At 37.2% G+C, this 72089-nt stretch overlaps 1 protein-coding gene across 1 annotated transcript; it reads left to right on the top strand.

The window, feature by feature from the left end:
* The first annotated feature begins 19199 nt into the window (after window positions 1-19199).
* flrt1b (fibronectin leucine rich transmembrane protein 1b) lies at window positions 19200-43952 on the top strand. Its single transcript, XM_062044213.1, has 2 exons — window positions 19200-19772; window positions 35735-43952. The coding sequence occupies exon 2, from the start codon at window positions 35751-35753 to the stop codon at window positions 37947-37949; it is 2199 nt and encodes a 732-aa protein (XP_061900197.1). The 5' UTR covers window positions 19200-19772; window positions 35735-35750; the 3' UTR covers window positions 37950-43952.
* Window positions 43953-72089: the final 28137 nt, after the last annotated feature.

The raw sequence follows: 72089 nt of genomic DNA, 5'->3' as shown, positions 1-72089 counted from the left end.
AATATTTACATTATGTCCTGCAATCAGTGAGCAATGTTACTTGTCTATGTATTCTATATTATTATAATTAAATAAATACTTGTCTATGTATTCTATATTATTATAATTAAATATATACTTGCCTAAGTATTATATATTATTATAATTAGAGGAAATAATCCATTTTTAGATGCATCACAATTTGGACATGGTTGATTAAAAAATTCGATTAGTAAACGAGTAATAATTGATCATCGATGTATTGATTGTAAATAAAGTAAAGCAGACAGTTTTAAAATGACTTATGTTCCACATTTGCACACATTTCCATTAATTGAATAAATATGTTGGGAATGAATTGAAAAGTTTCTTCTTACAAATTCATAGAAATGTGAATATTTGACCACCACCATTTGATTACCATTCAGGAGCTACCATTCCATTACAAATGTCCTGTACAACGTCTCACACTCTCAACTAACTTTATTTACTTCTTCTGTTTAAATGATGCTTTTTTCAGACAAATACAGCACTAAACAAACTAGATTATCCAGTGATGAAAGAAAGGGGGTAAAGGGAGATAAAAAGTGTTGAAATATATGCATTTAGTAAATACATTTGTGATCATTTGTTTATTTATTTTGTTTAAATGTTGTTTTTTTAACTGACATTTATCTTTTTGGTGATAAAAGAAAGGGGATAAAGGGAGATAAAAAGTGTTGAAATAAATGCATACAGTAGATAAATTACTGATCATTTGTTTACTTTTGTTTAAATGTTGCTTTTTTTTTAACTAGATTTAGCTAAAAAGGGGGGGAAAAACTAGATTATCCAGTGATAAAAGAAAAGTGCTAAAGGGAGATTAAAAAAAAAAAAGTGTTGAAATAAATGAATACAGTAAATAAATTACAAAAATGTGTTTACTTCTTTTGTTTAAAAGTTGCTTTTTTTAGCTGGTATTTAGCTTTTTGGTGATAAAGGGTGAAAAACGTGTTGAAATTAATGCATTACAGTAAATAAATGACTGATCATTTGTTTACTTTTGTTTAAATGTTGCTTTTTTTAGCGAGATTTAGCTAAAAAAACAACAACAACAAAAAAACTATATTATCCAGTGATAAAAGAAAGGGGATAAAGGGAGGACAAAGTGTTGAAATAAATGAATACAGTAAATAAATTATTAAAATGTGTTTACTTCTTTTGTTTAAACGTTGCTTTTTTATCTAATATTTAGCTAAAAAAAAATTTTTTTAAAAAAGATGGATTATCCAGTGACAAAAGAAAGAAGCTGAAGGGAGGAAAAAAAGTGTTGAAATAAATGAATACAGTAAATAAATTATAAAAATATGTTTACTTCTTTTGTTTAAATGTTGCTTTTTTATCTGATATTTAGCTAAAAAAAAAAAAAACTAAAAAAAAAGCTAGATTATCCAGTGATAAAAGAAAGGGGCTAAAGGGAGGAAAAAAGTGTTGAAATAAATGAATATAGTAAATAAATTATAAAAATATGTTTACTTCTTTTGTTTAAATGTTGCTTTTTTATCTGATATTTAGCTAAAAAAAAAAAAACTAAAAAAAAAGCTAGATTATCCAGTGATAAAAGAAAGGGGCTAAAGGGAGGAAAAAAGTGTTGAAATAAATGAATACAGTAAATAAATTATAAAAATATGTTTACTTCTTTAGTTTAAATGTTACTTTTTAGCTGCTATTTAGCTTTTTGGGATGAAATACATTAGGGCTAAAGGGATTAAAAAAAGTGTTAAAATACATGCATACAGTAAATCAATTACTGATCATTTGTTTACTACTTTTGTTTAAATGTTGCTATTTTTAACTAGATTTACATAAAAAGGGGGAAAAAAAACTAGATTATCCAGTGATGAAAGAAAGGGGCTAAAGGGAGATTTAAAAAAAAAAAAAAAAGTGTTGAAGTAAATGAATACAGTAAATAAATTACAAAAATGTGTTTACTTCTTTTGTATAAAAGTTGCTTTTTTTTAGCTGATATTTAGCTTTTTGGTGATAAAGGGAGAAAAAAGTGTTGAAATAAATGCATACAGTAAATAAATGACTGATCATTTGTTTAAATGTTGCTTTTTTTAGTGAGATTTAGCTATAAAAAAAACAACAACAAAAAAACTATATTATCCAGTGATAAAAGAAAGGGGATAAAGGGAGGACAAAGTGTTGAAATAAATGAATACAGTAAATCAATTATTAAAATGTGTTTACTTCTTTTGTTTAAACGTTGCTTTTTTATCTAATATTTAGCTAAAAAAAAAAAAACTAAAAAAAAAGCTGGATTATCCTGTGATAAAAGAAAGAAGCTGAAGGGAGGAAAAAAGTGTTGAAATAAATGAATACAGTAATTAAATTATAAAAATATGTTTACTTCTTTTGTTTAAATGTTGCTTTTTTATCTGATATTTAGCTAAAAAAAAAAACTAAAAAAAAAATCTAGATTATCCAGTGATAAAAGAAAGGGGGTAAAGGGAGATGAAAAGTGTTGAAATATATGCATTTAGTAAATACATTTGTGATCATTTGTTTATTTATTTTGTTTAAATGTTGTTTTTTTAACTGACATTTATCTTTTTGGTGATAAAAGAAAGGGGATAAAGGGAGATAAAAAGTGTTGAAATAAATGCATACAGTAGATGAATTACTGATCATTTGTTTACTTTTGTTTGAATGTTGCTTTTTTTTTTAACTAGATTTAGCTAAAAAGGGGGGGGGGGAAAATAGATTATCCAGTGATAAAAGAAAAGGGCTAAAGGGAGATAAAAAAAAAAAAAAAGTGTTGAAGTAAATGAATACAGTAAATAAATTACAAAAATGTGTTTACTTCTTTTGTTTAAAAGTTGCTTTTTTTAGCTGATATTTAGATTTTTGGTGATAAAGGGAGAAAAAAAGTGTTGAAATAAATTCATTACAGTAAATAAATGACTGATCATTCGTTTACTTTTGTTTAAATGTTGCTTTTTTTAGCGAGATTTAGCTAAAAAAACAACAACAACAAAAAAACTATATTATCCAGTGATAAAAGAAAGGGGATGAAGGGAGGACAACGTGTTGAAATAAATGAATACAGTAAATCAATTATAAAAATATGTTTACTTCTTTTGTTTAAATGTTGCTTTTTTATCTGATATTTAGCTAAAAAAAAAAAAACTAAAAAAAAATCTAGATTATCCAGTGATAAAAGAAAGGGGCTAAAGGGAGGAAAAAAGTGTTGAAATAAATTAATACAGTAAGTGTTGAAATAAATGAATACAGTAAATAAATTATAAAAATATGTTTACTTCTTTTGTTTAAATGTTGCTTTTTTATCTGATATTTAGCTAAAAAAAAAAAACTTAAAAAAAAATCTAGATTATCCAGTGATAAAAGAAAGGGGCTAAAGGGAGGAAAAAAGTGTTGAAATAAATGAATAGAGTAAATAAATTATAAAAATATGTTTACTTCTTTTGTTTAAATGTTGCTTTTTTAATCTGATATTTAGCTAAAAAAAAAAAAACTAAAAAGAAATCTAGATTATCCAGTGATAAAAGAAAGAGGGTAAAGGGAGATAAAAAGTGTTGAAATATATGCATTTAGTAAATACATTTGTGATCATTTGTTTATTTATTTTGTTTAAATGTTGTTTTTTTAACTGACATTTATCTTTTTGGTGATAAAAGAAAGGGGATAAAGGGAGATAAAAAGTGTTGAAATAAATGCATACAGTAGATAAATTACTGATCATTTGTTTACTTTTGTTTAAATGTTGCTTTTTTTTAACTAGATTTAGCTAAAAAAGGGGGGGGGAACTAGATTATCCAGTGATAAAAGAAAAGGGCTAAAGGGAGATAAAAAAAAAAAAAAAAAAGTGTTGGAATAAATGAATACAGTAAATAAATTACAAAAATGTGTTTACTTATTTTGTTTAAAAGTTGCTTTTTTTAGCTGATATTAAGCTTTTTGGTGATAAAGGGAGAAAAACGTGTTGACATTAATGCATTACAGTAAATAAATGACTGATCATTTGTTTACTTTTGTTTAAATGTTGCTTTTTTTTAGCGAGATTTAGCTAAAAAAAACAAAACTAAAAAAAAAGCTGGATTATCCAGTGATAAAAGAAAAGGGCTAAAGGGAGATTAAAAAAAAAAAGTGTTGAAATAAATGAATACAGTAAAGAAATTACAAAAATGTGTTTACTTCTTTTGTTTAAAAGTTGCTTTTTTAGCTGATATTTAGCTTTTTGGTGATAAAGGGAGAAAAAAGTGTTGAAATTAATGCATTACAGTAAATAAATGACTGATCATTTGTTTACTTTTGTTTAAATGTTGCTTTTTTTTAGCGAGATTTAGCTAAAAAAAAAAAAAAACTAAAAAAAAAGCTGGATTATCCAGTGATAAAAGAAAGAAGCTGAAGGGTGGAAAAAAGTGTTGAAATAAATGAATACAGTAAATAAATTATAAAAATATGTTTACTTCTTTTGTTTAAATGTTGCTTTTTTATCTGATATTTAGCTAAAAAAAAAAAAAAACTAAAAAAAAAGCTAGATTATCCAGTGATAAAAGAAAGGGGCTAAAGGGAGGAAAAAAGTGTTGAAATAAATGAATATAGTAAATAAATTATAAAAATATGTTTACTTCTTTAGTTTAAATGTTACTTTTTAGCTGCTATTTAGCTTTTTGGGATGAAATAAATTAGGGCTAAAGGGATTTTAAAAAGTGTTAAAATACATGCATACAGTAAATCAATTACTGATCATTTGTTTACTACTTTTGTTTAAATGTTGCAGTCACACATACGAGATACGTGTAGACTGCAATATGATGGCAGTCACACATAAGAGATACGTGTAGACTGCAATATGATGGCAGTCACACATAAGAGATACGTGTAGACTGCAATATGATGGCAGTCACACATAAGAGATACGTGAAGCCTGGTGTAGACTGCAATATGATGGCAGCCACACACAAGAGATACGTGTAGACTGCAATATGATGGCAGTCACACATAAGAAATACATGTAGACTGCAATATGATGGCAGCCACACATAAGAGATATGTGTAGACTGCAATATGATGGCAGCCACACATAAGAGATATGTGTAGACTGCAATATGATGGCAGTCACACATAAGAGATATGTGTAGACTGCAATATGATGGCAGTCACACATTAGACATACATGTAGACTGCAATATGATGGCAGCCACACATAAGAGATGCATATAGATTGCAATACGATGGCAGTCACACATAAGAGATACGTGCAGACTGCAATACGATGACAGTCACACATAAGAGATACGTGTAGACTGCAATATGATGGCGGTCACACATAAGAGATACGTGTAGACTGAAATATGATGGCGGTCACACATAAGAGATACGTGTAAACTGCAATATGACGGCAGTCACACATAAGAGATGCATGTAGACTGCAATACGATGGCAGTCACACATAAGAGATACGTGCAGACTGCAATACGATGGCAGTCACACATAAGAGATATGTGTAGACTGCAATACGATGGCAGTCACACATAAGAGATACATGCAGACTGCAATGTGATGGCGGTCACACATAAGAGATACGTGTAGACTGCAATATGATGGCGGTCACACATAAGAGATACGTGTAGACTGAAATATGATGGCGGTCACACATAAGAGATACGTGTAGACTGCAATATGACGGCAGTCACACATAAGAGATGCATGTAGACTGCAATACGATGGCAGTCACACATAAGAGATACGTGCAGACTGCAATACGATGGCAGCCACACATAAGAGATACGTGTAGACTGCAATACGATGGCAGTCACACATAAGAGATACGTGTAGACTGCAATATGATGGCAGTCACACATAAGAGACACGTGTAGACTGCAATATGATGGCAGTCACACACAAGAGACACGTGTAGACTGCAATATGATGGCAGTCACACACAAGAGACACGTGTAGACTGCAATATGACTCAAGTAAACACCAACATTTTATATGTTCCATTGGAAAATATAGAACATTACACACGGCGCTCAAAAATCTATGAAAATGTTTTAGTAGGATTTTGGTAAGCTATGAAGCCACACCACTTGATGGATTGTACTGTGCTTCAACATAGGAGTATTATTATGGTGTGTGTATAAGGTAAGACATATCTGGCGTTTTGTTTCGCAATATTATGCAAAAGCAACTTTTCGTATCTTCTGGTACCTGCTGATCTGTATTTGGGATCTGCATAAGTCCTGAAAATGTAGTGGATAATCTTCTTTTCCTCTATCTTCTTGTTATGTGGCATTCATCCTCCACTGTTGCCATTTCTAATATAAAGTAGTGTAAAGTTCCTACGTATATGTGTCAGTAAACTCGCCATGAAAGCACTAAAACATACCGGTGTAGTGACTTTACATTATTCACCCAAGGAACTTTAGTTATTAGAGAGTTCCGGTGGGATGTTTTTTTTTTTCACGGGACACAGTTCGGGCGTTGTTGTTGTTTCTGGATTCTGGATACTTCCAGTTGTCAGTGGAGTGTGCTTTAGATGATGTTCATGTAATCTCCTGCCTGCTCCCCAGTTGGCACGTGCAGAGTGACGTGACACCAAAGTGTCAGAGAGTTCCTTCCAACTTTCACTTGCACACAAACTCTGGGCTCTCACTCCCTTCCCTGATTCACCGCGCCTCCAGCTCACTAAAGCCTCATTTTGGCTGACATTAGCTGTTGGTACATGGCGGAGGATGGCGCTTGGTTGCAAACTCTCTCACGCGGACGCGCCGCATTAATTGGTGCATCAGAGTTATACAAGGAGGACAGTTTTTTTTTTGTTTTTTTTTGCAGACTTCAGTGAAGCACTTTTCACCATCTACGCTCCGTAATATCATCAAAAAGTTCGGAGAATCTGGAGAAATCGCTGCACGTAAGCCATGATATTACGCACCTTGGATCCCTCAGGCTGTACTGCATCAAAAAGCCACATCGGTGTGTAAAGGATATCTGACTGGATGGATAGACAGAAGATCAACAATACTATTAAACCATGAACATGTAAATACACGATTAATAATATTCAGCTTTGCGAAGCTAAAAAAAATAGAAGCTAGCCTAGCTACGTAGCCAACGTGATAGCATCAGTCTCAAATGCAGATAGAAACTAAATTTAAAAAAAACCCTGACTGGATGGATAGACAGAAGATCAACAATACTATTAAACCATGAACATGAAAATACACGATTAATAATATTCCGTTTGGGGAAGCTAAAAAAATAGAAGCTAACCTAGCTACGTAGCCAACGTGATAGCATCAGTCTCAAATGCAGATAGAAACTAAATTAAAAAAAACCCTGACTGGATGGATAGACAGAAGATCAACAATACTATTAAACCATGAACATGTAAATACACGATTAATAATATTCAGCTTTGCGAAGCTAAAAACAATAGAAGCTAACCTAGCTATGTAGCCAACGTGATAGCATCAGTCTCAAATGCAGATAGAAACTAAATTAAAAAAAAACCCTGACTGGATGGATAGACAGAAGATCAACAATACTATTAAACCATGAACATGTAAATACACGATTAATAATATTCAGCTTTGCGAAGCTAAAAAAAATAGAAGCTAACCTAGCTACGTAGCCAACGTGATAGCATCAGTCTCAAATGCAGATAGAAACTAAATTTAAAAAAAAACCCTGACTGGATGGATAGACAGAAGATCAACAATACTATTAAACCATGAACATGTAAATACACGATTAATACTATTCAGCTTTGCGAAGCTAAAAAAAATAGAAGCTAACCTAGCTACGTAGCCAACGTGATAGCATCAGTCTCAAATGCAGATAGAAACTAAATAAATAAAAAACCTGACTGGATGGATAGACAGAAGATCAACAATACTATTAAACCATGAACATGTAAATACACGATTAATAATATTCAGCTATGCGAAGCTAAAAAAAAATAGAAGCTAGCCTAGCTACGTAGCCAACGTGATAGCATCAGTCTCAAATGCAGATAGAAACTAAATTAAAAAAAAACCCTGACTGGATGGATAGACAGAAGATCAACAATACTATTAAACCATGAACATGTAAATACACGATTAATAATATTCCGCTTGGGGAAGCTAAAAAAATAGAAGTTAACCTAGCTACGTAGCCAACGTGATAGCATCAGTCTCAAATGCAGATAGAAACTAAATAAATAAAAAACCTGACTGGATGGATAGACAGAAGATCAACAATACTATTAAACCATGAACATGTAAATACACGATTAATAATATTCAGCTTTGCGAAGCTAAAAAAAATAGAAGCTAGCCTAGCTACGTAGCCAACGTGATAGCATCAGTCTCAAATGCAGATAGAAACTAAATTAAAAAAAACCCTGACTGGATGGATAGACAGAAGATCAACAATACTATTGAACCATGAACATGTAAATACACGATTAATAATATTCAGCTTTGCGAAGCTAAAAAAAAAATAGAAGCTAACCTAGCTACGTAGCCAACATGATAGCATCAGTCTCAAATGCAGATAGAAACTAAATTTAAAAAAAACCCTGACTGGATGGATAGACAGAAGATCAACAATACTATTAAACCATGAACATGTAAATACACGATTAATAATATTCAGCTTGGGGAAGCTAAAAAAATAGAAGCTAACCTAGCTACTTAGCCAACGTGATAGCATCAGTCTCAAATGCAGATAGAAACTAAATTAAAAAAAACCTGACTGGATGGATAGACAGAAGATCAACAATACTATTAAACCATGAACATGTAAATACACGATTAATAATATTCAGCTTTGCGAAGCTAAAAAAAATAGAAGCTAACCTAACTACGTAGCCAACGTGATAGCATCAGTCTCAAATGCAGATAGAAACTAAATTTAAAAAAAACCCTGACTGGATGGATAGACAGAAGATCAACAATACTATTAAACCATGAACATGTAAATACACGATTAATAATATTCCGCTTGGGGAAGCTAAAAAAATAGAAGCTAACCTAGCTACGTAGCCAACGTGATAGCATCAGTCTCAAATGCAGATAGAAACTAAATAAATAAAAAAACCCTGACTGGATGGATAGACAGAAGATCAACAATACTATTAAACCATGAACATGTAAATACACGATTAATAATATTCAGCTTTGCGAAGCTAAAAAAAATAGAAGCTAACCTAGCTACGTAGCCAACGTGATAGCATCAGTCTCAAATGCAGATAGAAACTAAATTAAAAAAAAACCCTGACTGGATGGATAGACAGAAGATCAACAATACTATTAAACCATGAACATGTAAATACACGATTAATAATATTCAGCTTTGCGAAGCTAAAAAAAAATAGAAGCTAACCTAGCTACGTAGCCAACGTGATAGCATCAGTCTCAAATGCAGATAGAAACTAAATTTTAAAAAAACCCTGACTGGAAGGATAGACAGAAGATCAACAATACTATTAAACCATGAACATGTAAATACACGATTAATAATATTCAGCTTTGCGAAGCTAAAAAAAAAAAAGAAGCTAACCTAGCTACGTAGCCAACGTGATAGCATCAGTCTCAAATGCAGATAGAAACTAAATTAAAAAAAAACCCTGACTGGATGGATAGACAGAAGATCAACAATACTATTAAACCATGAACATGTAAATACACGATTAATAATATTCCGCTTGGCGAAGCTAAAAAAAATAGAAGCTAACCTAGCTACGTAGCCAACATGATAGCATCAGTCTCAAATGCAGATAGAAACTAAATAAAAAAAAACCCTGACTGGATGGATAGACAGAAGATCAACAATACTATTAAACCATGAACATGTAAATACACGATTAATAATATTCAGCTTTGCGAAGCTAAAAAAAATAGAAGCTAACCTAGCTACGTAGCCAACGTGATAGCATCAGTCTCAAATGCAGATAGAAACTAAATTAAAAAAAACCCTGACTGGATGGATAGACAGAAGATCAACAATACTATTAAACCATGAACATGTAAATACACGATTAATAATATTCAGCTTGGCCAAGCTAAAAAAACAGAAGCTAACTTAGATGCGGCGGCTGTACTCACCGTAGTGCGTCTGCTATCCTGCTCAAAACACAACACAACCTCCTGGTGTTGGTGTTGCTGTAGTCCGCCGCTCCACCGATCGCACCTACAACTTTCTTATTTGCAGTCTCCATTGTTCATTAAACAAATTGCAAAAGATTCACCAACACAGATGTCCAGAAAACTGTGGAATTTTGTCGAAGAAAACAGAGGTATTTGTATGGGTCCAAACACTTCCCTTGACCTCGTGACGTCACGTGCATACGTTTTTTCAAGCGGAAGTTTCCTGGGAAGTTTAAAATTGCACTTTATAAGTTAACCCGGCCGTATTGGCATGTGTTGCAATGTTAAGATTTCATCATTAATATATAAACTATCAGACTGCGTGGTCGGTAGTAGTGGCTTTCAGTAGGCCTTTAAGCTGTACATCAAGCAAGAATGGGAAATAATTCCATTTCAAAATGTGTCTCCTCAGTTCCCAAACCTTTACTGAGTGTTGTTAAAAGGAAAGGCCATGTAACACGGTGGTAAAAATGCCTTTTTTGCAATGTGTTGCTGCCATTATATTCTAAGTTCATGATTATTTGCAGAAAAAAATGAAATAAATACCTTGTCTTTGCAGTCTATTCAATTGAATATAAGTTGAAAAGGATTTGCAAATCATTGTATTCTCTTTTTATTTACCATTTACACAACATGACAACTTCACTGCTTTTGGGGTTTTTATATTTGTCAACAATATTCCCCATTCCACATTTGATCCTTCGCTAAACTAAGCATTCATTGTGAGCCCGGTTTACCCTATTTTTCAGACTATAAACACACTTATTTTAAGGGCAAAAAAATATATTCTTCCATATATTAGCTGCACCAGACTATAAGTCACAGATATATATATATATATATATATATATATATATATATATATATATATATATATATATATATATATATATATATATATATATATATATATATATATATATATATATATATATATATGTGTGTTGTGAAGTGAATATTTTCACAGAAATATTATGTTTATTTACATGCCTTCATTGTTTCCAAACGGTGTCTGTAACAGGGCAGTAAAACGGCTGACCAAACAAAAACAAGTCGTGGTCATGGACCCACTGGCTGCGCAAGCTAGCTCTCCAATCAGCTAGGCGAACTCAAAAACTCCACGGTGACGTTTTGGGGAATTTACTGAGGAATTTGCGAAACTGAAACAATGCAAAAATAATCATGTTGTAAGTTAATAATACTAACACAGACCGCTCGTAAAAGTGTTAGCTAATGCTAACAACGCTAGCTTCATTATATTACGATAGCACGTACAAATTTGTATTAGTACACTGCAAGTATATATATATACTATATTGTACATATTACATATTGTTATGAAGGTGTCTGTTACTACATTATATATATACTTGCAGTGTGTATATTGTACAGATTACATATTGTTATGAAGGTGTCTGTTACTACATTATATATATACTTGCAGTGAGTTTATTGTACATATTACATATTTTATGAAGGTGTCTGTTACTACATTATATATATATATATATATATATATATATATATATATATATATATATATATATATATATATATATATATATATATATATATATATATATATACTGTACTTGCAGTGTGTATATTGTACATATTACATATTGTTATGAAGGTGTCTGTTACTACATTATATATATACTTGCAGTGCGTATATTGTACATATAACATAATTTTATGAAGTTGTCTGTTACTACATTATATATATACTTGCAGTGTGTATATTGTACAGATTACATATTGTTATGAAGGTGTCTGTTACTACATTATATATATACTTGCAGTGAGTTTATTGTACATATTACATATTTTATGAAGGTGTCTGTTACTACATTATATATATATATATATATATATATATATATATATATATATATATATATATATATATATATATATATATATATATACTGTACTTGCAGTGTGTATATTGTACATATTACATATTGTTATGAAGGTGTCTGTTACTACATTATATATATACTTGCAGTGCGTATATTGTACATATAACATAATTTTATGAAGTTGTCTGTTACTACATTATATATATACTTGCAGTGTGTATATTGTACATATTACATATTGTTATGAAGGTGTCTGTTACTACATTATATATATACTTGCAGTGTGTATATTGTACATATTGCATATTGTTATGAAGATGTCTTTTGTTACATTATATATATACTTGCAGTGTGTATATTGTACATATTACATATTGTTATGAAGGTGTCTGTTACTACATTTTATATATATGTACTTGCAGTGTGTATATTGTACATATTACATATTGTTATGAAGGTGTCTGTTACTACATTATATATATATATATATATATATATATATATATATATATATATATATATATATATATATATATATATATATATATATATATATATATATATATATATATATATATATATATATATATACTTGCAATGTGTTATTGTACATATTACATATTTTATGAAGGTGTCTGTTACTACATTATATATATATATATATATATATATATATATATATATATATATATATATATATATATATATATATATATATATATATGTATATATATATATATATATATATATATATATATATATATATATATATATATATATATATATATGTATATATACATATATATATATATATATATATATATATATATATATATATATATATATATATACTGTACTTGCAGTGTGTATATTGTACATATTACATATTGTTATGAAGGTGTCTGTTACTACATTTTAGATATACTTGCAGTGTGTATAGTGTACATATTACATATTGTCATGAAGGTGTCTGTTACTACATTATATATATACTTGCAGTGCGTATATTGTACATATTACATAATTTTATGAAGTTGTCTGTTACTACATTATATATATACTTGCAGTGTGTATATTGTACATATTACATATTGTTATGAAGGTGTCTGTTACTACATTATATATATACTTGCAGTGTGTATATTGTACATATTACATATTGTTATGAAGGTGTCTGTTACTACATTATATATATACTTGCAGTGTGTATATTGTACATATTACATATTGTTATGAAGGTGTCTGTTACTACATTATATATATACTTGCAGTGTGTATATTGTACATATTACATATTGTTATGAAGGTGTCTGTTACTACATTATATATATATTGTACATATTACAAATTGTTTGTTAGCCAAGTTTTGAACTGAACTCGAGGCCGGAATGATGTAATTCCTGGGCCAAACAGCTGAATATCCCTGTTGTACAGTAATGTGTATTTATGGATGAATATTTAATATGTAAGAGCTTAGTCATTGCATAATATAAAACATACAGTAGAGTGCTTTGTTTGCCTCCACTTCTAGACATTGTATGTTCAAGTCTCCTCGAGCGTCGCGCCTCATTTTGAGTCATTTCCATTAAACGCTGCGTGCACATGAATCACTTTACTACGCCACAAAGCAGGCTTGTTTTATAAAAGGGACAATTTACCCCAACACACACACACACACTTTTGACGGCCTCTCTTAACGGCACTGCAATTTTAACCGGATTCCTTTCCTGGGGTGACAGCAGCAAGAGTGCACTTTAGGGATGAAAATATCGACAATTTGACCAAGTTCTTCAATGCATGAAAACCAAAAGGAGGTCAGCTTAATTTGTCTCTATTTATTTTGTGTTGAGGCAAAGTGCAGGATAATGTCCCAGATGGTTACGTCTTCTGCTTATGGAGTGAACACAGCGAGGGGAGCAGTTAACGGCCTTCAATGGGTGCCTCGCCGCACTCTGTATTCCTGATGAGGACTCGGTCTTGCTAAAGCCGGCGTTCACCTGGGACTTGGATGCCGCACTCAAGGTGCAATCACTTAGTGTGTGCTGCTTAATGAAAGCTCTGATGCTTTCTTGGGGGGGGGGGGGAAGGGAAAGACATGAAAAATAAAATAAATACACGGCTATAAAACACAGCTACTGGGGATTGTATGCTACACAAACACAGCACTGACCTTCAGCAAGGACTTTCACTATATACTTTTATATATATATATATATATATATATATATATATATATATATATATATATATATATATATATATATATATATATATATATATATATATATATGTATATATATATATATATATATATATATATATATATATATATATATATATATATATATATATATATATATATATATATATATATATATATATATATATATATCTTTACTCAGCCTTTGAATTTTTCAATTGGCTTACTGTTCCAAATTAAATAGTAGCTGAACAAGGCCGCTATGAAAATAAGGCGTTTTAGAATAGAATACAATAGAATAGAAAGTACTTTATTGATCCCTGGGGGAAATTCAGCACCACAGTTCGCTCACAATAGACAATAAACACTCAGGTATTTTTTACATGTGAATAATATAAATGCGGTCTATTATACAGCATTATTCACATGTGAATAATATAAATACAGTCTATTATACAGCATTATTCACATGTGAATAACATAAATACAGTCTATTGTACAGCATTATTCACATGTGAATAATATAAATACAGTCTATTATACAGCATTATTCACATGTGAATAATATAAATGCAGTCTATTATACAGCATTATACACATGTTAATAATATAGTCTATTATATAGCATTATTCACATGTGAATGATATAAATACAGTCTTTTATACAGCATTATTCACATTTGAATAGTATAAATACAGTCTATTATACAGCATTATTCACATGCAAATAATGTTAAAACAGTCTGTTATACAGCATTATTCACATATAAATAAAATAAACACAGTCTATTATACAGCATTATTCACATGTGAATAACATAAATACAGTCTATTATACAGCATTATTCACATGTAAATAACATAAACACAGTCTATTATACAGCATTATTCACATGTGAATAATATAAATACAGTCTATTATACGGAATTATACACATGTTAATAATATAGTCTATAAAACAGCATTATTCACATGTGAATAACATCAATACTGTCTATTATGCAGAATTATTCACATGTGAATAATATAGATGCAGTCTATTATACAGCATTATTCACATGTGAATAATATAAATGCAGTCTATTATACAGCATTATTCACATGTGAATAATATAAATACAGTCTATTGTACAGCATTATTCACATGTGAATAATGTAAATACAGTCTATTATGCATCATTATTCACATGTAAATTAATATAAATACAGTCTATTATACAGCATTATTCAAATGTGAATAATATAAATACAGTATATTATACAGCATTATTCATATGTAAATAATATAAATACAGTCTATTTTACAGCATTATTCACATGTGAATAATATAAATACAGTCTATTATACAGCATTATTCACATGTGATTAATATAAATACAGTCAATTATACGGCATTATTCACATGTGAATAATATAAATACAGTCTATTATACGGCATTATTCACATGTGAATAATATAAATACAGTCCATTATACAGCATTATTCACATGTGAATAATATAATAATGAATAATTTTTATATATAAATATTATATTATAAATAATAATATTTTAATAGTGAATAATATTTGTTTTGTTGTGTAGTTCTTTGTGAGCACTTTGGCATCAGAACTGCAACGTATCATCAGGTCAAGGTGGCGAGTAACCTCCTGAGGCAAGAAATAAATAATAATGGATTAGATTTAATGGATTAGATTTATATAACGCTTTTCTAGACACTCAAAGCGCTTCGCAGAGAAGTGAGAACCCATCATTCATTCACACCTGGTGGTGGTAAGCTACTTTCGTAGCCACAGCTGCCCTGGGGTAGACTGACGGAAGCGTGGCTGCCAATTTGCGCCTGCGGCCCCTCCGACCAATAACTAACTGGGCTGCAGCTGTTGATTGCTTCAGTTGTTTGATTGATCCGATACGACACTTAATAGCCTTCATGCGTATTTCAGGGGAAATGGCTGAAATAAAAGATTATTTTTTTTCTGCTTGCCATAACACTTTCATTGTTTTTTTTGTTTCCTATACATTTCCATGATCAGAAATCCTCCACAATGAAATTAAACTTTAAAATTGAAATTAGAATTTAAAAAAAAAATACAAATAAAAAAACACTCACTCACCCCCGCTCTCATGAACGCTCTTTGCCAGCTGCCGTGCATGAACTATGTAGTTTACACTCCATGCGGTTCTGATTCTTTTTCAGTTTTTCTTCAAACGATTAATCGGAACATTAGAATATAAACTTTTTTCCTAATCCAATTGATCAGATATGGTGATTAATCGTTGCAGCCCTAAACAAACAAAAAATAAAAGCAAAAAGTGAGTCCACCCCTCACATTTCAGCAATCAATGTAATATATCTCCTTAAGGGACGATACTATACAGTAGATATTAAACTTCAACATACTTTAGCAGTCGGTGTATATGTTGTATAGCAGTATAAATGTAATGTAGCCCTCTAAAACCAAATCAATACACATACATTATGTCCACTGTACATGTATATACCTTCCAGCATTAATGGTGCCTTCACAGATGTGTAAGTTACCCATGCCTTTGGGCACTAATACACCCCCATACCATCACACATGAATACTTTTACACTTTGCGCCTAAAATGGTTCTTTTCCTCAATGGTCCGGAGGACAGGACGTCCACAGTTTCCAAAAAACTATTTGAAATGTGGACTCGTCAGACCACAGAACACTTTTCCACTTTGTATCAGTCCATCTTAGATGAGCTCGGGCCGAGTGAAGCCGGCGGCGTTTCTGGGTGTTGTTGATAAATGGCTTTGGCTTTGCATCGTAGAGTTTTAACTTGCACTTACAGATGTAGCGACCAACTGTAGTTACTGACGGTGGTTTTCTGAAGTGTTCTAGAGCCCATGTGGTGATATCCTTTACACACTGATGTCGCTTGTTGATGCAGTACAGCCTGCTTACGTGCAGTGATTTCTCCAGATTCTCTGAACCCTTTGATGATATCACGGAGCGTAGATGGTGAAATCCCTAAATTCCTTGCAATAGCTGGTTGAGAAAAGTTTTTTCTTAAACTGTTCAACAATTTGCTCAGGCATTTGTTGACAAAGTGGTGACCCTCGCCCCATCCTTTTTTGCTATAACTGAACATTTCATGGAATCTACTTTTATACCCAATCATGGCACCCACCTGTTCCCAATTTGCCTGTTCACCTGTGGGACGTTCCAAATAAGTGTTTGATGAGCATTCCTCAACTTTATCAGTATTTATTGCCACCTTTCCCAACTTCTTTGTCACGTGTTGCTGGCATTAAAAATTCTAAAGTTAGTTTGAACATCAAATATGTTGTCTTTGTAGCATATTCAACTGAATATGGATTGAAAATGATTTGCAAATCATTGTATTCCGTTTATATTTACATCTAACACAATTTCCCAACTCATATGGAAACGGGGTTTGTATATATAGTGTACAGCATGTAGTTCTGGAGGTGGACTATTTCATTACGGTGGTTTCCCAGTGGGACACGAGGACAAGCGCTTTGTAATATAATTATTAGCAGGAAGTGACTGGGAGTGCAAGCAGGCATCACGACATTTAATGGGTGTCATGAGCCAGAAATATTGAGAGCTCCCGCGTCTAACACTTTCACTTTGATTTGCCCCTAAACTGCGGTTAATGAACTGGCCCGGAACCAATGCAGATCTTTAAGTATCCTCGTCACACAGCCACGTCTCACTAATTACATTTAATTCATTAAGACTTGCTGTTGGGTTTTTTATTTTTTTGTCCCCTCTCAGACTGAAACTCTACAAACTGTTCAGTGATGATACTTTGAGGGGGAAGTCATTCATCACCAATCCCCTGGCTCATTCCTAAAAAGTAGCATTGTTGGAGAACGACAAGTATCAGTTGCATGAATAGAACTCGTCTTTGAAAGTGGCATTTCCACAGCAAACTGCAATTGATGTGATCATGTGTGTCTCTGCAGGAAAGATAAGGACCTGCTGAAGCACTTCTGGACACAATGGACCGCCTGGACGATCCTGAATAGAGTGGACTACCGTTGAAAAGTGAGAGAAAAGAACAACAGAAACAATCTTTTCATATCTGAACTGTGAATTCCTAAGCGAGTCTAATTCAGAACTCCAACACCAAAAGGAGACAGTTGGGCAGACAGTCCAGAGACCAGGGTCCTTCTTGGAAGTCAAAGCCAATCCAGGATACTCGGTGGGTCATGGGAGTGTTGAACCATGCAAGGGGATTTTAATCGCTTAGGAATTCACAGTTCAGATATGAAAAGATTGTTTTTGTTGCTTTTCTCTCACTTTTCAATGGTAGTCCACTCTATTCAGGATTGTCCAGGCGGTCCATTGTGTCCAGAAGTGATACAACTGACGAGTATCAGTTGCATGAATAAAACTCATCTTTGAAAGTGGCATTTCCACAGCAAACTGCAATTGATGTGATCATGTGTGTCTCTGCAGGAAAGATAAGGACCTGCTGAAGCACTTCTGGACACAATGGACCGCCTGGACGATCCTGAATAGAGTGGACTACCGTTGAAAAGTGAGAGAAAAGAACAACAGAAACAATCTTTTCATATCTGAACTGTGAATTCCTAAGTGAGTCTAATTCAGAACTCCAACACCAAAAGGAGACAGTTGGGCAGACAGTCCAGAGACCAGGGTCCTTCTTGGAAGTCAAAGCCAATCCAGGATACTCAGTGGGTCATGGGAGTGTTGAACCATGCAAGGGGATTTTAATCGCTTAGGAATTCACAGTTCAGATATGAAAAGATTGTTTTTGTTGTTCTTTTCTCTCACTTTTCAATGGTAGTCCACTCTATTCAGGGTTGTCCAGGCGGTCCATTGTGTCCAGAAGTGCTACAACTGTGATACAACTGACGAGTATCAGTTGCATGAATAGAACTCGTCTTTGAAAGTGACATTTCCACAGCAAACTGCAATTGATGTGATCATGTGTGTCTCTGCAGGAAAGATAAGGACCTGCTGAAGCACTTCTGGACACAATGGACCGCCTGGACGATCCTGAATAGAGTGGACTACCATTGAAAAGTGAGAGAAAAGAACAACACAAACTATCTTTTCATATCTGAACTGTGAATTCCTAAGCGAGTGAAATCCCCTCGCATGGTTCAACACTCCTATGACCCACTGAGTATCCTGGATTGCCTTTGACTTCCAAGAAGGACCCTGGAGCCCGACACCAGTCTCTGGACTGTCTTCCCAACTGTCTCCTTTTGGTGTCGGAGTTCTGAATTAGGCCCGTAGACGCCGGGTGAAGATGACTTGACTTGGCAGGCCCCCCGTTTCCCACAGACAGAGCGAGATAGGCTGGCTGTAAGAACAGACAACCACAAATGTTGTGGCCCTGAGTCATGCTGGTGTTGCCACTACTGGAGCCCTGTGGTAAAGACTATCAGTATCGCTATCATCACTCGTCCATGCCGAGGAACGTTCCACAGCCCCAAGGGACGAGGCTTCATATCTGAACGGCTTGTGGAAGGCGACGCGCCGCGAGCCACTGCGACATCGCTCACATAACACCGACTAACGCCGCGCTCAACCCAGTGGAAGGCGCAGACCGAGAAGGTGAGCAAGCACTCGGCAATCATGTCAACAAGACCCTCAAGTCTAAGAAAACTATCTATTCACCCAAGCCAGCACATTTCTGACAAGGACGCAGAAACAACCAAACCCTTCACCTTCACAACAAAGGGCTGAGATAAGCTTAGTAGAGTCTACTTCGTGTACATCTGCATCAGATCTAAGGTTTGTTTACCTAAACCGACAAAGAACACAGGGTTTTCATTTAAAGCATAATCAAAGGAAGGTCCGTATTTCTTTAATATTGCATGATGAAATGGAGAGGGAAACGTAGCTTTCTTAGAGCCGATGGTCACCTATGAACAAGTATACTACAGCAGCAACAACTCATACTGTATTAGCATGAAACTGCTGACTCAGCATGAATATAACCGCTGAGTTCATTTCAAGCATCAATACGGAAAAGTTGAACACGCATCATAACCTGACTCTCGCCAGACCCTTTTAGTTGGTTGAGGTCCACACGAGGGTCTGGGCTCGAGGGCATTGCAAACTCCCTCCAGATAGCAACAAATAATGAACCGATCAGGATCGCCGGGCGGGATTTCTGAGATGTGACGTAGTGCCGGAGCGACTGTTTGATTCAAACAACAATGGCAACATATTCATTCTTTAAAAGATGAACATAGAAGGGTTTTGAAGGCATTTATTTGGTGGCGAGGATGTTTTGGCTCTTCTTCCGACCGAGTTTGGATTTCTCGGCGTGGCTCTCATCAGGTGGAGTGCCATCTCCGGGTTGGGGACGAGACCCTGCCCCAAGTGGAGGAGTTCAAGTACCTCGGAGTCTTGTTCACGAGTGGGGGGAGAGTGGATCGTGAGATCGACAGGCGGATCGGTGCGGCGTCTTCAGTAATGCGGACGCTGTATCGATCCGTTGTGGTGAAGAAGGAGCTGAGCCGGAAGGCAAAGCTCTCAATTTACCGGTCGATCTACGTTCCCATCCTCACCTATGGTCATGAGCTTTGGGTTATGACCGAAAGGACAGGATCACGGGTACAAGCGGCCGAAATGAGTTTCCTCCGCCGGGTGGCGGGGCTCTCCCTTAGAGATAGGGTGAGAAGCTCAAAGTAAACCCGCTGCTCCTCCGCATCGAGAGGAGCCAGTTGAGGTGGTTCGGCCATCTGGTCAGGATGCCACCCGAACGCCTCCCTAGGGAGGTGTTTAGGGCACGTCCGACCGGTAGGAGGCCACGGGGAAGACCCAGGACACGTTGGGAAGACTATGTCTCCCGGCTGGCCTGGGAACGCCTCGGGATCCCCCGGGAAGAGCTGGACGAAGTGGCTGGGGAGAGCGAAGTCTGGGTTTCCCTGCTTAGGCTGCTGTCATGAGCTTTGGGTTATGACCGAAAGGACAAGATCACGGGTACAAGCGGCCAAAATGAGTTTCCTTTTTTTTTTTTTACAAGGCCCCGCCTTCTGGAATACATCTCCTATTGAGAAGTCCCATATCCTTGTGTGGAGCTCAGCCAACTACAAGGATCTGGCCAGAGTCAGGTTACACGCATCATGTTCGCACCAACAACTGAGCGTTAGGCCCTTTTCCAACAAAGGTTCAGGAACTTTTGGTTCCCGGAGCCTCTGGTTCCTGGAACCTCTAGTTCCTAGAACCTCTAGTTCCTGGATCTGTAGGTTCCTGTAGAAGTGTGTGGTTTGTGTTCTCACCGCATTTCACAGTTCAGGTAGTTCCTACAAACCAGGCTGATGACGTATGGAGGAGTGGTGTACTAGATGTCCACACTGATACCACGTAAATATTTTTCTACCGCTTGTCCCTTATCTCTTGTCCGCCTATCTCAGCTGTCAATCGACAAAATCATTTTTTGACGAAAATTTTTACTGAGGATTTTTGTTTTGATTTTTCGAATTGTTACAAAGACGTACCAATATTTATTGGCTAAGTAAATATATGGTATACATTTCCTACTCTTACTGTACAAAAAAACGATTCAAACAGTAACCATAATGCAGAGATACATACCAAATTGTGAAATGCCAAACTGTTAAATCCTATGATTAATTGTATGAATGCTCCAAACATTCACACATAGGCTTTTCTACACCAACATTCATCTATTTATTATTATTATTATTATTATTCCTCGACTAAGTCTTCTTCTCCACATTTTGGCACGCTCTACCTTCCACATTTTTCACCTGATTCAAAGCGTTCCAACTTCAAACTGTTCAGCCTATTCGGGAATCGCGGGCTTTCCCTTGACTAATTCCAAAAATTCCCAGATTTCCCAGAATTCCAGGTTTTCCGGGACATTTATCCCATTCAAAATGAATTGACCATTTTTCAAACGTCCACCATTTTCAAATTTTTCAACCTATTCAAACCATTTCCCCTTCAACATATTCCACTCATCCTGGACATTCAAATTATCATTTTTCCAAGTTGAAAAACATTCCAGGAATTCCCTTTTTTTCAAACCCTTGTTTTAGACTTTTTTCTGTCGACTAATCCTTCCACATTTGTCAACCGACTTCAACCGTTCCAAAACATTCCTCTTAATCAGGACAAAAAACTAAGTTGTTTTTTTAACTGGAAAAATTCCTTTTTTTTCCCGAAATTCCTGGAATTCTTTAATACCCTTTCTCATATAATATTGTTACTACTTCAACATGTCTCAACCTATTTGAAAAATTCCAGCACCAACCATTTGAACTCATTCAAAACATTGAAGTTTTTTTTAAATTTTCCCAAAAATTCCCGCTTTTCCTAAAATTCCCAAATTTCCATGAAATTCCCATTGAAATGAATGGGACATTTTTCAAAGTTTCTCAATTCCCACATTTTTCACCAGATTCAAACCGTTCCAACTTCAAACTGTTCAGTTTATTTGGGAATTGCGGGCTTTCCCTTGACAAATTCAAAAAATTCCCCGGATTTCTCAGAATTCCCGGTTTTCCGGGACATTTTTCCAATTCAAAATAAATGGTCCATTTCCACCATTTCCACATTGTTCAACCCATTCAAACCATTCCCCCTTCAACATATTCCACTCATCCTCGACATTCAAGCTATAATTTTTCCAAGTTAAAAAACATTCCAGGAATTCCCTTTTTTTCAAACCCTTGTTTCACACCTTTTTCTGTCGACTATTCCTTCCACATTTGTCAACCGACTTCAACCATTCCAAAACATTCCTCTTAATCAGGACAAAAAAACCAAGTTGTTTTTTGAACTGGAAAAATTCCCGTTTTTCCTGAAATTCCTGGAATTCTTTAATACTATTTTTCATATACAAATGTTACTACTTCAACATGTCTCGACCGATTTGAAAAATTCCAACACCAACCATTTGAACTCATTCAAAACATTCAAGTTTTTTTTAACATTTTCCAAAAAATTCCTGCTTTTCCCAAAATTCCCAAATTTCCATGAAATTCCCATTGAAATGAATGGGACATTTTTCAAAGTTTCTCAATTCCCACATTTTTCACCAGATTCAAACCGTTCCAACTTCAAACTGTTCAGTTTATTTGGGAATTGCAGGCTTTCCCTTGACAAATTCAAAAAATTCCCCAGATTTCTCAGAATTCCCGGTTTTCCGGGACATTTTTCCAATTCAAAATAAATGGTCCATTTCCACCATTTCCACATTGTTCAACCCATTCAAACCATTCCCCCTTCAACATATTCCACTCATCCTTGACATTCAAACTATCATTTTTCCAAGTTAAAAAACATTCCAGGAATTCCCTTTTTTTCAAACCCTTGTTTCACACCTTTTTCTGTCTACTATTCCTTCCACATTTTTCAACCGACTTCAGCCATTCCAAAACATTCCTCTTAATCATGACAAAAAACTAAGTTGTTTTTTGAACTGGAAAAATTCCTGTTTTTCCCGAAATTCCTGGAATTCTTTAATACCATTTCTCATATACAATTGTTACTACTTCAACATGTCTCAACCTATTTGAAAAATTCCAACACCAACCATTTGAACTCATTCAAAACATTTAAGTTTTTTTTTAATTTTCAAAAAAATTCCCGCTTTTCCCAAAATTCCCAAATTTCCCAAATTTCCATGAAATTCCCATTGAAATGAATGGGACATTTTTCAAAGCTTCTCAATTCCCACATTTTTCACCAGATTCAAACCGTTCCAACTTCAAACTGTTCAGTCTATTCGGGAATCACAGGCTTTCCCTTGACAAATTCAAAAAATTCCCCAGATTTCTCAGAATTCCCGGTTTTCCGGGACATTTTTCCAATTCAAAATAAATGGTCCATTTCCACCATTTCCACATTGTTCAACCCATTCAAACCATTCCCCCTTCAACATATTCCACTCATCCTCGACATTCAAACTATCATTTTTCCAAGTTAAAAAACATTCCAGGAATTCCCTTTTTTCAAACCCTAGTTTCACACCTTTTTCTGTCTACTATTCCTTCCACATTTTTCAACCGACTTCAACCATTCCAAAACATTCCTCTTAATCAGGACAAAAAACTAAGTTGTTTTTTGAACTGGAAAAATTCCTGTTTTTCCCAAAATTCCTGGAATTCTTTAATACCATTTCTCATATACAATTGTTACTACTTCAACATGTCTCAACCTATTTGAAAAATTCCAACACCAACCATTTGAACTCATTCAAAACATTTAAGTTTTTTTTTAATTTTCAAAAAAATTCCCGCTTTTCCCAAAATTCCCAAATTTCCATGAAATTCCCATTGAAATGAATGGGACATTTTTCAAAGCTTCTCAATTCCCACATTTTTCACCAGATTCAAACCGTTCCAACTTCAAACTGTTCAGTCTATTTGAGAATCACAGGCTTTCCCTTGACAAATTCAAAAAATTCCCCAGATTTCTCAGAATTCCCGGTTTTCCGGGACATTTTTCCAATTCAAAATAAATGGTCCATTTCCACATTGTTCAACCCATTCAAACCATTACCCCTTCAACATATTCCACTCATCCTCAACATTCAAACTATAATTTTTCCAAGTTAAAAAAAATTCCAGGAATTCCCTTTTTTTCAAACCCTTTTTTCACCCTTTTTATGTCGACTAATCCTTCCACATTTTTCAACCAACTTCAACCGTTCCAAAACATTCCTCTTAATCAGGACAAAAAAACAAAGTTGTTTTTTGAACTGGAAAAATTCCCGTTTTTCCTGAAATTCCTGGAATTCTTTAATACCATTTTTCATTTACAAATGTTACTACTTCAACATGTCTCGACCAATTTGAAAAATTCCAACACCAACCATTTGAACTCATTCCAAACATTCAAGTTTTTTTAACATTTTCCAAAAAATTCCCGCTTTTCCCAAAATTCCCAAATTCCCATGAAATTCCCATTGAAATGAATTGGACATTATTCAAAGTTTCTCAATTCCCACATGTTTCGGGCATCGTGGGCTTTCCCTTGACAAATTCCAAAAATTCCCAGATTTCCAAGAATTCTTGTTTTTCCAGGACATTTTTTCCCATTCAAAATGAATTGGCCATTTCCACCATTTCCACATTTTTCAACCGATTCAAACCATTCCACCCTCAACATATTCCACTCATCCTTGACATTCAAACTATCATGTTTCCAAGTTAAAAACAATTCCAGGATTTCCCAGAAATCCCGTTTTTTCACCCTTTTTTCTGTCGACTACTCCTTCCACATCTTTCAACTGTTCCACCATCTTAATCAGGACAAGAAACAAAGTTTTCCCGAAATTCCAGGAATTCGGTAATACTATTTCTCATTTCAAAATGTTACTACTTCAACATTTCTCGACCGATTGGAAAATTTCCAACACTAACCATTTCAACTCATTCACAACATTCAAAAAATTCAGCATTTTCTAAAAAATTCCCAAATTCCCATGAAATTCCCATTGAAAAGAATGGGACATTTTTTCAAAGTTCCACAACTCCCACATTTTTTATCCAATCCAAACCATTCCACCCTCAACCTATTCCACTCATCCTGGACATTCAAACTATAATTTTTCCAAGTTCAAAAAAATTCTGGGATTTCCCAGCATTCCCGTTTTTTCACCCTTTTTTCTGTCGACTACTCCTTCCACATTTTTAACCGTTCCACCGTTTTAATCAAGACAAAAAACAAAGTTGTTTTTTGAACTGTAAAAATTCCCGGTTTTCCCGAAATTCCAGGAATTCCATAATGCTATTTCTCATTTCAAAATGTTACTATTGCAACATTTCTTGACCGATTTTTTTAAATTCCAACACTAACCATTTCAACTCATTCACAACATTCTAAATATTTAACTTTTTTTTTTTTTAATTCCCGAATTTTCATGAAATTCCCCGAATTTGGGAGTGACCAGCAGCTTAAAATCCCTGGGAGGAAGAGCTGGTCAGCGCAACAGTATATATCTGATAGTATATATCTGTATCATGAATCAATTTAAGTGGACCCCGACTTAAACAAGTTGAAAAACTTATTCGGGTGTTACCATTTAGTGGTCAATTGTACGGAATATGTACTTCACTGTGCAATCTACTAATAAAAGTCTCAATCAATCAATCAAAGTCATTTTGAAGTTCAACTTTTTGGTGTTTTGACCCGACGACTTTAGGAGACTAGAAGAAGAATACATTAGAAAATGTACTGTATTTATTTTCTACGTAACCTATACCAGCTGAATTAGTAGGCTGGACTTTGGACAGTCACAGGACAGGTGGGAATAATTCATTGACAAAGTTGATTGACGCAATCTCAGTTTGTAGGACCCGGCAGACGAAAAAGTAGCGCACAAAAAGCCCTAGAGACGAGAAGAAAATGTTCCTACCCCAGCGATGAGGAATGACAAAGCGTGTGTAGTTGGAGAGGAGGGTGTGAGAAACAGAGAGCACCATATGAAACAACAGTTGGATGGGAGAACTGAGTCAGGAAGTGTAAATAACACAAATCCAAGTATCATTATGAGGATGTGTTAAATTATGTAAAAAAAAATAAATAAAGACAAAGGGTGGGTGGGTTTTGCCAAAAATAGAGGTATAAAAAAAGATACGAATTGGAGTTGTGCGTCCAAGCATATGCTTGTTGATATTCTTAGACTGTTTTCTACCTGGGAAGTGTCAGCTGGTGTCCATATGCTCCTGGAATAAATGCTGCCAATGACTGCAACGCTCAAATGGAAGCTTCGAAATTAACGTCTGAGAATTAAAAAAAAACGACTGGGTACATGCCAAATTGCAGAGCATATGTGTTATTTTGTTGGACCGTTGCGTACACACACACACACGCACACACACACACACAGATGCTATAAGCAGAGACACGCAACCATGCCTTCTTTTGCAAGACTCTACGGACATATTTCTTTACAGCATCACCCCCACCACGCCTCCTGACAGACCAGCTCTCCATCTGCCTCCTCTTCTCCTTCCCATCGCTCCCTTTCCCCCCCCCCCCACAACCCCACAACCATCCCTCTGTCTGTTCCATTGTTGCCACGTCTTGTTCGCTTTGCATGGAATTTTGACTGCCACTGAGGGGGCAATTTTTGCATGTAGCAAGATGGAGTCTCACATGCACATTTGCACAGAAATTTGGTTATCAAATGTGTTGTCAAATGATGAAGAACATCCTTTTAAGCCAGAGGCGAGGATTCTGTAATCAACACTCTTTTCACCATTGTGTTATTATCGTTCTATAAATAGTCCACATGTTGTGGCTGCGAGTAGCGGCATCATGATTTCTGTATGCTCTATGAGAGGCATTTCAAGATATGTCAGGCCTGAATAATTGATAGAAATGTCACAAAGCAAAGAAAGTCAAATATGCATTATGCATGCCAGCTTTTATTGAGACGACTGTGTGTGTGATTACTTATTTTTACTTTTTTTGTCCTGTCCAACTTCTCAGGCAAATCATATAATACAGTGGTCCCCAACCAACAACCAATTTTTTTTTTTTTTTTATTATTTCTTGCGCGGCCCGGTACCAATCGGTCCACGGACCGGTACCGGGCCGCGCAAGAAATAAAAAATAAAAATAAAATAAGTGAAGTGAAGTGAATTACATTTATATAGCGCTTTTTCTCAAGTGACTCAAAGCGCTTTACATTGTGAAACCCAATATCTAAGTTACATTTTTTAAACCAGTGTGGGTGGCACTGGGAGCAGGTGGGTAAAGTGTCTTGCCCAAGGACACAACGGCAGTGACTAGGATGGCGGAAGCGGGGATCGAACCTGCAACCCTCAAGTTGCTGGCACGGCCGCTCTACCAACCGAGCTATACCGTCCGTATACCGTATAAAAGTTGTTTTTTTTTATTTATTTATTTTTTTAAATAAATCAACATAAAAAGCACAATATATAAATTATACATCAATATAGATCAATACAGTCTACAGCAGGGGTCACCAACCTTTTTGAAACCAAGAGCTACTTCTTGGGTACTGATTAATGCGAAGGGTTACCAGTTTGATACACACTTCAATAAATTGCCAGAAATAGCCAATTTGCTCAATTTACCTTTAACTCTATGTTATTATTAATAATTAATGATATTTACACTTAATTGAACGGTTTAAAAGCGGAGAAAAAACGAAAAAAATGACAATTACATTTTGAAACATAGTTTATCTTCAATTTCGAAAATTCAAAATTCAACCGAAAAAAAGAAGAGAAAAACTTTAAAAAAAGAATTTATGGAACATCATGAGTCATTTTTCCTTATTAAGATTAATTTTAGAATTTTTATGACATGTTTTAAATAGGTTAAAATCCAATCTACACTTTGTTAGAATGTATAACAAATTGGACCAAGCTATATTTCTAACAAAGACAAATCATTATTTCTTCTAGATTTTCCAGAACAAAAAATTTAAAATAATTCAAAACACTTTGAAATAAGATTTAAATTTGATTCTACAGATTTTCTAGATTTGCCAGAATAATTTTTTTGAATTTTAATCATAATAAGTTTGAAGAAATATTTCACAAATATTCTTCGTCGACAAAACAGAAGCTAAAATGAAGAATTAAATTAAAAAATTTATTTATTATTCTTTACAATAAAAAATATTTTTTTTTTACTTGAACATTGATTTAAATTGTCAGGAAAGAAGAGGAAGGAATTTAAAAGGTAAAAAGGTATATGTGTTTAAAAATCCTAAAATAATTTTTAAGGTTGTATTTTTTCTCTAAAATTGTCTTTCTGAAAGTTATAAGAAGCAAAGTAAAATAATTAATGAATTTATTTAAACAAGTGAAGACCAAGTCTTTAAAATATTTTCTTGGATTTTCAAATTCTATTTGAGTTTTGTCTCTCTTAGAATTAAAAATGTCGGGCAAAGCGAGACCAGCTTGCTAGTAAATAAATACAATTTAAAAAATAGAGGCAGCTCACTCTTAAGTGCTGCTATTTGAGCTATTTTTAGAACAGACCGGCGGGCTACTCATCTGGTCCTTACGGGCTACCTGGTGCCCGCGGGCACCGCGTTGGTGACCCCTGGTCTACAGGGATACAGTCCGTAAGCACACATGATTGTATTTCTTTATGAAAAAAAAAAATAAAAATCCTCCCCCACCCCCGGTCCGTGGGACAAATTTTCTAGCGTTGACCGGTCCCCAGCTACAAAAAGGGTTGGGGACCACTGATATAGTAGATGTAGATGCCCGTATCGGCTGTACACGTTTACAAAAGAGAAGTGTGGGATACTTCTCTTGTTGCCTTATTTGTATTTGACTTTATTAAACGTATTTATATTATCATTTGGTGCAGCCGGGCCGGAGCAGGAGGGGATAGAAAGGGGGGAAAAAAGGAAGACGGAGGGGGGTAATTGTGGGGACAAGAGGGGGATTAGACAGAGAGACAAAAACAACAACAACAACAACAACAATAGAGCAACATTAGTAAATATGATATGTACAAATATGATGGTAATAGTGCTAGCAAAGAAGCAGTTAGCGAAATAAATAATAATACAGAAATGAAAATGAACATTATTACACTACCAATGGAGCAATACAAATACCAATAGAAATATCGCTATTGATAATGAACAATACAAATAATATACCTCTATTATCAACAATACAGTTGCTCAAATGCAACAATACATATACGTAATGATAACTTGAGATACGAAATAAATCAGAAAAATGTAGGGAAAGACAGAGAAGCAAGCTATATTAACCTTGTAGATTGTTATAGTAACGATAGGTTAAGCTTTGTCAGTGTGCCATGTGTTATACCCAGTTTACCCTAGGGCAACAACGTTAATATATGTTTGATGAAACGTGATTATGAGTGTATGTATGTATATGTACTTGTATATGTACGGTATGTGTATATGTATGTTTGTACAGTGAATGTATATGTACAGTATGTGTATATGTATGTTTGTACAGTGAATGTATATGTACATGTATGTGTATATGTATGTTTGTACAGTGAATGTACATGTATGTGTATATGTATGTTTGTACAGTGAATGTATATGTACAGTATGTGTATAGCAACAAATCTTTAGGTAAATATTAATAACACAGAAATGACAATGAGCATTATTACACTACCAATGGAGCAATACAAATACCAATAGAAATATCACTATTGATAATGAACAATACCAATAATTTACCTCTAATATCAACAATACCTCTTGTTCAAATGCAACAATACATATATTGTACGTCATGATAAGTAGAGATACAAAAGAAAGCAGAACAATGGAGGGGAAGAAAGAGAAGCAACCTATATTAACCTTGTAGATTGTTATAGTGAGGATAGGTGTGATGACTTCTTTAATTGGTGTGGGCTTTTTTCAGAGTTGTTCCAACGACTTCACCCCAGCACAGTCACCGCGACTTCAACGCCGTCTCGGCAGCTATCAGCAGCAGCGCCGCGTGCAATTAATCGGATTTCCTCCCCACCCCAATCATTTCTCCACTTTACTTTCATGTCACTCATTCCATTTCAGTTAATCTCGTGAGGGAAACTGTCACTGTCCAATTTCCTCCATCTCTGTCATCTATTTGCTCCCCCTGATTCTGGTAATCTTCCTCAGCCTCTCACTTCACCTCCCATCTCGCTCCGCGTTAAATTGCCCATTTGTCTTGTGCTCGGGTTTGCGCTGACCCAAATAATAATGGACGGCCTCTCCAAAGTATGTTTCGCCGCTCAACCCTCGCATTTTCCGCACCGAGTCGAGAGAGGGAAAAACTTTACTTGTTAGCAATACTTGATTACATTTACATCGCAATCTTCAGCCATGTGCATCGAGTATTCTTAAAATCATGCCCAGTTTCCTAAGCAGTTTGTACAGAGATGGAGAACTCTTCTTTGATCTTCCAGAAAGAAAGAGAGAGATTCAAATGATATCAAACAGTTTAAATATATGCAAACTGTGTAAGATATATTGATTGATTGAAACTTGTATTAGTAGAGTGCACATATTCCGTACAATTGACCACTAAATGGTAACACCCGAATACGATTTTCCACTTGTTTAAGTCGGGGTCCACGTTAATCAATTTGTGGTATATTGTAGTTGAAGTATATTTATTTATTATGTTTAACATATCAGAATCGGAATACCTTTATTGTCATTGCATGGAAACAACGGAATTGAACAGCAATCCAGCTCAATGCTTTTAAAACAACCTACGTAAATGCTCTTAAGACAACAAACAATAATAAAAAATGTAAAAACATAATAAAAATGTTTAAAAACATATTGCACAGCAGATCTCTATCAGAGTTAAGCAGGTTATGCCTGGTTCACACCAACGGCGCCTGCCACGCTTTAAAGCGGCGAGCAAAGCGCCGTCATTTTTGTCAATTTTTCCACAAATATCCCGATCTCTGAAGTACTGTTATGCTTTGATACGCTCTGATACGAATGAGTTGCCGCTTTGTTACCGTTCCTCACGCTTTGATCCCGCTTTGATACGCTTTAAATCACGCTTTGATACGTTTTATTACGCTTTATTGAACTTTATTACGCTTTGATGCGATCCTGATGCTTTAATTAAGGCTCTGACACGATTATCAAGCTCTGTTGTGCATTGTTACAACAAAAATAAGAAAAAAATGTGAAAAACTCAGTATACTGTTTACCACACATTTTTTATATTCATTTATTTTTTCAATTTCTCTTTTTTTTCCGTTATATTATGTTTTATATCTTCATTTATTTTATTTTTGTCATCTTAATAAATATCTATCTTTCATTTCTTATGCTAGTTGAAAATAATAAAAGGCAATTATCCACCCATTTTTTATATTCATTTATTTTTTCAATTTCAATTTTTTTTCCGTTATATTATGTTTTATATCTTCATTTATTTTATTTTTGTCATCTTAATAAATATCTATCTTTCTTTTCTTATGCTAGTTGAAAATAATAAAAGGCAATTATCCACACATTTTTTATATTCATTTATTTTTTCAATTTCTCTTTTTTTCGTTATATTATGTTTTATATCTTAATTTCTTTTATTTTTGTCATCTTAATAAATATCTATCTTTCATTTCTTATGCTAGTTGAAAATAATAAAAGGCAATTATCCACGCATTTTTTATATTCATTTATTTTTTCAATTTCTCTTTTTTTCGTTATATTATGTTTTATATCTTCATTTCTTTTATTTTTGTCATCTTAATAAATATCTATCTTTCATTTCTTATGCTAGTTGAAAATAATAAAAGGCAATTATCCACCCATTTTTTATATTCATTTATTTTTTAAATGTCTCTTTTTTTCGTTATATTATGTTTTATATCTTCATTTCTTTTATTTTTGTCATCTTAATAAATATCTGTCTTTCATTTCTTATGCTAGTTGAAAATAATAAAAGGCAATTATCCACACATTTTTTATATTCATTTATTTTTTCAATTTCTCTTTTTTTTTCATTATATTATGTTTTATATCTTCATTTCTTTTATTTTTGTCATCTTAATAAATATCTATCTTTCATTTCTTATGCTAGTTGAAAATAATAAAAGACAATTATCCACACATTTTGTATATTCATTTATTTTTTCAATTTCTCTTTTTTTTCGTTATATTATGTTTTATATCTTCATTTCTTTTATTTTTGTCATCTTAATAAATATCTATCTTTCATTTCTTATGCTCGTTGAAAATAATAAAAGGCATTTCTTTTATAAAACGTAACATATTCTCTTTATTATTAACATTTTCATACAGAAAAATTATAGACAGTAATGTCAAACTGCAACATCAAACAGCACACTCTAACAGAAGTACAGAAACAATGATCATCGTATAAAAAAGGCAATGATGCAAAAGAGAATGGATTTGTAATCCTGTGTTGGTTTTACATAAAAGTTTCAATGTCACTAGTCAATATCACAGTCACTTCCTATTTGTAGTTGTAGACTGGGGTCCGCGCTTTGAACCAAGATCTGTTAAGCTTTCCTACGCTTTTAGTCAAGTTTTGCTGAGCTTTGTCACGCTTTTTCACGCTTTCATACGCTCTCTGCGCTTTATTCCATTCTTGACAGAGCGCAGAATTTTTTTAAACCGTTTAAAAAATTTTGGCGAACTTGCCGCATGTCCCGCTTCACTACAAGCTTTCCCACGATCCATTAGGACCCTCATGCTTTAATCATGCTTTGTTACGCTATAACGCCGCTTTGCATGCCGCTTTAAAGCGCCGTTGGTGTGAACTTAGCATTAAGAAAGTGGTGAGTGTTCGGGTAAGTGCAGAGTTTAGGGCAATAAAAGCTCTAGGATAGAAACTGTTTTTCAGTCTATTTGTCTTTGCTTTGATGCTCTTATAGCGCCTCCCTGAGGGCAAGAGTTCAAGCCAGTGGTGACCTAGGTGGGATGAGTCCCTGAGGATGCTATATCATAACATATAATGCAGTTTAAACACATTTAAACTATTACTGTGTAAAGATACAGTGCAGGCCAAAAGTTTGGACACACCTTCTCCTCGTTCAATGGGTTTTCTTTATTTTCATGACTATTTACATTGTAGATTGTCACATCAAAACTATGAATGAACACATGTGGAGTTATGTACTTGAACTGAAAACATGTTTTATATTCTAGTTTCTTTGCACTCGCTTGGCATTCTCTCCACGAGCTCCAAGCACACCTGTGAAGTGAAAACCCATTTCAGGTGACTACCTCTTGAAGCTCATGCAGAGAATGCCAAGAGTGTGCAAAAGCAGTAACCAGAGCAAAGGGTGGCTATATTGAAGAAACTAGAATATAAAACATGTTTTCACAAAAGTACATAACTCCACATGTGTTCATTCATAGTTTTGATGTGACAATCTACAATGTAAATAGTCATGGAAATAAAGAAAACACATTGAATGAGGAGAAGGTGTGTCCAAACTTTTGGCCTGTACTGTGTGACTACATACCAATATTTGTTCTGTTAAATGTGACGTTTAAAGTTCAAGAAATTCATTGTGATTGTGCCGTTAGGGGTGCATGAATTGATTAACGTGGACCCCGAGTTAAACAAGTTGAAAAACGTATTGGGGTGTTACCATTTAGTGGTCAATTGTAGGGAATATGTACTGTACTGTGCAATCTACTAATAAAAGTCTCAATCAATCAATCAATCAATCAATGTCTGTTTAACACCTGTCTTTTTTTAATGACATTATAATCACATCAGCAGTGTACAAAACGGGTTATTTTCCGACGTTTTTAAAAATCAATAAACCCGCATCAGCAATTAAAAAATATCTTATTTGGTATTGTCAGAATTAAAATTGCAAAAAACATTAAAAGTGAAAAAATAAAATGTTTGAACTCACAATTAGTAGCACCTATTCGACGCCGTATAAGCCAGTGGTACCGCTCGTCGTCCGTTCATTCGAGTGGAAACAGCTGAGCTAGCTTCCGGGGTTGGCCGACATGGTCTCACGAGATGTAGTTTCTCTTTAAATATCCTTCTTGAAAATGGCCTTGCAAATATATATCTGCCACCTAATCAACGTTTTGTTCTCCTTCTTTGTGGGTTAAAAAAAAAGTGAGTATCTGTGATTTCTCTGCTAGCCCGGTATGGCTACGACGCAACACTTCCCGCTTCCTGCTAAATTGAAACTTGTGATTGGATACTGACTTTGGAATGACAAGTGAGTATCCAATCACAGTCTTGTTAACATCAGGCTACCGAGATAGGCTGTTGTCAACAACTTGTGATCTGATTGGCTTTCGCAACTGTCTATCAACTGTATGCATTCTCAAATCCATCCGCTAACGGTCCGAGTGAGTATCCAATCACAGGACGCGTAAATGTCACGTTCAATGTGAGGCCAGCTAAAAGGCCTTACTGACAATAACTCGTGATCTGATTGGCTATCGCAATTGTCTATCAACTGTATGTGCCCGTTCGCTTACAGTGCACACACATTGTTGATTCTGAAGGCCCCGGGCATATTTGGTACAGCATGGCAACAAAAGCTAGTTGAATTCTGATTGGATACAAACTAATACTAAACATAACAACATTGGAAGGAGCATAATATGACATGAAGAGAATATGAATACTTTTACATATATAGGGAAAGTAAATAAAGAAATTATTTAACTTTAATTATGATGATGATTTCTGAAGGTCTTGCTGGCCCTGACGGCACACCACAGCAAAGGACTCAATTTTACGAATCACCAATCATGAATTTAGCTCGCAATATTTTGGACAAAAACAAAGTTGCAAAGTTCAATTTTTGGTACAAACCGGCGATGCAACCTTAAACAAAATATATATGCAGTTTTTTTTTTTCAAAAAGAACCACCATGAAGTACGTGCTGGCACCGGAAACTTCTCACTTGGCTGATCCAACTTCCGGTCAATAAAGTTTGATTCAAAACTTGCACTTTTCAAAGATGCATTAACTGCACTGACCACACGATGGCGACATGTACACATGTAACAATGTTACAACTTGTAGTTGTAACAGAACAGTGATAAAGGTTTGCAAAAGTTTTAAACGAGCATCTCATCTCTCTTTTCCCTCAGGAGCCGGGACACCAACATGGCGACTGAGAGCATTGCCGAGCTCCGCGATTGGCTCTTCCTGTTACTCCTGTGCCTCACCTTATTGGCCGAGGTGCTGGAACTGGCAGCAGCTGCAATCGCTCTGGAAACGGGTGAGGGGGATGAAGGGATAGTTTGCCCCTCAGTCTGCCGCTGCGATGAAGGTTTTGTCTACTGTAACGACCGTGGACTCAGTTTGATTCCACCTTTACCGTTGACGGCTGCCATCCTCTACCTACAGAGCAATCGGCTGACTAACGCCGGCCTGCCTCAGTCACTGGAGCGCAGTACTTCTATACGAGTTATTTATCTGTACGCCAATCAGTTGGATGAATTTCCCATACACCTCCCACCTTCATTACGGGAGCTCCATTTGCAGGATAATAATATACGAACTTTACCACGATCATCTCTGGCCAAGTTACCGCTGCTGGAGCGTTTACACTTGGATGATAATTCAATATCAACTGTGAGTATCCAGGAGCGTGCCTTTTCTGGGACTCCACGGCTACGACTGCTCTTTCTGTCTCGGAACCACCTGTCAAGCATCCCCGCAGGCTTGCCGGCATCCTTGGAGGAGCTGCGATTAGACGACAACAGAATCAACACCATCCCCACGCATGCCTTCCGAGGGCTGTCCTCCTTGCGACGCCTAGTCCTGGATGGGAATCTGTTAGCTAACACTCGCATTGCAGATGACACCTTTTCCCGCCTCGCTAATCTGACAGAGCTATCGCTAGTCCGAAATGCCTTGCAGTCCCCACCAATCAACCTACCATCAGCTCATCTTATTCGGCTCCATTTACAGGATAACGGGATGACTCACATACCAAGAGGATCACTGGACGGGATGCGCCGGCTGCAGAAGCTAGACCTATCGGGAAACAATCTGACCAGTCTTCCTCGAGGGCTTCTTAAGGACACCGACAGTTTGGAGTTGTTGCTGCTGCGAGGAAACCCCTGGTACTGTGGTTGCAACCTTCGCTGGCTCCACGCATGGCTGCACAGCTGGGGGGTTGCTGTAACAGTCAGGGGTTTGACCTGTCTGGGGCCTGAAGCTGTGAAAGGCCAGTCCCTTAAAGACCTTACCTATCTGATAGAACAGTGTGAAGGACCACCAGCTGGTCCAGCTACTGGAGTCGGGGTGAATCCATCAGAAAAGGATGGAGGAGGTGAAGATAGTGTTGGAGGGGAGGGGCAAGCTGTGGTTCCAGTTCCCCATGGCAGCGCTACTACTAACTCTTTGCTGGTCCCTACCCAAGGTTCCCTTTTCACGCTGCGAGCCAAGCGACCAGGCCTGGTTATGCCTCTGCCTGCCGCGGGAGAAGGTCAAGTATCTGGAGAGGCCCTTGAGCTGACTGTAAAAGCTCTTTCTTCAGACAGTGTGCTGGTCAGCTGGTTGTGTCCACAGCCAGCACCCTCATTCCGTCTATCCTGGCTGAGGTTGGAATCCAGCGCAGCACTCGGTTCCATCACAGAAACTCTAGTTCCCGGAGAGAGGAGGCAGTACCACCTTACCCAGCTCACACCACGCTCACATTATTTCATATGCTTGCTGCCATTACGACAGGAGACTTTTCTGGGCTCCAGCATGGGGACATCTCGGGTAGGCAGCATTGAATCGAACAATAAAGGTTCTGCCCCAACCTGTTCTCAAATAGAGACTGGAGAGGCGCTGGTCAACTCCAGAGGAGAGGGGTCAGATAAGGACACACAGGACTCAGAGCTATCAGCCCTGCCCCTGGCAGGCATCATTGGGGGCGCTACAGCATTGGTAAGTCTTCTGCTAATCTTTGGTATTTTCTGCTGGTATGGACAAAGAACAAGTTACAAGTCGGAAGACTCAACTTCATACAACAGAGGGCGAGGAGGAAAGCATTACGATGACTATGTAGAATCGGGCACCAAAAAAGATAATTCCATTTTGGAAATCAGAGCCCCTCCTACAGGGTTCCAGATGACAGCCATGGCCCATCAGCCTCTGCAGCCCAAACTGGAGGATGTCACCTACATCCACACCATTTTCCCTTCTTCGTCCTCTTCCTCCCATGCTAACGGGACGTACCGCAGCAACCACAGAGCTGGCAGCCTCAACGGCACCATCATCAGCCAAACCAGCCACCACAACGTCACCTACGGCACCAACCGTGGCTACAGAGAGGGCGGCATCCCTGACATAGATTACGCCTACACGTGATGACACGGAGTCGTACTCCCCGAGCCATGAATGCCTGGCGCCATCTCTATGGTGACAACTCCTGTGACCCGCGGCCATTTTGTCCTTGGTTTCCAAAGTACCCTTTGTGCCTCAGCTGGTTCAAGTCTGATATGTTTGCTAAGTAGAAGAAACTGTTTTGATTGGACAATGCTCTCCTGTACTCTATGACTGTAAGACACGTTGCAGTAGACTCTTCTTTCAGTGCTACTTATCAATGGTTACATTTTTCTCTTTTGCCTATCTGTGTGTCTTTCAAAACTGCTGTTCTTAATCCACAGTAACTTATTTGAGGTTGATATCCTAGGCTTAGCTGATGTAGAAGGCGATATATTTATAATACCAAGGGAAGGCAATTCGTGTGTATAGAGATAGCTCTACGCTCTTTGCTGTGTAGATGAAGGGATGACAGAAGCAGAAATTGACAGTTGTTATAATCCACAGATGACATCCAATCGTGGTTGACATGAAGATACGTGTTCCGATCCCCCGCGCGCCCCCTTTTACTCCGGATTACTTCACCCAATTCCATTGTTCCTCCTTCCTGCCTCTTTGTTTTTAGCCCAGGCTCTTTCCTTTCATTTCTCTCGTGTCTTTTTGTGGCGTCGTGAGTAGAGGACGACTTTGTTCTCGCCAAAAGGAGCTGACAGCAGTGATAACAGCTCTGACAAAGACATGAGACACAAACCGCCACATGGGGAGACTAATGAGTGGGAGAGAGAGAGAGAGAGAGAGCCGGAGTGATGGATAGATAGATGTTTGGATGGAGAGAGCAAACATGAAAGAAGAGAGATGCTGAAGGCTGCCGTTTTGAGAATGAGAGTGAAAGAACCGTGTTGGTTTAAATGTGGAGTCGGAGGATTATGGGAAAGAAACATTAGAAAGGGTCTGGAACAACTTGGGGTGTAACGGCACGTGCCTCGGTTTTAAGGTCACGGTTCCATTCTTTGTGCCACACCGTCCCCTAAATAATTCCTTGATGTTACAAAAAGCATGATGATGATGAGTGACTAGCTACCTGTTGTTCTTCTTCTTCATAAAGATAACAACGGCCTGATTCACCGGGAGTGCTAAACAGCGTGTGTAGCTATAAAATTGTGTGTACTACTCGCAGGATTGTTGCGGGTGATCTGCTAAGACTGCTTGCGCAATTGCAAAAATGGTGCAGACCATCCATCCATCCATCTTCAACCGCTTATCCGGAATCGGGTCACGGGGGCAACAGCTCCAGCAGAGACCCACAGACTTACCTCTCCAGAGCAACATTAGCAACTTCCTCCTGGTGGATCCCGAAGCGTTCCCAGGCCAGAAAGGAGATGTAATCCCCCAAATCTGGTCCTTGGCCCGCCGTAGGGTCTCCTCCCAGTGGGACGTGCAACGAGGACCTCCCTAGGGAGACGCTCGTGAGGCATCCGCACGAGATGCCCGAACCACCTAAGCTGGCTCCTTTCCAATGAAGGAGCAGGTGCAGAAGGTGCAGACCGCCCTATTTAAATGAGGATTCTGCGTGTACTGCCGGCTGTCACCATGGATACGGTCATTTCCTGCGCATCATGCGCCGACCTGTAGGGTTTTGCTGGGTTCTTCAACATGCAGCACCTTTTCTGGGCAATACAGCAGCACCATCTAGACGACAGAACCTATTTGTAGCACACCAAAGACCGCATGACCGGCAATAACTGCGGCAATGCGCTAGAATGATCCGGCCGCAAGAAAATGCACGATTTTTTATTTAGATATTCAATAAATCTCCTATATGAAAAAGCTAACATTAGAAAAAGTCCTTCATCATCTCAAATATGGAATTGCTGGAGTGACAATAAGTCAAATATTTGTGTTTGTCGACACAAGCACTGAAGGTTCTCTCTCTCCATCGTCTATCAGTGCAGGCTTTGCATCCATTTGTGCGTAACTGTGCCTACATGTACTTTCCAAACAAGCTAAATATAGGCTGTAAGAGTTTCAGGTTTGATAAATCACACTGAGTGGGATTTATCAAACCACGTCCATGGTTCTCACCCGTAAAAGGGGGGAGTGCCAACTCCGGGTTGGGGAGGAGATCTTGCCCCAAGTGGAGGAGTTCAAGTACCTGGGAGTCTTGTTCACGAGTGAGGGAAGAGTGGATGGTGAGATCGACAGGCGGATCGGTGTGGCGTCTTCAGTAATGCGGACGCTGTATCGATCCATTGTGGTGAAGAAGGAGCTGAGCCGGAAGGCAAAGCTCTCAATTTACCGGTCGATCTACGTTCCCATCCTCACCTATGGTCATGAGCTTTGGGTTATGAGCGAAAGGACAAGATCTACGTTCCCATCCTCACCTATGGCCATGAGCTTTGGGTTATGAGCGAAAGGACAAGATCACGGGTACAAGCGGCCAAAATGAGTTTCCTCCGCCGGGTGGCGGGTCTCTCCCTTAGAGATAGGGGGAGAAGCTCTGCCATCCGGGAAGAGCTCAAAGTAAAGCAGCTGCTCCTCCACATCGAGAGGAGCCAGATGAAGTGGTTCGGGCATCTGGTCAGGGTGCCACTCGAATGCCTCCCTAGGGAGGTGTTTTGGGCACGTCCGACCGGTAGGAGGCCACGGGGAAGACCCAGGACACGTTGGGAAGACTATGTCTTCGGCTGGCCTGGGAACGCCTCGGGATACCCCGGGAGGAGCTGGACAAAGAGGCTGGGGAGAGGGAAGTCTCTTAGGCTGCTGGCCCCACGACCCGATCTCGGATAAGCGGAAGAAGATGGATGGACACTGTGAGTGCAAAATGATTTAAGAGACACAATCCTCTGCGAACGAGCTTAGTAGATTGGCTTTGCGTGCGCTATCGAGTTTAAATACACCCAAACCTTTAGTAGATCCTTTTTGTCTGAATAAGATATTTACACAAGCTTTGGAGTTTCGGCAGAGACGTCTTCTCTGTCGACTTCATGCCCATTCATCTCTCGCCTTGATTTGATTGAGTAACGTAACGTGCAACTCGCCTGTCACCAGCCCACCCCCGGATGTTGCCGCGGTTTTAGTCTACTGGACTCAATCACTGTTCCCGCGGCAGTAGTAGCGAGAATTGTACTTTCATGAAGGAAAAAAATCTGAGAAAGAAGGACAAAAAAGATGATTTCCCAGGGAAAACGAGAAGGTTGACAGGTATGGTATACAGCTTTAAAGTAGCAGTAGAGTGGAAAAACAAGTTGTATGTTTAATTGTGTTTCATTGTATCATTAAACATATCCAATTGTGTTTACAATCCCCAAAGTATGTGAAAACTGTTTAAATGTCACAAATTCAGTCAGGCATTTTGAATATTGAGCTCTGAATACCTTCAGTTATATTCACAGATTAACATCACAGTAGTAACACTCCATATTATTAGATCAGTCGTACTGGAAATGTGCAACAATGTGAAAGAGATGTTCTGTTTATCATTCAAAATCCTTATGTAAGACAAGAACACCTATGTTAGGCTTTTTCATGCATTCACAATCGTAAATAAATAGCCAATAATTGGTTCAACAGATGGAGGGTCCTCTCATTATACTCTCTAAAAACATCCAGAAACTGCCAACAAAACTCCATTTACATGTCATGACCTGAAAAATGACCCAGATATGAGTGATATTGTTATTATAAGTGCTAACGCAGACTGACTATTTTAGAAAGTGACAACAAAACTCCATTTACATGTCGTGACCCGAAAGTTTACCAAATATGAATGATATTGTTATTATAAGTGCTAACGCAGATGGACTATTTTAGCAGTGCACTGATAGCAGTGAGCTAAGGCTAGCTCACGCTGCTATTGTTGACACAATGAACCAATGCCTGCTTCGGCTTGGTCTAAAACTTGCTAAAAGTAAGTTCTAGATTACAATTCATGCATTTCTCAACTGCTAGTAGACCAATGTGGCCATGGTCTGACAGGCTGGTCCACTTGGCGAAATAGACCCCACAAGATGCTTTCTTTTTTTTAAATTGAATTTTACAGTTAAAATCACATTTAACAGTCATACTTTGGTCACGCAAAACCTACATACAATCACACATCCACTCATACCCACTCACATGCACACTTGAGGAGAGAGGTGCACTTAAACTCCAACAATTTAAGGTTTACAGTATAAACATTTTTAGAAAAGATACCCAGATATTGTATATATCAGGGGTCACCAACCTTTTTGAAACCAAGAGCTACTTCTTGGGTACTGATTAATGCGAAGGGCTACCAGTTTGATACACACTTAAATAAATTGCCAGAAATAGCCAATTTGCTCAATTTACCTTTGACTCTGTTTCTATTAATAATTAATGATATTTACACTTAATTGAATGGTTTAAAAGAGGATAAAACAAGAAAAAAAAATGACAATTATATTTTGAAACATAGTTTATCTTCAATTTCGACTCTTTAAAATTCAAAATTCAACCGAAAAAAAGAAGAGAAAAACTAGCTAATTTGAATCTTTTTGAAAAAATTAAAAAAAGAATTTATGGAACATCATCAGTAATTTTTCCTGATTAAGATTAATTTTAGAATTTGGATGACATGTTTGAAATAGGTTAAAATCCAATCTGCACTTTTTTAGAATATATAACAAATTGGACCAAGCTATATTTCTAACAAAGACAAATCATTATTTCTTCTAGATTTTCCAGAACAAAAAGTTTAAAAGAAATTCAAAAGACTTTGAAATAAGATTTACATTTGATTCTACAGATTTTGTAGATTTGCCAGAATAATTGTTTTGAATTTTAATCATAAAAAGTTTGAAGAAATATTTCACAAATATTCTTCGTCGAAAAAACAGAAGCTAAAATGAAGAATTAAATTCAAATGTATTTATTATTCTTTACAATAAAAAATTAAAAAAATACTTGAACATTGATTTAAATTGTCAGGAAAGAAGAGGAAGGACTTTTAAAGGTAAAAAGGTATATGTGTTTAAAAATCCTAAAATCATTTTTAAGGTTGTATTTTTTCTCTAAAATTGTCTTTCTGAAAGTTATAAGAAGCAAAGTAAAAAAAATTAATTAATTTATCTAAACAAGTGAAGACCAAGTCTTTAAAATATTTTCTTGGATTTTCAAATTCTATTTGAGTTTTGTCTCTCTTAGAATTAAAAATGTCGGGCAAAGCGAGACCAGCTTGCTAGTAAATAAATACAATTTCAAAAATAGAGGCAGCTCACTGGTAAGTGCTGTTATTTGAGCTATTTTTAGAACAGGCCGGCGGGCTACTCATCTGGTCCTTACGGGCTACCTGGTGCCCGCGGGCACCGCGTTGGTGACCTCTGGTATATATTTATCCATCCATCCCGCTCTGGCTCAGGATCAGCAGGCTATCCAGACCATAGCAAGATGGATGAACATTCCTCTGCATCAAGGATCCTCAGGAAGTGATCCCAAGATCACCTCTCGAGGGCTTTTCCACCGTTCACACTTAAAAAAGAAAAGGAAAGTCACAGAAGTTGATCAGATGTAAAACAATAGAAAATAAAAAGTCACAAAAAATAAATAAATAAATACGCAAGTAAACCGTGGGAAGGCCATATCAGAAGTAACAAAAAAAACCAAAAAAAACAATAATAGTGTAGGATCAATACAGAAAATAATAAAGATAATAAAAAAGGAATATGTCAGTAAAGGTTTCCAGGTTTGTTCCCATTTATTCATACTTGCAGAGTTTATAAATCGTATTCTTTCAAGAGTCATTACATTCACAAGTTCATTTAGCCAGTTCCTGAAGTTGGGTGCAGACGGGCTTTTCCAGTCTTTGAGAATGAGTCTTTTGGCCAAGACCGTCCCGAGCAGCAACACGGTTGTAACATATTTTGGAAGTTTTTGTGTTTCTGAAGACCACCCAAACAAGATTATATCCCTGTCAGGGACAAGTTTTCTCTGATATACCCCCTGAGTAAAAAAAGAAAATGCTGGACCAAAATGTTTGAATAATTGGACATTCCCAAAACGAATGAGACAGTGATCCTTCAGCCGATTTACCTTCAGCCGATTTACATTTATCACAAAGTGGAGATGTATCAGGATAAAATTTGTGTAATAAGACTTTGGAGTAGTAAAAAAACGATGAATCACTTTAAACTGTATGAGCCTAAGTCTGCTGTTAATTGAGCAATTGTGAATTTGAAAGAGTGTCCGTTCCCATTGCTGTTTGGGTATTGTTATTCTTAGTTCCTGTTCCCAGGCTCTTTTAACACCGTCTGCTGATGTCATGGGCATAATAAAAAATTTGGCGATAAGCTTTTTACTTGTGGGTGATAAATTTAGTAATTCTAAGAGAGGGTGTTTTTCATTTACCAGCTTATACTTTGAAATGTTTTCTTTAATACATTTGTTTGCCTGCAAATAGCAAAACCAACTGAATTGGGACAACTTGAATTTGATTCGCAAATTGCTCAAATGATGCAAGACTGTCCTCGACAAATGCATTTAATTCCATTCAAGTACCAGTTAAAAAAATGTCTGTCTGTTATCGATGGAATAAATGCATGATTGTGAGACAATGGTGAATACATAGTTACATTGGAAATATTCAATTGTTTTTTAATTTGAGAAAGAATGTTGATAGAATTTCTTACTACTACACTATGGCTTGTTGATTTAATAGAAGAGACTGGTTTAGTAAAAAGTAAAGATAGCAATGATGTGTACGGTTTAACTAATGACTGCAGTTCCAATTTCAGCCACAAGGGAGAAGAATTAAGTGATTCATTCTTTGGGAACCCCATCTTCCAATAGGTCAGTGCGTTCAGATTTGATGCCCGATAATAATTTTTGAACATTGGGAGACCCAGCCCCCCCCCCCCCCCCCCCCCCCCCCCCCCCTTCCCTTGTAGATCTGAATAAGTGCTTTTTAGATATTCTGCGTTTTTTATATCCCCACACAAAATCTAGAACTAAAGATTCAAGTTTTTTGAAAAAAATCTGCAAGAATTAGAATTGGTACATTTTGAAAAAGATAGGTACATTTTGGCAGGGTAATCATTTTGACAGCATTCACTCTACCCAACATAGAGAGGGGTAGGGTCTTCCAATACTCTATACACACTTTCAATTTCTCAAAAGCTTCAGTAAAGTTCAATTTTAGTAATGATTCATAATTTTTTAGATATTTTTAAGCCGAGATAGGATATATAGTTTTCTGCAACTTTAACTGGGGTTTTGACTGATCTTAACATTATCTCCTAGGAACATAAGCTCGCTTTTGGACCAATTTATTTTGTAACCAGATATTTTACCAAAAGAGCCTACATATTCTAAAAGCAGTGGTAATGCAATTTCTGGCTCAGTAAGTGTAACAAGTACATCATCTGCATAAAGTGAGATGAGACTCTCTGTTCCTTAATATTAGAGTTCATTCTTAAACCAATAGCCAGTGGTTCTAGGGCCAAATTGAAAAGTAAGGGCGAAAGGCAATCGCCCTGTCTCACGCCACGATGTAATTCAAAACTATCCGATGTTACATTATTAGTTATGACATATGATTTTGGTGCAAAATAAATTATTTCAACCCATTTTATAAAATTTTCTCCCAACCCAAATAATTTGAGAACATGAAGTAGATAAGCCCACTCAATTGAATCAAAAGCTTTATGCGCATCCAGAGTCAGGACGGCTGCCTTTTTGTTTCCTATGCAGTCCGAGTACAACAAGTTCAATAATCTCCGTACATTGCCAAAAGAAGGTCTGTCCGGGATAAAACCAACCTGATCCGGATGGATAATTTCTGTTATGTGGTTGCTTAACCTTGTTGCGAGTACCTTAGTTAGAATCTTATGGTCTAGATCAGGGGTCACCAACCTTTTTGAAAGCAAGAGCTACTTCTTGGGTAGTGATTAATGCGAAGGGCTACCAGTTTGATACACACTTAAATAAATTGCCAGAAATAGCCAATTTGCTCAATTTACCTTTAACTTTATTTTATTATTAATAATGAATGATATTTACACTTAATTGAACGGTTTAAAAGAAGAGAAAATACGAAAAAAATGACAATTAAATTTTGAAACATAGTTTATCTTCAATTTCGACTCTTTAAAATTCAAAATTCAACCGAAAAAAAGAAGAGAAAAACTAGCTAATTCGAATCTTTTTGAAAAATTTAAAAAAAATAATTTATGGAATAATTTTTCCTGATTAAGATTAATTTTAGAATTTTGATGACATGTTTTAAATAGGTTAAAATCCAATCTACACTTAGTTAGAATATATAACAAATTGGACCAAGTTACATTTCTAACAAAGACAAATCATTATTTCTTCAAGATTTTCCAGAACAAAAATTTTAAAAGAAATTCAAAAGACTTTGAAATAAGATTTAAATTTGGATTCTACAGATTTTCTAGATTTGCCAGAATAATTGTTTTGAATTTTAATCATAAAAAGTTTGAAGAAATATTTCACAAATATTCTTCGTCGAAAAAACTGAAGCTAAAATGAATAATTAAATTAAAATTAATGTATTATTCTTTACAATAAAAAAAAATTAATTTACTTGAACATTGATTTAAATTGTCAGGAAAGAAGAGGAAGGAATTTAAAAGGTAAAAAGGTATATGTGTTTAAAAATCCTAAAATCATTTTTAAGGTAGTATTTTTTCTCTAAAATTGTCTTTCTGAAAGTTATAAGAAGCAAAGTAAAAAAATTAATGAATGTATTTAAACAAGTGAAGACCAAGTCTTTAAAATATTTTCTTGGATTTTCAAATTGTATTTGAGTTTTGTCTCTCTTAGAATTAAAAATGTCGAGCAAAGCGAGACCAGCTTGCTAGTAAATAAATACAATTTCAAAAATAGAGGCAGCTCACTGGTAAGTGCTGCTATTTGAGCTATTTTTAGAACAGGCCAGCGGGCTACTCATCTGGTCCTTACGGGCTACCTGGTGCCCGCGGGCACCGCGTTGGTGACCCCTGGTCTAGATTGAGCAGGGAAATAGGTCTATAATTGGCTGGATCGAGTGGATTTTTCTGATGGAACTGTTTTTTAACCCTTCGTGGGGATTGCGATTGAATCTTCATCCAAACGGAATAATGCGAGAGTGGAAAATATTACTGTAACTGTTAGTTTTATTCCGGTTTGTTATTGCCAGTTTGTATGTTTAGCACCTAGCAATGCTGCTAATGCTACAGTGTCACAACGAAACTGCATCCTTCACTCGGCTTCTGAAACTTATTGCTCATCCTCTTTGGGTTCGGGCTCCAAAATATAAGGTCCTGGATTATAATTTTTTCAAAAGTAATCGTTGTTGGCTCTCACGAAGTCTGCTTGATTGGCATTGTTGTTGATGGGGAAGGGATCTGTGGTTCCTAGCACGATGTCACGCGATCACGTGACCGGCCTCCTCATTATCTCTCAAAATGGCTCGGGAATCTCCGTGAGATTGATACTATTTTGATCATATTTATTTTTTTGCAAACTTTATAAGTATTTCGATGTCATAAATAATATATATATGATAATATCTTCTATATAAAAGCAATTTGTTTTTCCACTCTACTGCTACTTAATTGGTTTTAAGCGTGAAACTATTACAATAATATAAATTAAATGAACTACGATACAACGTTTGGTATTCGGGAACTGCAATAATGCAGACAAATGCAACTGAAACATTTTGAACAATCTGAACTATTATTAAGGGTGGAGTGCCACCTCCAAGTCCTGTGGTGAGTGCTCAGAGAGTATGGGGTATCGGACTGTCTGATTGTGGCGGTCCGCTCCCTGTATGATCAGTGTCAGACCTTGGTCCGCATTGCCGGCAGTAAGTCGGACACGTTTCCAGTGAGGGTTGGACTCCGCCAAGGCTGACCTTTGTCACCCATTCTGTTCATAACTTTTACGGACAGAATTTCTAGGCGCAGTCAAGGCGTTGAGGGGATCCGGTTTGGTGGCTACAGGATCAGGTCTCTGCTTTTTGCCGATGATGTGGTCCTGTTGGCTTCATCTGGCCAGGATCTTCAGCTCTCACTGGATCGACTGGGATGTGAATCAGCACCTCCGAGTCCGAGTCCGTGGTTCTCGCCCGGAAAAGGGTGGAGTGCCCTCTCCGGGTTGGGGAGGAAACCGTGCCCCAAGTACCTGGGAGTCTTGTTCACGAGTGAGGGAAGAGTGGATGGTGAGATCGACAGGTGGATCGGTGCGGCGTCTTCAGTAATGCGGACGCTGTATCGATCCGTTGTGGTGAAGAAGGAGCTGAGCCGGAAGGCAAAGCTCTCAATTTACCGGTCGATCTATGATCCCATCCTCACCTATGGTCATGAGTTTTGGGTTATGACCCAAAAGACAAGATCTACGTTCCCATCCTCACCTATGGTCATGAGCTTTGGGTTATGACCGAAAGGACAAGATCACGGGTACAAGCGGCCGAAATGAGTTTCCTCCGCCGGGTGCCGGGGCTCTCCCTTAGGAACTCAAAGTAAAGCCACTGCTCCTCCACATGGAGAGGAGCCGGATGAGGTGGTTCGGGCATCTGGTCAGGATGCCACCCGAACGCCTACCTAGGGAGGTGTTTAGGGCACGTCCGACCGGCAGGAGGCCACGGGGAAGACCCAGGACACGTTGGAAAGACTGTGTCTCCCGTCTGGCCTGGGAACGCCTCGGGATCCCCCGGGAAGAGCTGGACCAAGTGGCTGGTCCTACCTCGGATAAGCGGAAGAAAATGGATGGATGGACGGATGAACTATTATTTGATTTTTTTAGTAAATGAAGGTTTCTTCAGCATGAATAATTCCAGCTTGTAGCCCGGTTCCCCACCTCGACACAACATTGTCCATACACGGCTGTCTTCTCATCCACTCGTCTTTGTTTACATGCGGAACTCTTTCAAGTTTTTCAAAGTTCTGACACCTCGTCGGCGCCACCGCGACTCCGGCTCGATGCATGTCTGAGTAAATATCCTCCCTGTTAATAAAAAATAAAAAATCTCATTTCAAATTTATGTACCGTAGCACCTCAGAGTCCAAAAAGCATGAAAATGTGAAAGAATGCCTCCACCCCATCTATGGCAGTCCGTTAAATCCACTTCTCCACAGATGATTGGCTCCAGTTGCAGTATATAAACACAATACAAGCCACAAGCGCTACCTATCCAGCATGACAACAAAGGTTAGTTTGTGTCTCCAACTCCTCGGGAAAACAGCAGCATTTTATTCCCCGTGAATCTAATCATCTCCACTGATAATAAAAAAATAAAACAACTTGAGCTTCTTAATATAGTCACCCCAATTATCTTCAAGAGAACGGTTAAAACCACGGAAATTTTAGCAGCTCATAATGTGTTCGTGGAAATTGAAACCGCAGCATTTCGATCAAGCCTGTGCAAAAACTGCCTCATTAACAGCAAAATGAAGTGTGTATTTTAAACCTAAAAAGTAAAGTTGAACTAGCATTTTTTTTTTTTAAACTGCACAAATGGGTGATGGTCTAATTATACCGCGGTAGACAAAATTGCTAATTATCATATAATCTAACACAGACGACACAAAAATATCATTTTTGAATCATCCGGCCAGTTAAATAATTCATCATACGTGGTTGAATCTATTAAAAATAAATGCATAATTCAAGTGCTGCTGTACACCATGGGCCGAATTTATCAAGCTTCTTAGAATTACTCCTAAGAAGTCTGCTAAGAGTTGACTTAAGAGTAAAGAAATTCTTCGCTGAGAGCTTCACTTAAAAGTTAGTTATCAAGCGTCTTACTCACACTTTCAGCGAAGTGTAGGACTGAATCTTAAGTGTCACACTCAGAGCTGAATTACGACATTACTATGTGCCGTAAACGGAATTTTAGGTGACGTCATTTCTGTGTCCACAGAAATGACCAATCACGGAAGGGAATCCCTTGTCTAAGAATAAAGAAATATCTTAGAAATATTTAAGTGGACAATGGGAGTGTATATTTTGACAATAAACTACAAAATAATACAAAACAAACAATATTGGCAATGAATCAAAAATAAATGTTTCCTTTTTGTTGCATCTTTCCTGCTTCCTGCTCCCAGACCGTAGTCGAAGAGCGCAGGGGAGACACTTCTCCAGGGCCGAGGTATGCTCGGGGCAACACCCTTCACTTTACCCGGCAGTGGGTCTCCAAAGCGGACGAAAAACTAGTGCCCGCCCGCACTCACGTTACCGCTTCCTCTCTTCTCTCGCCCACACACTCATTGACGTCACTCACCTCACATGCTGTCACCTATTAAAGGGCCACACACATACGCTACTCTCATAACATTTTCTTTCCAATTCATTAATCAGGCAACTAATTTGAAACGGTTGTGGGTGGCTCTATATATACTAGCCCACTGCAGCCACATGCAGAAATCAACATGGAATCGACAATTATTAAATCTGTGACAAAAATAATACCCGCTCTGTCTAAACGATACCGTTTGATCAGCTGCTCGTCATCAAACAAAGTCTCTCTTGCCTCAGTGGCGTCCCCCGCTGGCAACTCCTAACCACTTAAGACACCTCTGAAGGTCTCTTAAGTATCGTGGAGAGTAGGAGTGATTCTTAGACTTAAGAACGTTGATAAATAGCTTTTATTCTTAAGTTTGAGAGTAGGACTAAATTTTGCAAATTCTCAGGACTTAAGTGTAAAATGGCACTCTAAGACGCTTGATAAATACGGCCCCAGTTCTACTCTCCGTTTGTCTCATGCTTCAGAATAGGACAAATAAGTAAAAGATAGTGTAAAATAAGAGAAAAAAATTGGAAATGTATAATGGTGAAGCTGAAAAAAAATAAAGTCAAAATGTTACGAGAAAAAATAAATAGATTTAAGTTGTTTTTTCCTTTTATTTTTAAGAAAAACAACAATGTAGAAGCATGGAGTTGCAATAACGGTACGTGAAGAAAGTCGTCTAAGAATAAAGCGGGTTATTTGAGGAAATTAAAAAGAATATTGAACGAGATTTGTAGTGTAAATGCAATGTTGAGAAAATAGTCCTAATGCCAGTTAGTGACCACTGTAGAACGGGGGTCTTCACTTTACCCGGCAGTGGGTCTCCAAAGCGGACGAAAAACTAGTGCCCGCCCGCACTCACGTTACCGCTTCCTCTCTTCTCTCGCCCACACACTCATTGACGTCACTCACCTCACATGCTGTCACCTATTAAAGGGCCACACACACACATACGCTACTCTCATAACATTTTCTTTCCAATTCATTAATCAGGCAACTAATTTGAAACGGGTGTGGGTGGCTCTATATATACTAGCCCACTGCAGCCACATGCAGAAATCAACATGGAATCGACAATTATTAAATCTGTGACAAAAATAATACCCGCTTTGTCTAAACGATATCGTTTGATCAGCTGCTCGTCATCAAACAAAGTCTCTCTTGCCTCAGTGGCGTCCCCCGCTGGCAACTCCTAACCACTTAAGACACCTCTGAAGGTCTCTTAAGTATCGTGGAGAGTAGGAGTGATTCTTAGACTTAAGAACGTTGATAAATAGCTTTTATTCTTAAGTTTGAGAGTAGGACTAAATTTAGCAAATTCTCAGGACTTAAGTGTAAAATGGCACTCTAAGACGCTTGATAAATACGGCCCCCGTTCTACTCTCCGTTTGTCTCATGCTTCAGAATAGGACAAATAAGTAAAAGATAGTGTAAAATAAGAGAAAAAAATTGGAAATGTATAATGGTGAAGCTGAAAAAAAATAAATTCAAAATGTTATGAGAAAAAATAAATAGATTTAAGTTGTTTTTTCCTTTTATTTTTAAGAAAAACAACAATGTAGAAGCATGGAGTTGCAATAACGGTACGTGAAGAAAGTCGTCTAAGAATAAAGCGGGTTATTTGAGGGAATTAAAAAGAATATTGAACGAGATTTGTAGTGTAAATGCAATGTTGAGAAAATAGTCCTAATGCCAGTTAGTGACCACTGTAGAGCGGGGGTCTTCAACAGGTTTTGGTTGATGAGATTTAGACAAACTTTAATGACCACAAGGGAAATTGTTAGACACAAAAGGAAGGAAAAGGACAACTGGACTATTTTTTTTTTTTTTTTTTAAACTGCACAAATGTGTGATGGTCTAATTATACCGCGATAGACAAATTGCTAATTATCATATAATCTGACACAAAAATATAATTTTCGAATCATCCGGCCAGTTAAATAATTCATCATATGTGGTTGAATCTATTAAAAATAAATGCATAATTCAAGTGCTGCTGTACACCAGTTCTACTCCCCGTTTGTCTTATGCTTCAGAATAGGACAAAGAAGTAAAACATAGTGTAAAATAATAGAAACAATTGGAAATTGTATAATGATTAAGTTGAAACAAAATAAAGTCAAAATGTTATGAGAAAAAATAAATACATTTAAGTTGCTTTTTACTTTTTTTTTTTAAGAAAAACAACAATGTACGTGAAGAAAGTCGTCTAAGAATAAATGCAATGTTGAGAAAATAGTCCCGATCCCAGTTTGCGACCACTGTAGAGCGGGGGTCTTCAACAGAGGGTTCGCAGAAGTACTGCAGAGGAGGGGGGTCTGTGATACTTTGGTTTGATTAGACTTAGACAAACTTTAAAACACTCAATTACAAAAGGAAGGAAAAGGACAACTAGACTTTTTTTTTAAAAATGTAGTCGTATTTTTTTTTTTTTTTTCCACAAAATGAAATGTCTCGAAATACACACTAATAAACCTGAGTGAACAGGTAAGTGGAGGCAGGGGCCTCGGCCATTTTTTTTTGAAGACCCCTTTTTTTTTTTTTTTTTTTGGAAGACCCCTCTTCTAATAGAAATATTTTCTTGAAAAATCATTAAAAAAACACAGTTTTTTTTTCCTTTATTCCAATGATTTTCCCAACCCGCAAAATGAATTGTGTGTGTGTTTTTTCTTCTTTCCAGTGTGGCCCCACGGTAGGGGTTCTTTCTCGACATACAAAGAATGCTTCAAATAAATCAAATAACATAAAAATGAAATGACCAGCGACGTTTCCTAGGTGAGATAATTAAAGCTAGCCATGACTCAGGGCCTGACATCCAGTTTTGAGTGCAGCAAAGAGGATGTTGTGTTGACACGTGTAAACCAAGACAGTCTGACCGCGACACTGTGCACTTCCACATACACAGCAGGGGGGCAGCAGGGGGGGGGCAGCAGCCGCTTCCCAAAAGCCCCCAGCACTAACAAAGGACGAGGCGATGTTGGCAGAGCTACTGTGTTGTTGTTTTCTTAACGTCTGCACTTGTGTGGGGGGGCTTTCTGTTTGATAGCACTTTCCCTCCATTAAAATCCTCATTCCTTCAAAAAAAAAAAAAAAAAAAAAAAAAAAAAAAAAAAAGGTCACCCTCTGATGTGATGAAGAGAACGATGTCCATGTACGAACATGAGTGCAAAAAAAAACTCCACTCATCGACTCTGTTGTCTTTTTTTTTTTCTACACGAATGAATAAAGACTTGTACAAAGAGAAGTGAGCGTTGTCTTTGTGGGCGCACGGGAGGCTCCGGTTAAAAAAAAAAAAAACGAGCCGAGATCGTTAGTGCGAGGACGACCTCGTTAAATCACACACGCTCCACGAACGCGTCGTTGGATGAACGCATGTTGAGAGGAAGGGCGGCACATGAAAAAGAGCTGACACATCCAAGCAAGGACATTTTTGCGTAAAGGGGTGGGAAAGTTTCCGGTAAATTTCCGGAAACGTTAGGGAAATTTACCACGGGAAGTTAAGCTCGGGAAGTTCGGAAATGTTGACCATTTTTTTGATGATTCAAAGTTGGACACCGTCCATGGGAATTAATGGGAATTAACAGGAAATTTGGGGTAATTTGTACTAACTATCATAATTTCCTCTTCATCCATCCATCTCACTGTCCCTTTATTTAAACTTTCCACCATGGGTGCCCGAGCTTTCAGCCGCTCTGGCCCACATCTTTGGAACTCTTTACCACCACCAGACCTTCGTAACTTAGATTCAATATCCCTCGTCAAATCAAGACTCAAAACACACCTATTCCTGACTGCTCATTCATTGTAATCATCTTTTCTTCTCGATCTTTGTTGTTGTTGTTGTTTTTTATCCAATTTGATTTTATTGTTTTGATTTTGTACGGTGTCCTTGAGTGCCCAGAAAGGCGCCTTATGAATAAAATGTATTATTATTATTATTATTATTATTATTATTATTATTATTATTATTATTATTATCATGTACAGACATAAATATAAACATTCTGTGGTCATAATGAGCAGAAATGCATGCAAACATTTGTAATACAAATTTAATTTTTGTGAACAGAACTTCATCAAACATCAAAAAACATCAGTGTTGATTGAATAAAATAAATGATGCCCCCCCCCCCCCCCCCCCAAAAAAAAAGTCCCATTCAAAAATGTAAAATGAAAGCATTTCGTTAAGCTTCTCAAGCTTGTTTTTGTTTTTTTTCATTTATTCTTGTAAAACACTAATGCAATGCCACACACAGATATAAGTAGTCAGCTAAACCAGTGGTCCCCAACCTTTTTGTAGCTGCGGACTGGTCAACGCTTGAAAATTTGTCCCACGGAACGGGGAGGGGGGGTGCGGGGGGGTTGGGTTATGTTTTTTTATTTATTTTTTAAATTTTTTTGTCATAAAGAAATACAATCATGTGTGCTTACGGACTGTATCCCTGCAGAATGTATTGATCTATATTGATATATAATGTATATATTGTGTTTTTTATGTTTATTTCATAATTTATTTATTTATTTATTTATTTATTTATTTATTTATTTATTTATTTATTTTTTATTTTTTTTGTCATAAAGAAATACAATCATGTGTGCTTACGGACTGTATACCTGCAGAATGTATTGATCTATATTGATATATAATGTATATATTGTGTTTTTGATGTTTATTTCATAATTTATTTATTTATTTATTTTTTTATTTTTTATTTTATTTTTTTGTCATAAAGAAATACAATCATGTGTGCTTACGGACTGTATCCCTGCAGAATGTATTGATCTATATTGATATATAATGTATATATTGTGTTTTTTATGTTGATTTCATAATTTTTTTTTTTTTTTTTTTTTTTGTCATAAAGAAATACAATCATGTGTGCTTACGGACTGTATCCCTGCAGAATGTATTGATCTATATTGATATATATAATGTATATATTGTGTTTTTTATGTTGATTTCATAATTTATTTTTTATTTATTTATTTATTTTTTTATTTTTTATTTTTTTTGTGCGGCCCAGTACCTATCGGTCCACAGACCGGTTGGGGACCACTGAGCTAAACAATTGGAGTAGTCTTTTAAAAATATTTGACTGATGGACAAATGAATAGAAATAGGCTAGTTAAATAAATGAACACTCAATCAGCAATCCTACATTCGTGTATGACAACAGAATGGCTAGCAGAACAGAAGGCGGAGGAAACTACACCTTTTGATTTAGTATTTGCTCGTTGAACTTTACAGATCACAAAAAAAGGTCAATTCCGATCGCTAACGTTGTTAGCGTAAATGAATGGGATTTTACATTAAGAAAATTAGCATCACGGCTAATGGAGAAATATTTTCGGTTCATTATGAGACTGGTGGTGGTACATAAACCTAGCTAGCTAGAGATATTGGCCCCAAAATCATTGAACAAGTACAGGAAAAGCTAGCTAGCTTGAGTGGAAGTCTGCTGGAGTAGTCTACAGTCATACAGTAACAAGCAATTACACCTCTATTACACTTAAATACCATAGATCTAATATATTTACCCCAGTAATATCATCAACACTTACCAGTCCTTGGGCTCAAATACTAGTGTGGCCTCAATAGCCCTGCTGTAGTGTGTAGCATGCTGGGAATTATATGCACATGTGATGGAGGAATGCACAGTGCAGGGTTGAAATTCAACTGAATTTGCATGAAATCAGGTTGTTTTAGCTAATAATCATGCTGCAAGATCTAGCATGTTGCATTCAATGTTTATTCCCATGCATTTCCCATGAATTCCCGTTTAATTCCCATGGAAAGTTTCCAACTTTGAATATTCCCGGAATTTTGCTGATATGTGTTTACGCTGGGGAGAGAAGGCGTCGACGTCATGGCAGCAATGTTGACCTGTTGCAGGATGAATGTACCACACCTAGCCCCAAGGATAGCACACCTAGTCCCAGTGATAGCACACCTAGCCCCAGTGATAGCACACCTATCCCCAGTGATAGCACACCTAGCCCCAGTGATAGCACACCTAGCCCCAGGGATAGCACACCTAGTCCCAGTGATTGCACACCTAGCCCCAGTGATAGCACACCTAGTCCCAGTGATTGCACACCTAGTCCCAGTGATAGCACACCTAGTCCCAGTGATTGCACACCTAGTCCCAGTGATAGCACACCTAGCCCCAGTGATAGCACACCTAGTCCCAGTGATAGCACACCTAGTCCCAGTGATAGCACACCTAGCCCCAGTGATAGCACACCTAGTCCCAGTGCTAGCACACCTAGTCCCAGTGATAGCACACCTAGTCCCAGTGCTAGCACACCTAGCCTGAGTGATCCCAGTTCTAAGTGCTGGTGAAAGGAACCTGTCTGATAGAACGTTGCCTGTGGAACACAAGACTTGACTACACACTTCCTGAGATCCAACACTGAAAAATGTATAAGTACTGTATACACTACCACTACTACTTCTGAACAAGTACTGTATACACTACCACTACTACTTCTGAACAAGTCCTGTATACACTACCACTACTTCTGAACAAGTACTGTATACACTACCACTACTTCAGAACAAGTGCTGTATACACTACCACTACTACTTTAGAACAAGTACTGTATACACTACCACTACTACTTCTGAACAAGTACTGTATACACTACCACTACTACTTTAGAACAAGTACTGTATACACTACCACTACTACTTCTGAACAAGTACTGTATACACTACCACTACTTCTGACCAAGTACCGTATACACTACCACTACTTCTGAACAAGTACTGTATACACTACCACTACTACTTCTGAACAAGTACTGTATACACTACCACTACTACTTTAGAACAAGTACTGTATACACTACCACTACTACTTCTGAACAAGTACTGTATACACTACCACTACTACTTCTGAACAAGTCCTGTATACACTACCACTACTACTTCTGAACAAGTACTGTATACACTACCATTACTACTTTAGAACAAGTACTGTATACACTACCACTACTACTTCTGAACAAGTATTGTATAAACTACCCTTACTACTTCTGAACAAGTACTGTATACACTACCATTACTACTTTAGAACAAGTACTGTATACACTACCACTACTACTTCTGAACAAGTACTGTATACACTACCACTACTACTTCTGAACAAGTACTGTATACACTACCACTACTACTTCTGAACAAGTACTGTATACACTACCACTACTACTTCAGAACAAGTAGTGTATACACTACCACTACTAGTAGTGGTAGTGTATACACTACCACTACTAGTAGTGGTAATGACAGCCATAACATTATGTTCTCTACAAGTGTATGTCCACTTTTGACCAGGACTGTCAATAAGAAGTGGACATGTATTGGTGCAGTTGAGGCCACCGGGGCTGGGTGGGGGTAGGACAGTACATGGCTGGGTGGGGGTAGGACAGTACGTGGGTGGGAGGACCGCCGTCTGTCGGCGGGCTTTTGTGAGCTGACGGGTGTTTAGCATTCTGCTGGATTCAGCACAGATGCCAGTCTAGCCCTTCCCCATATGGCAGAGGCCACAACAGATTGGGAGGATGCTTAATGATGCTGAAGACTCTGCAAAGACCGACAAACACCCACCGTACACCTCCGGTATGGCCCAGGTGTCGACGCCTGGTTTTTTCTGTTTGCTTTAGGGCAGGGGTCACCAACCTTTTTGAAACCAAGAGCTACTTCTTGGGTACTGATTAATGCGAAGGGCTACCAGTTTGATACACACTTAAATAAATTGCCAGAAATAGCCAATTTGCTCAATTTACCTTTAACTCTATGTTATTATTAATAATGAATGATATTTACACTTAATTGAACGGTTTAAAAGAGGAGAAAACACGAACAAAAATGACAATTAAATTTTGAAACATAGTTTATCTTCAATTTCGACTCTTTAAAATTCAAAATTCAACCGAAAAAAAGAAGATAAAAACTAGCTAATTCGAATCTTTTTGAACAAATTAAAAAACTAATTCATCAATTTTTCCTGATTAAGATTAATTTTATAATTTTGATGACATGTTTTAAATAGGTTAAAATCCAATCTACACTTTGTTAGAATATATAACAAATTGGACCAAGCTATATTTCTAACAAAGACAAATCATTATTTCTTCTAGATTTTCCAGAACAAAACATTTAAAATAAATTCAAAATACTTTGAAACAAGATTTAAATTTGATTCTACAGATTTTCTAGATTTGCCAGAATATTTGTTTTTAATTTTATTCATAATAAGTTTGAAAAAATATTTCACAAATATTCTTCGTCGAAAAAACAGAAGCTAAAATGAAAAATTAAATTAAAATGTATTTATTATTCTTTACAATAGAAAAAATAAATTTACTTGAACATTGATTTAAATTGTCAGGAAAGAAGAGGAAGGAATTTAAAAGGTAAAAAGGTATATGTGTTTAAAAATCCTAAAAATCATTTTTAAGGTTGTATTTTTTCTCTAAAATTGTCTTTCTGAAAGTTATAAGAATCAAAGTTTAACAATTAATGCATTTATTTAAACAAGTGAAGACCAAGTATTTAAAATATTTTCTTGGATTTTCAAATTCTATTTGAGTTTTGTCTCTTTTAGAATTAAAAATGTCGAGCAAAGCGAGACCAGCTTGTTAGTAAATAAATCAAATTTAAAAAAATAGAGGCAGCTCACTGGTAAGTGCTGCTATTTGAGCTATTTTTAGAACAGGCCAGCGGGCTACTCATCTGGTCCTTACGGGCTACCTGGTGCCCGCGGGCACCACGTTGGTGACCCCTGCTTTAGGGTTAACGGAGCATGAAGGCAGACGTGTTGGGGCGGCAACGTCCTGTGGGGAGGATGGACTCCTTGCAATGATGTCACCACTCAAAAATATATATTTTATTCTCAATAGACAAAACTATATAGACAGTAAACTTAGATCTACTTCAGACTACCGTTTTTTTCTGGACTCACCGATGAGTGGGTCTATTTCATACAAAAGGTGCACAGGACTATAAGGCGCATTAAAGGAGTCATATTATTATTATGATTATTTTTTAAAAACATGTAATGGTGGTTCTTTGCTCAAAATGTTGCATAGATGATGTTTTGCAGACGGTTACTGACAGTCTCTTCAGGATGCGCCGTTTTGTGGGCGGGTCTTATTTACGTGCCTCCACTTGGACAGCGTCTTCTCCCCGTCATCTTTTGTTGTAGCGGCGTAGCGTGCAAGGACGGTGGCGCAAGAAGTGTCAAAAAGACGGCGCTAACTGTTTTAATGACATTCAGACTTTACTTCAATCGATAACGGAGCAGCATTTCCTCATCCGGAAAACAACAACGACGCCCGAAATGTGTCCCGTGGAGAAAAAAAACGTCCGAGCGGAACTCTCTAACAACTAAAGTTCCTTGGGTGAATAATGTAAAGTCACTACACCGGTATGTTTTAGTGCTTTCATGGCGAGTTTACTGACGGATATAAGTAAGAACTTGACACTACTTTATATTAGAAATGGCAACATAACATAACATGTCCCATAACGAGAAGAGAGAGAAAAAGAAGAAGCTTATCGAAAATTTTCAGGACTCAAATACAGATCAGCAGGTACCGGTAGGTAAGACAAGTTGGTTTTGCATAATATTGTGAAACAAAGCAGCAGATAATATGTCTGCTAATTGGTGCTATTTTGCGGTCCTTATATCATTTACACACCATAATAATACTCGTATCTCTGACTACGGTAACCGTAATGTACCGACAATCCACCAAGTGGTGCGGCTTCAAAGTCCTACTAAAACATTTAGACGGATTTTAGAGTGCCGTGTGTAATGTTCTTTATTTTTAATGGAACATTTTAAAGTTTTGTTGTTTTTTACTGGCGTCATATTGCAGTCTACACGTATCTCTTATGTGTGACTGCCATCATATTGCAGTCTACACGTATCTCTTATGTGTGACTGCCATCATATTGCAGTCTACACTCATCTCTTATGTGTGACTGCCATCATATTGCAGTCTAAATGTATCTCTTATGTGTGACTGCCATCATATTGCAGTCTACACTCATCTCTTATGTGTGACTGCCATCATATTGCAGTCTACACGTATCTCTTATGTGTGACTGCCATCATATTACAGTCTACACATATCTCTTATGTGTGACTGCCATCATATTGCAGTCTACACGTATCTCTCATGTGTGACTGCCATCATATTGCAGTCTACACGTATCTCTTATGTGTGACTGCCATCATATTGCAGTCCATACGTATCTCTTATGTGTGACTGCCATCATATTGCATTCTACACGTATCTCTTATGTGTGACTGCCATCATATTGCATTCTACATGTATCTCTTATGTGTGACTGCCATAATATTAGAGTCTACACATATCTCTTATGTGTGACTGCTATCATATTGGAGTCCACACGTATCTCTTATGTGTGACTGCCATCATATTACAGTCTACACATATCTCTTATGTGTGACTGCCATTATATTGCAGTCTACACGTATCTCTTATCTGTGACTGCCATCATATTGCAGCCTACACGTATCTCTTATGTGTGACTGCCATCATATTGCAGTGTATACATATCTCTTATGTGTGACTGCCATCATATTGCAGTCTACACGTATCTATTATGTGTGACTGCCATCATATTGCAGTCTACACGTATCTCTTATGTGTGACTGCTATCATATTACAGTCTTCACGTATCTTTTATGTGTGACTGTCATCATATTACAGTCTACACATATCTCTTATGTGTGACTGCCATCATATTGCAGTCTACACGTATCTCTCATGTGTGACTGCCATCATATTGCAGTCTACACGTATCTCTTATGTGTGACTGCCATCATATTGCAGTCCATACGTATCTCTTATGTGTGACTGCCATCATATTGCATTCTACATGTATCTCTTATGTGTGACTGCCATCATATTGCAGTCTACACGTATCTCTTATGTGTGACTGCCATCATATTGCAGTCTACACGTATCTCTTATGTGTGACTGCCATAATATTAGAGTCTACACATATCTCTTATGTGTGACTGCCATCATATTGCATTCTACATGTATCTCTTATGTGTGACTGCCATCATATTGCAGTCTACACGTATCTCTTATGTGTGACTGCCATCATATTGCATTCTACATGTATCTCTTATGTGTGACTGCCATAATATTAGAGTCTACACATATCTCTTATGTGTGACTGCCATCATTTTGCAGTCTACACGTATGTCTTGGAATCATTTTCGTGATCTAACCCCCAATTCCAACCCTTGATGAGTGCCAAGCAAGGAGGTAAAGGGTCCCATTTTTATAGTCTTTGGTATGACTCGGCCGGGGTTTGAACTCACAACCTACCCATCTCAGGGCGGACACTCTAACCACTAGGCAACTGAGTAGGTACTTATATGTGAATGTGCTTTACTTCAATCAATAACGAAGCAGCATCTCCTCATCCGTGGCTCACTAGTGCAACAACAACGCCCGAAATGTGTCCCGTGAAAAAAACGTCCGAGCGGAACTCTCTAATAACTAAAGTTCCTTGGGTGAATAATGTACACTCACTATACCGGTATGTTTTAGTGCTTTCATGGCGAGTTTACTGACAGATATAAGTTAGAACTATACGCTACTTTTTATTAGAAATGGCAGCAGCCAAGGATTTTGGCATGCATGTGCATGTACGAGCCAGTCTGCCCCACAAAAAGAGGACTCGCGCAAAGCTCTTCGGGTAAACGACCATGTATGGAGATATCCATTACCAACAGGAAAGAAAAGTTGTTTTTGCCAAATAGGACTCCTTTAACCCAGGACATTCACCAGAGATGCGTAGGTTTTTACTGGAATCCTCGTCCAGTCCTCCGTGGAGCTGGTGTACTCCTTGAGGAACTCCTCCAGGTGCTCAAGAGGCTTTAGGTGTGGCAGAGACATAAAGGTCACTCCATCACCGTCAGCTTCCTCTGCAAGACATTTGCCAGCTTGAAGGCGTGTTTGGACTCCTTAAGTTGGGAACCTGCCACGCGGCCCAGTTTCTTCTTCACAATATTGCAGTAGAATTCATGTAAACCTCCTTAAATCACAGGCAGCACCCGTGCAGCCCCGGTGCATGATGCTACCACCATGCTTGACTAGGGACGTTCCCATCAGGGTTTTTATGCTGCACAGTGAAATTGGCCGATACAAATAACGACCCGATCACATGTATCAAGTGTACATTTTTCCTTTTACCGTATTCTCCGGACTATAGAGTGCATTGGTATATAAGCCGCACCCACTACTAGGGATGATGTTTGATAAGAAATTATCGAGTTCGAGCCTATTATCGAATCCTCTTATCGAACCGATTCCTTATCGATTCTCTTATCGAATCCAGATAGGTCGTTGTATATGGAAAAAAACACAATATTTGGTTTAACAAAAGCTCACTTTCATTTTATACGAAAAAAAACAAAATAAAATAAATAAATAAATATTGACTGTTTGTTACCCCCCCTAAAAAAATTTAATAAATAAATATTGACTGTTGTTACCCAAAGTATATTAAGTGGGACTTTTCAGAAAAACAAATATATACAGTAACACAAAAACAACCTGTCTCTGTGATCACTATAGGTGTATAAATAATAATATAGTGTTAAATAAAATCAGTCCCTTGGGCACAAAACTGAAAATAATACAGCTCTCCAAAAAGTGCACTTCTGCTGCTATTGGAACATACTAACTACACACACAGGCAGACAGCTAACAAACAAAGACGTCTAATAAAGTCCCAAAGCAGATTAATCCATTTAGGCTCTTTATTGATGTTGATCTTGCATTTGTCTTTTCCTATCTTTACTTTTGTCTTGCACTGGACTGTTATTATTATTTTATTTTAACTGAAATACACACAATGACAAATGTATAAGCTATGTGATTCAATTAACATACTGAAATGTAATACACCATATTTAAATATTAGCTTCACACAAATATACAGTACTATCATCAAACAAATACTTCTGAGTGTTGAAACTATTTCGATGGTGGAAATACACGACTGGCAGCCATTTTAAGTCCTCAAAATATCCATTGAAACAGTGCACAAAAATAGTTTTTCAATAAACATCTTATAACCACTTTCCACCTTAATATTGAGTTACATAAACAAGTTAAACAGTTTACTTACAGACTTATCTTTTCCAAGGCTTGTAGGAGCTAACACAACTTGTCTACTTCTCAATTGTCTCATGAACTGGACTAACATCGTCAACCCAGAAGTGCCCAAACTATTGACGCGTAGTATTTTCATATCGCCACAAGGTGTCAGTAAGAGTCTACAATCAATTGAGCATAACATTGCCCATTTGGGATTCGTTCCCAGGGATTCGAATAACAAAACAAAACAATTTTTCTTGACTATAGTGGCCTCGATAACGGGAACCGGTTCTCAAAAAGGGATTTGAGTCCATGGAATCGTTTCTTTTCTTATCGAACAACCGGGAGAATCGGTTTCGAACATCATCCCTACCCACTACATTCAAGAAGAAACACAAATGTTCCGATATATTAGCCGCACCGGCCTATAAGTCGCAGATATAAACATTGTGAAACTGTCACGACGGAGTTTTCGCAGCTTACCGCGGGGTTCGTTCTCTCGAAATGCAGACGGACCACTCCCATACTTGCCAACCCTCCCGTTTTTAGCGGGAGACTCCCGGTATTCAGCGCCTCTCCCGATAACCTCCCGGCAGAAATTTTCTGCAGAAGGAAGATTGGATTGAAACGAAAGAAACGGGAATAAATGGCACTCTTGTTAGTGCCTGGCAGCAGGTGAGCATCCTAGACACTAATCAGAGGCAGCTGAAACCAATCAGCACCCATGGCAACCAAGGAGACACAAAACAGGGGTGCTGAAACAGAACTAAGGGAGTCCAAAAACCAAACAGAGCCTCATCCGGGCAGCGGATCATAACACCTCAGGCGGTATTGCATCAAAAAGTGACATCAGTGTGTAAAGGATATCACCACATGGGCTCAGGGACACTTCAGAAAACCACTGTCAGTAACTACAGTTGGTCGCTACATCTGTAAGTGCAAGTTAAAACTCTACCATGCAAAGCCAAAGCCATTTATCAACAACACCCAGAAACGCTTCGCTTCAACACAGTATGTTAGATATGGAACAATCAGTGAGTTATACAACATATACAATGCTTTATCACTTAGACATTACTTCACTTTGTTTAGAATAGCAATAGTTGTAAATTCAATTCAAGGTGAACAGGCTAATTGGGAACAGGTGGGCGCCATGATTGGGTATAAAAGCAGCTTCCATGAAATGCTCAGTCGTTCACAAACGAGGACGGGGCGAGGGTCGCCACTTTGTCAACAAATGCCTGAGCAAATTGTTGAAGGACAACATTTCTCAACCAACTGTTGCAAGGAATTTAGGGATTTCACCATCTACGCTCCGTAATATCATCAAAAGGTTCCGAGAATCTGCAGAAATCACTGCACGTAAGCCATGATATTACAGACCTTGGATCTCTCAGGCGGCACTGCATCAAAAAGCCTTATCGGTGTGTAAAGGATATCACCACATGGGCTCAGGAACACTTCAGAAAACCACTGTCAGTAACCACAGTTGGTCGCAACATCTGTAAGTGCGAGTTAAAACTCTACTATGCAAAGCCGAAGCCATTTATCAACAACACCCAGAAACACTGCCGGCTTCGCTACGCCTGAGCTCATCTAAGATGGACCGATGCAAAGTGGAAAAGTGTTCTGTGGTCTGACGAGTCCACATTTCAAATTGTTTTTGGAAACTGTGTACCAAAGAGGAAGAGAACCATCCGGATTGTTCTAGGGTCAAAGTGTAAAAGCCAGCATGTGTGATGGTATGGGGGTGTATTAGTGGCCAAGACATGGGTAACTCACACATCTGTGAAGGTGCCATACAGCTTTTGGAGCAACATATGTTGCCATCCAAGCAACGTTATCACGGACGCCCCTGCTTATTTCAGCAAGACAACGCTAAGCCACGTGTTACATCAACGTGGCTTCAGAGTAAAAGAGTGCGGGTACTAGACTGGCCTGCCTCGCTCACTGCTCCCCTCACCTCTCGGGGGTCAAATGCAGAGGATAATTTCGCCACACCTAGTGTGTGTGTGGCAATCATTGCTACTTTAACTTGAACCAAATAATTGTAAATGAAGTCTGTGTTACTTAGAATATGTTCCCCATACTAAAGTGTCACCCAATCATCTTTGTCGTAAACATCTTTATTATATTTATTGAAATGATTTGGAATTTTAAGTTGTGCTTTTGCTTTTTCTTTAAACCCTGCAAAGTAGTCCCCATGCACCTTTTATGTCCTCATTATTTTTCTTGACATTCTTTTTGATGTTTTCTCATTATGCATATTTTTTTATATTATATACCTCTCTTCTGAGTCTTTTGTCCTCGGTTTTAAGTGTTGTACGGATGCAAGCCTTTTTTCATCCCATTCCTCATCCACAAAAAACATTTCTGCCATTGCCTCCAATTTTTTTTTGACGGTTCTTGTCATACAAATGAATCGAACATTTTCATAAATGACATGTATGGATTATTCACATCATCTTTGTGCACGTCATCCCATTTGTGTTTCTGGAAGTCTTCTGTCGAAGCCTTCAAGGCTTCTATTGATCTATTTCTTGCAAATATGATCACTCACAACCCTCAGCAAAATACCACCAACTATTATTCTTTCATCATTCCTTGCGTTAGTAAAAATGTCATTAACAGTTGCACTGTGGGTAATAATTATTGTCCGTTTTGTCATCATAGGAAACAATCCTTTACTCATCCGGAAACAACAACAACAACACCCGAAATGAGTCCCGTGAAAAACCGTCTCTAATACCTAATGTTCCTTGGGTGAATAATGTAAACTCACTACACCGGTATGTTTTAGTGCTTTCATGGCGAGTTTACTGACAGATATAAGTAAGAACTTTACACTACTTTATATTAGAAATGGCAACAGTGGAGGATGAATGTCACACAACAAGAAGATTATCCGTTACATTTTCAGGACTTATGCAGATCCCAAATACAGATCAGCAGGTACCAGAAGGTAAGAAAAGTTGCTTTTGCGTAATATTGCGAAACGAAATGCCAGATAATGTCTTACCTTATACACACACCATACTAATACTCCTATTTTGAAGCACAGTACAATCCATCAAGCGGTGTGGCTTCGTAGCTTACCGAAGTCATACTAAAACATTTTGATGGATTTTTGAGCGCCGTGCGTAATGTTCTGTAATGTTTCCATTGTTTCTACGAACAATGGGAGACCGGGCTTTCTGCTCCGCCGCTCCCAGTCTGTGGAACGCTCTCCCTGACCACCTGAGGGCACCACAGACTGTGAATGCTTTTAAAAAAGGCTTAAAAACCCTTCTTTTTAAAAAAGCCTTTTTTTAGATGTATGCGTGCTAGTTCTAGTTTGTATTTTTATCTATTTTTATTATCTTTTTATTTTATTTTTTTAACCCTTGTGTGGTGTTCATATTGTTGTTACTCAGCCAGTGTTTGTGGGTCTGATGGACCCGTTGCATTTTGTGGCTTTTAATGCCTCACAATCAAACACTTTTATGTTAAAATACTGAACAGATGTTTACCTTATCCCAATAAACATCTGTTCAGTATTTTAACATAAAAGTGTTTGATTGTGAGGCATTAAAAGCCACAAAAAGCAACGGGTCCATCAGACCCACAAACACTGGCTGAGTAACAACAATATGAACGTTGCATGGAAATTTCTCTGCCAATTTCTGCATCCCACAGGGATTCTTCTTTTGTGTTTCAGCACCTGCGGTTCCCACACAAGGTTGCAACATTGTTTGTCAACACCGTCTGCTCTCATTTTGTCGCACATTTGACCCTCTGGTGTTCTGTGTACCTACACTCTGTCATCCTCCTGTTTAGGCCTGCTGTGTGTGTGTGTGTTTGTGTGTGTGTGTGGGGGGGGGGGGGACATCTTATATGTAATAGAAATGTGTAGGGGGGGTGTATGGTGTGTGTTCATTAAATATGTATTCTGATATATGTTCTTCACAGAAAATGAGCCAAAGCCAGTGAGTCTCAGTTTGAAAAATTAAATAATTGTATAATTTTTCTTTTAATAAAAATCGAATACGGGTCCCACAGACCCGAACACCACACAAGGGTTAATACACGGTAGCACTTTGAGGTTGTTTGCTCAATGTAAAGTGCTTTTTACAAATAAAATCCATTATTCTATATTTTCAATGGAACATCTAAAATGTTGCTGTTGTTTACTTGAGTCATATTGCAGTCTACACGTATCTCTTATGTGTGACTGCCATCTACTGGTCACACTTATTATTACACCATGTACCAAATAAAATTGCTTCGAGCTCGGTAAGCACAACCAGAATTATTCCGTACATTAGGCGCACCGGGTTATAAATAGCACTGTCGAGTTTTGAGAAAAATAAATGATTTTAAGTTCGCCTTATAGTCCGGAAAATACGGTAATCTATGTGTTAATTCTGCACTTACTTTCTGCTGCAACGTATTTCCATCTGCACTTCTTCAAATTTACCAAGCACGTATTTATTCCGTTGTTTCAAGCTAGCTTAGCAGTTAGTTCAGCTATTAGCATGCCTGCTCCTGGCTTGCTCGCTCTGTGTAACATGTTTAGCTTCATCCTCCAGTGATATCGTCGGCATCCTTTGGGGTAGATCCAAAAAGGGGGGGTGGGGGGGTGTCTCACTGGGATGGTCCCTCCCACGGACGGAGATGGCCCCTGGCACCTGTTTCCTTCGTTAATCGGATGGGCTTAGAACCGGTATCTGCTGGAGTGACGTCTCCAGTGGACCTCTCCAGTGGATCTACATGGCCTGGGCATGGAACTATGGAGGGCAATCTGTTGTCCAGGCAGCAACTCCCCCCCTCTCCGCATGGCTGGTTGATCCAAGGGAGCGACGAGTGTCGATACAACTTGGCACCAGCAGGAGTTGCCGGAATGACGCTACAACATCAAACCACCTTCAGGACTCCGGCTCCTGATTTTCTGTCGGGGTTTACTCCCTTAGCCTTACCCTCAAGTGGTGACCGCAAGGCAGCGGTGGTTTTGAGATTGGAGATTTCCTTCTCCTAGATGGGCTGCCTTACCAGGTTTACGAGCCCCAACTGCCCGAATGCGGCAGGTAGCACGGGGGTACATCTTACCCATGGCGCATACTTGCCAACCCTCCCGTTTTTAGCGGGAGACTCCCGGTATTCAGCGCCTCTCCCGATAACCTCCCGGCAGAAATTTTCTCCCGACAAACTCCCGGTATTCAGCCGGAGCTGGAGGCCACGCCCCCTCCAGCTTAATGCGGACCTGAGTGGAGACAGCCTGTTCTCACGTCCGCTTTCCCACAATATAAACAGCGTGCCTGCCCAATGACGTCATAACTGTAGAATGATCGAGGGCGAGTTCTTGGTTTCTTATGTGGGTTTATTGTTAGGCAGTTTCATTAACGTCCTCCCAGCGCGGTAATAACACACAACAACAGCAGTCATGTTTAGTCTACCGTAAAGCAGTTCGTCTGCCGTAAACAGCAATGTTGTGACACTTTTAAACAGGACAATACTGCCATCTACTGGATAGCCTCCAGAACACTGAAATTCAAGTATTTATTTTATTTATATGTATAATAAAATACATATATATATATATATATATATATATATATATATATATATATATATATATATATATATATATATATATATATATATATATATATATATATATATATATATATATATATATATATAATTCACTGAAAGTCAAGTATTTCATACATATGTATATATATATATATATATATATATATATATATACATACACTACCGTTCAAAAGTTCGGGGTCACATTAAAATGTCCTTATTTTTGAAGGAAAAGCACTGTACTTTCCAATGAAGATAACTTTAAACTACTCTTAACTTTAAAGAAATACACTCTATACATTGCTAATGTGGTAAATGACTGTTCTAACTGCAAATGTCTGGTTTTTGGTGCAATATCTACATAGGTGTATAGAGGCCCATTTCCAGCAACTATCATTCCAGTGTTCTAATGGTACAATGTGTTTGCTCATTGGCTCAGAAGGCTAATTGATGATTAGAAAACCCTTGTGCAATCATGTTGACACATCTGAAAACAGTTTAGCTCATTACAGAAGCTACAAAACTGACCTTCCTTTGAGCAGATTGAGTTTCTGGAGCATCACATTTGTGAGGTCAACTAAACGCTCAAAATGGCCAGAAAAAGAGAACTTTCATCTGAAACTCGACAGTCTATTCTTGTTCTTAGAAATGAAGGCTATTCCACAAAATTGTTTGGGTGACCCCAAACTTTTGAACGGTAGTGTATATATATATATATATATATATATATATATATATATATATATATATATATATATATATATATATATATATATATATATATATATATATATATATATATATATATATATATATATATATATATATATATATATATATATATATATATATATATATATATATATATATATATATATATATATATATATATATATATATATATATATGAAATACTTGAGTTGGTGAATTCTAGCTTAAATATATTCCCCTCTTAACCACGCCCCCAACCACGCCCCAAGCCCACCCCGACCACGCCCCTCCACCCCCGACCCCCCACCTCCCGGTATCGGAGGTCTCAAGGTTGGCAAGTATGCCGTGGCGGTACAAGCCCGACCTGACTACAGTGATACAACTAAATGATAATGATACTTCCGATCCTAAGTAATGCAGGTTGTTTTTCGTAATAGAGGTTTGTGGTTAAAAGGCAATCGGGTAATTTTTCACCAAAAATCGTCCGATGGATGGGCAAGTAGTCCTTGCCGGACTGTAGGCAAGTCCCAATGTGACACCAGGGACAATGCGACACCAGGAAGGAGAAGACATGTTTTCCTCAGATCTTTTTAAACGAAGGCAATCTTTGAAGAGGTGGCATGCGATCGATACGGCATCTGTTCAGGATTCTGTATGCACACTGTAAGTCGCAGAGGGTGTTTTCTTTCCCAAGGTGAAGGCCAGCTCCAGTGAGGAGCACTTTTATTGTGCTCCTTAGCACAATAAGCTGACATCATTACCAAGATATATCATTGTTGCAGTCCATTATCCAGTGTCAGGTCTTTCAGCTGAACGACACCCACTAGATGCATGCTCAAAGATGCAAGTAATTATCCCTGGGTTTTTTTCTTTCTTTCGCCGAGACAAATGGGTTTTCAGATACGCTTCCCCTGAGTTCCATCGCTGAGTGTGTCATTTATTCAGAATGAAATGCATTGGAAGCAGGGGCGTCACTAGCTAGGACAGGGGGGGCTTAGCCCCCAGGAGATGCACAGAATGCGAACGAACGTAGCGCACGAGCACAAAACTTCACAAACGGCTAACAAAGACTTAAAAAATTATTAATTGTTATTATTATTATTTTAAAAAATGCACGGGACGAAATGAAATGCTCCCCGGGACGATGGCTTTTAACCATTTTTTTTCTTTTTCTTTTTATCTATTTATTCATTTTACATTTTACATTAAATGTCTTGGTTTTTCCTCCCTCTGAAAATCCTATGAAATGTTTAACAAGCCGTCCTATAATAATACAACAGCTATTAATGTAACAATACGATAAAACAAATATATTTAATGATGTTTTTTTCATTATTTTAACAATGGGCTAATGTATATCACTTTATATAGATTGTACAAGAAACACAAAACTTAAAAACGAAATTATTTACAATTGCAGACACAAGGGGGGGGGCGTGGTTATTTACAGCTAGAATTCACCAACTCGAGTATTTCATATATATATATATATATATATATATATATATATATATATATATATATATATATATATATATATATATATATATATATATATATATATATATATATATATATATATATATATATGTATGAAATACTTGAATTTCAGTGAATTCTAGCTATATATATATATATATATATATATATATATATATATATATATATATATATATATATATATACATATATATATATATATATATATATATATATATATATATATTTATTTTATTTACATAAAATAAATACTTGAATTTCAGTGTTCCGGTGGCTATCCATTAGATGGCAGTATTGTCCTGTTTAACTTCTCCGTTCATGATGAGTATATCATTTCGGCCACCGTGTTCAATGGAGAAGTCTGTTCTACATATTTACAGGCAACATACACCTTCCCCTTCGAACTGTCCTGGATGAACTGAAATTCTTGTTTCCATTCGTTTGAATTTGTTAGGCAAGCTGTTTATATTGTGGGAAAGCGGAAGTGAGAACAGGCTGTCCCCACTCAGTCTCAGGTCCGCATTGAGCTGGAGGGGGCGTGGCCTCCAGCTCCGGCTGAATACCGGGAGTTTGTCGGGAGAAAATCTCTGCCGGGAGGTTGTCGGGAGAGGCGCTGAATACCGGGATTCTCCCGCTAAAAAACGGGAGGGTTGGCAAGTATGCATGTCTATAATTTTCGCCGGGTCAAACTCGTTTCGCAAAGTATTTAGCATATGTCTAGAACTTCCGCCGGGTCAAATTCGTTACGTCACGAGTGACGATTTACCTGTCCTCATTTTCAAAATGGAGGAAGCTGATTTCAGTAGTTTGCAATCGCACAAAGGAAAAAAGATAAAGAGTTATTCACTAGGATTTAAGGTCCAAGCTATTGAATACCGGTACGGTAAGCAGCTATGTTTTATTAATATACCGTAGCTGCGTGTGTCAAATACGGTATGAGTCATTAAATGACTCCCGCCTCTGCGACTTCCGGTACTGCAGAAGAAGCGACAACA

This window comes from Entelurus aequoreus, linkage group LG04, assembly GCF_033978785.1.
Source record: "Entelurus aequoreus isolate RoL-2023_Sb linkage group LG04, RoL_Eaeq_v1.1, whole genome shotgun sequence".
NCBI lineage: Eukaryota > Metazoa > Chordata > Actinopteri > Syngnathiformes > Syngnathidae > Entelurus > Entelurus aequoreus.
The sequence above is the reverse complement of the archived record's forward strand: the minus strand, read 5'-3'. Positions and strand labels throughout refer to the sequence as shown.

Excerpts from the sequence above, each read along its gene's own strand:
- flrt1b (XM_062044213.1), top strand. The coding sequence starts at position 35,751 with ATGGCGACTGAGAGCATTGCCGAGCTCCGCGATTGGCTCTTCCTGTTA.